General features: G+C 44.7%; 2 protein-coding genes across 2 annotated transcripts; one reads left to right on the top strand and one right to left on the bottom strand.

The window, feature by feature from the left end:
- Positions 1 to 7658: 7658 nt before the first annotated feature.
- On the top strand, positions 7659 to 11246 carry UBB (ubiquitin B). The gene is made up of 2 exons (XM_069945649.1): positions 7659 to 7763; positions 8842 to 11246. Exon 2 carries the CDS (start codon positions 8848 to 8850, stop codon positions 11131 to 11133), a length of 2286 nt encoding a protein of 761 aa, XP_069801750.1. The 5' UTR covers positions 7659 to 7763; positions 8842 to 8847; the 3' UTR covers positions 11134 to 11246.
- An 8786-nt stretch (positions 11247 to 20032) lies between these two features.
- LOC138767426 (uncharacterized) lies at positions 20033 to 68242 on the bottom strand. The gene is made up of 19 exons (XM_069944929.1): positions 68170 to 68242; positions 65522 to 65660; positions 63829 to 63971; positions 61210 to 61327; positions 46736 to 46864; positions 45453 to 45676; positions 43825 to 43915; positions 40166 to 40240; positions 38461 to 38600; positions 37513 to 37666; positions 35693 to 35768; positions 35355 to 35444; positions 32202 to 32292; positions 29911 to 30003; positions 29131 to 29159; positions 23525 to 23613; positions 23358 to 23444; positions 21359 to 21453; positions 20033 to 20348 (listed from the first exon to the last, which is right to left on the bottom strand). The coding sequence occupies exons 1-19, from the start codon at positions 68233 to 68235 to the stop codon at positions 20169 to 20171; spliced, it is 2109 nt and encodes a 702-aa protein (XP_069801030.1). The 5' UTR covers positions 68236 to 68242; the 3' UTR covers positions 20033 to 20168.
- Positions 68243 to 72089: the final 3847 nt, after the last annotated feature.

Below are 72089 nucleotides of genomic sequence, written 5' to 3'. Positions count from 1 at the left end.
GGGCAGAGGTCACAGGTAACCACACTGATGTGACCTGTCGGCAGGGCCGGATTAAGGTTGGTGGAGGCCCTGGGCGACAATTTTTTTTGGGCCCCCCCCCCATTCAAAAAAATAAATAAATAAAAATAACTATACTGCAATCTATACAGGTGGCTGATTACTGTAGGCGACTTAGCACAGACCCCTTCTCACTCCTGGCTGTGTGGCTCAGCATCCTCCTATGTTGTGCATGTGATGGTCACTGGAGGCTGCAGTGCAGAGGAAGATGCCAGGCCTAGAGACAGGAGCGGGGAAGGCTGACTATCAGGGTGTGTTCTCACATTGCATTATTATCACAAACACAATGTGAGAACCCAGCACCTTCTGTGTGTTCTTACCCACTGGGTAAGTAGCGTCGTTCTGCTAGATTGGCGCTCGCTTACAGAGCCTTTTATAAGGCTGGATCAGCCATCGGTCGCACATTACTATTAAACGTAGCGATGCACGGCCGGTGGCAGATTTTTGAACATGTAGGGAGATTTTGCTAGGGAGAAGCAGTGTGGGTATTATGGCTTAGAGCAATATAGTCTAAAAAAGTTTTTATTTTACCCTGGGGCACCCCTACCGAATAATGTGCTAAAAAATACAAAAAAAAACAAACATCATTCAGTGACTCACAGGTGATGTCTTCTTTGATCTGAAGTGTCACTTTCCTTTTCCTCTCCATCTGGCCTGGACCACCATGATGATTTCTTCCAGCTACAATTCGTCTCTTTAGAACCTGCAAGACAAACATCTTAGGCTCTGCACTTTTTCAACAACTTACTTCCTTTTTCCCAACCTATAAGGTCTCAAACAGTAGTAATTCCACTTTTTGGTGTGATTTCCAGTAAAGTGAGTAAGTACTGTATGTGAGTTGCCCGTGTATGTAGAATTCCCTTGTTGTGCGCCCAAATAGTTATAAAGTCCCTATGTCCCCATATAGTAGTAATGTCTCCCGCTGTGCCTCCATATAGTAGTAATGTCTCCCGCTGTGCCTCCATATAGTAGTAATGTCTCCTGCTGTGCCTCCATATAGCCATAATGTCCCTGGCTGTGCCCTCCATATAGCAATAATATCTTCTGCTCCTGCTGTGTCCGTACTTAATGTTATACTGTGTGCAGATGTGCTGTGTGTGGGTTAGCAGCACCTGGGGCAAGGAAAAGTACTTGCGCCCCCAGTGCCCCTAGCATTGTAATTAACGATTTAGTGGTGCTCATGTAGCTATCCCCTGTGGTGTGCTGATAGCTGTAGTTCTCCCCCCCCCCTCCCAATGCCCTGTGGTGTGCTGAATGCTGTAGTTCCCCCCCCCCCCCATCCCCTGTGGTGTGCTGATAGCTGTAGTTCTTCCCCCCCCCCCCCCCCCCCATCCCCTGTGGTGTGCTGATAGCTGTAGTTCTCCCCCCAATCCCCTGTGGTGTGCTGGTAGCTGTATCCCCCCCCCCAATCCCCTCTGGTGTGCTGGTAGCTGTATCCCCCCCCAATCCCCTCTGGTGTGCTGGTAGCTGTATCCCCCCCCCCCCCCAATCCCCTCTGGTGTGCTGGTAGCTGTATCCCCCCCCCAATCCCCTCTGGTGTGCTGGTAGCTGTATCCCCCCCCAATCCCCTGTGGTGTGCTGGTAGCTGTATCCCCCCCCCCAATCCCCTCTGGTGTGCTGGTAGCTGTATCCCCCCCAATCCCCTCTGGTGTGCTGGTAGCTGTATCCCCCCCCCCCCAATCCCCTGTGGTGTGCTGGTAGCTGTATCCCCCCCCCCCCCAATCCCCTCTGGTGTGCTGGTAGCTGTATCCCCCCCCCAATCCCCTGTGGTGTGCTGGTAGCTGTATCCCCCCCCAATCCCCTCTGGTGTGCTGGTAGCTGTATCCCTCCCTGGTAGCTGTATCCCCCCCCCAATCCCCTCTGATGTGCTGGTAGCTGTATCCCCCCCAATCCCCTGTGGTGTGCTGGTAGCTGTATCCCCCCCCCAATCCCATCTGGTGTGCTGGTAGCTGTATCCCCCCCCCCCAATCCCCTCTGGTGTGCTGGTAGCTGTATCCCCCCCCCAATCCCCTCTGGTGTGCTGGTAGCTGTATCCCCCCCAATCCCTCTGGTGTGCTGGTAGCTGTATCCCCCCCCCCCCCAATCCCCTCTGGTGTGCTGGTAGCTGTATCCCCCCCAATCCCCTCTGGTGTGCTGGTAGCTGTATCCCCCCCCCCAATCCCCTGTGGTGTGCTGGTAGCTGTATCCCCCCCCCCCAATCCCCTCTGGTGTGCTGGTAGCTGTATCCCCCCCCCCAATCCCCTGTGGTGTGCTGGTAGCTGTATCCCCCCCCAATCCCCTCTGGTGTGCTGGTAGCTGTATCCCCCCCAATCCCCTGTGGTGTGCTGGTAGCTGTATCCCCCCCCCCCAATCCTATCTGGTGTGCTGGTAGCTGTATCCCCCCCCCCCCCCAATCCCCTGTGGTGTGCTGGTAGCTGTATCCCCCCCAATCCCCTCTGATGTGCTGGTTGCTGTACCCCCCCCCAATCCCCTGTGGTGTGCTGGTAGCTGTGTCCCCCCCCCCCCAATCCCCTGTGGTGTGCTGGTAGCTGTATCCCCCCCCCCCAATCCCCTCTGGTGTGCTGGTAGCTGCATCCCCCCCCAATCCCCTCTGGTGTGCTGGTAGCTGTATCCCCCCCCCAATCCCCTCTGGTGTGCTGGTAGCTGTATCCCCCCCCCCAATCCCCTCTGGTGTGCTGGTAGCTGTATCCCCCCCCCCCCCAATCCCCTGTGGTGTGCTGGTAGCTGTATCCCCCCCTGGTAGCTGTATCCCCCCCAATCCCCTGTGGTGTGCTGGTAGCTGTATCCCCCCCAATCCCCTCTGGTGTGCTGGTAGCTGTATCCCCCCCAATCCCCTCTGGTGTGCTGGTAGCTGTACCCCCCCCCAATCCCCTGTGGTGTGCTGGTAGCTGTATCCCCCCCCCCCCCCAATCCCCTGTGGTGTGCTGATGTAGTTAATAAAACAAAAAACACTCCACTCACCTTTCCCCGCTCCTGAGCGGGCCCTCTGCCATCTTCTGCAGCGCACGTCTTCTCCGGCAGGCGGCGCGCGATGAAATGACGTCATCGCGCGCAGCCCGCCAGAGAGAAGAGGCGTGCGCCGCCTCACAGGAGCTCACAGGCACAGCGCTCTCCTGTGTCTAGCGGCAACCGGACACAGGAGAGCGCTGGATGCCATAGGCTGCATTCCCACGTTCTGTGATCCTGACGGATCACGGACGTGGAATGCCAGTACCGGAGACCCCCGCGGCCGGACAGCATCTGTAATTAGATGTTGGGAGCGGGGGAGACTGTATTCATAATTGCCGCGCTGTAGTAACAGCTGATTTATTACAGCGCGGCGCTTATGAATACAGTCTCCCCCGCTCCCAGCATCTAATTACAGATGCTATCCGGCCGCGGGGGGGCTCCGGTACATGCATTCCACGTCCGTGATCCGACAGGATCACGGAATGTGGAAATGCAGCCATAGATGCACCAATCTGAACCCGAAACTCTGCTTCCGGGTTCGGGTTGGTGGGGGCCCCTTTGTGGTGGGGGCCCAGAGGCACGTGCCCCTGGTGCCCATTCCTTAATCCGGCCCTGCCTGTCGGGCATACAGTTCAGCAGGCTGCAATGTGGCAAGGAAAGAGTCAGCATCCCACCCATGGTGGGCGCCGGGCGCGGGGCTTGTTGGCGGGGGGAACTACCTGAAACATTAATTTGCCAGGTCCCTAGCCCGTCTGTAGAACGTCTGTATGCCAGACCAGTTAGGTGTGCAGCTGACTGTCTGCCAGAGCGCCCCCCGAGCTGGCCAGGAGTAATGCGCCCTGTGCATCCCCACAGGTCGCACACCTCAAAGGCAGGCAATGTAGAGCTCCATTATAATTGTGACTCTTTTTTCTAACTCAGAGCGGGGAGAGGACACACTGCAGTGCGATCTTCTCCCGTCCCGTTGTTGTAATCAGTATGGGTGTGAACAAGACCGATCAAAACATAACAGCAGATTGGGTTTCAACAGCATCACTGGGATGAATGTCAGCACAGAGAGCAGAAGGTGGGATGCACGCCAGAGGGTCGACAATCCAAGCAGCTGACACTGTAGTAACAAACTTTAAGGAGAATGTCTGACAGCATCCAAAGTGAAGCTCAAGGTTCTTTTATTGCATGTCCAGGTACAACAGGAAAAATGTGATGTTTCGACCTAGTCGGTCTTTATCCAGCATCATGCTTGATAAAGACCGGATAGGTTTAAACGTCACATTTTTCCTGTTGTACCTGGACATGCAATAAAAGAACCTTGAGCTTCACTTTGGATGCTGTCGGACATTCTCCTTTAAGTTTATGTCTCTCATGTCAAAGGTTTTTTATAACGATAGTGACTCTTTAAATAAATCTTTGGTAAGGGGTCCTTTAATGTGACCCGATATGGGGCCGCACAAGAACACAAATGAGCGCCAATCAGCGAGATCTACACTAGTTTTTAGTGGCTTTTCACACAATTTATCACGGGGCCGGGCCACGCAATAGATTTTACCCGGTTTCCTGATTATTGTCTGACTGCTGTCTATTTTAGGGTACGTGCACACTACGGAACCTGTTCATTCTTTGGACGGGCAATGGAATCCGCCCGTGCATAGAATGGAGACTATGGCATGGGTGGAGACGCAAGCGGCCGCCAGAGTCCGTGAGCGGGTGCAAGCTGTGGAATTTGCAACAGATTTTCCGTTGCGATTTGGTAGTGTGCATGTACCTTTACACAGGCCGATTATCAGCTGAACGAGTGTTTTTAGGAACATTTGTTGCCTAGAATCGGCCTGTGTAAAAGGACCTTTAGAATGTTTTCGCAGTACTAAAGGGTGTTGAGTGCTTTATAGAGGTCTTTCTTTTCAGAAATAGGTGGTGGTCCGAGATCACAGTCTTCACTAGTGTGATTTTCTCACATCTATCACACGTGACACTGATCTTCTTGATTGGATTTGTATGTAAAGACTGAATTTTTTTCTAATGGTAAAAGGCGTGACATCTGTTTCCCTGAAGTTTGGCAGGAAGCAGTCATGAGTGCGCGTTTCATTACTACATTAACATGTGAATAATACTCTTCTTTATCATGTAAATGTATTTTCTTTCTTCACTGAGAAAAACACAGAAGCCCCCCCCACCCCAATACCACACCTAGCCACCACTAACTATGCGTCCTTTTAGGGTGGTATTACACGGAACGATAATCGGCCGAATTGGCCCGATTCGGCCGATTATCGCTCCGTGTAATAAATGCAACGATCAGCCGATGACAACGATCATCGGCTGATCGTTGATATAGGTTAGAACCTATTTTCGTCGGGCGCCGACCGCGCACCGCTGCGTGTAATAGCGGTGCGTGGCCGGCGACTAGCGATATACATTACCCATCCACGTTCCAGGGCTGCTCCTGCCGTCCGCTTCTTCCTGCGTCCCGCGCGCGCTCTAGCGTCACAGAGGCCTGTCAGCTGATAGGCCGCTCAGCCAATCACAGGCCGCGGCGGTCCCGGCCTGTGATTGGCTGAGCGGCCTACCAGCTGACAGGCTGCTGTGACGCTAGAGAGCGCGCGGGACCCCCGGGAGAAGCGGACGCAGGAGCAGCCCTGGAACGTGGATGGGTAATGTATGCCAGTTTAGCAAGGGCTGCAAGGACATCGGTAACGATGTCCTTGCAGCTCTTGTCAAACGATTATCGGGCCGTGTAATAGGTCCAGTAAACGAGCAACGATCTAGCAGATCGCTGCTCGTTTACAGGTATTATTGGGCCCTGCTCGGCCCGTGTAATACCACCCTTAGCGTCCATTTACAGTGGTGTCTAACAGGGAATGAATACTTATAAAAAATGTACAGATAATACACACCGTTTTGACCCTCAGCAATGCGCAAACCAATAGAGAAGATATTCTATGAAATAACTTCTTGTCATGTGATCTGCCTTCTTGAATGTATTTGTACGGTTTGATGTCAAATGGAACGGTGACCATGCACAATGCTACGATGTATCACAATCAGTCATGACTTTGTTACTAGAGTCTGACTCCCATTCAGCAGTAGTGTAGTCACTATTGTGTCCGATCTTGCTAACATGTTGCCCATCTAGATCTTTGTCTTGTGTGCACAACCAATTTATTTGCTAAGGGGTTTCCAAACATGGCCCCCGCAGTTGGATCCCCACTGATCACAATCCTATTTCAAATAAAAATAACCCTTTGACATATACTACACACCTAACTGTGGTTCTATTCCCTTAATGGAGGCCAAAATAGTCTCTGTTTTTTCTCCATCAGGATGGTATACATTCAGTATATTTTATTTGCAACTGCATAGGATCAAACTGGAGACCGCAAAAAAGTTTATACCCAAAAGTATTCTTCAGTTCCATAGTGGTCTGTGACTTCCATTGCAGATTCCAGCATGTTTGGCAGTAACAATTATGTCACCAGTCCTTTTCAGCCAATCAGAGCTGCCGTGCACTGATCAGCTGAGCGGGGAGCCTCACATGTAGCCGCGTCGCCGAGTAGGTAATGTATGCTCTTGGCGGAGGGCTGCGGGCGGTTAACTCACATAATCACAGCGGGATGTCAATTCCGCTGCGAGTATGTGCTATCATAGGGATGGCATTGGATCCGCAGTGGATTGCGCTGCGAATTCGAAGAGTGAAATCAACTGTGGATCCGTTAGGTGTGAAGGCACCCTTAAAGGTATTGTCAAACCATTACAAGTTACATAGTATGGTTGAAAAAAGACACACGTCCATCAAGTTCAACCAAGGAGGGGATGGACAAAGGGAAGGGGGATGGATGATGGGGGGTTCTATACCCCTAGCCATACAGGGCATGGGTCTCCAAACTGCGGCCCTCCAGCTGTTGCAAAACTACATTTCCCATCGTGCCTGAACAGCCAAATCCAAAGCTTTAGCTGTCCAGGCATGATGGGAGTTGTAGTTTCCTAATAGCTTGAAGGCCGCAGTTTGGAGACCCATGATACAGGGTTTCTACCACTTAGACCTCCCATGACCATAATAACCTGTATCTCCCATCGTAATGGCGTCGGTATGTTCACGAGAGACTGCCACTATGGCAGCCCCTCATAATTATACCCTATAATGTAAATAGAAGATATCTTCTAATAGTTGGACAACTCCTTAAAGATTTCAGTCTGTGTTCACACTATTAATAAAACAGTATCCTTGTGTCACAACATCCTTCCAGTAAATGGAGTAAACACGGGAACCAGGAAGCAGGATACGCTATGTCCCCTAGCAGCCAGGACGTCTAGAATCTGCCAGGCAGCCCCAGCAACAACATTGCGTCACATCCCGCCAATCAGCGCCCGCCAAACACACGCCCCAAACAGACACCGGCTGGAAGCTTCTAGAGGTCTCGGCCATCTACGCCCCCTCTCCGCTCTGTATCCCTCCGCGCTCATGTAACTAATAAACCATTATAACGTACATGACCGGTAATTGCTATTAACAAGTCTCCATTGAGCGGATTCCATCCCGGACTGAAGAATCTGGTATTTTCGGGTGTATAATCGCTGCCTCGCCCCGGTCCCGGGAGCTATGTTTCTCTGTGGCGCATGAGCAAATCAGGGAGGAGGTGGTGATGAGTCATCGCTGGGGTTATAAATAGGAGGCTAGTGACGCAGCGCTCAGTCAGAGACAGCAGCAGCACGTAGCGCTATCACAGGAAACGCACTTATTTATTATAATAACCTGCTAGAAGGTAAGAACATGGTTTTATTTACAGTAATTCAGTGTGTCTTGTATTTTTCTGACTAAAAACGCGACATAATATTACGACTGTAGGATTTATAGCGTTTTGCCGGTGAGCGGGAAGGTGAACGGGGCCGGAAGTGAGTGTTCTCCGTGTGTGGTGATCTGAAGGGTCGGTAGTTTCCATACAGTGTTGGCTTAATGCTTATTGTAGACATGTGGTGGTCATGACTAAATATCACGTTTAGCATTTAGTGTGAGCTGCTTTGTCACTGTGGGTGCTGGAAAGTGACAATGTTGTAAACTAAAGGTGGTTGTTAATATCCTGAATGTATATAGATTTTGTGAGAACGTTGTGACAGGTAGATGTGGTGTCCTGGATTGTGCTCTGCCCCATCTATACATAGAAAAGCTGTGTGTAGTGCCATCTATAGGTAACTCCCTGTATAGCTGGCCCCCTTGAGTCTGCTTACTGTAGGAGCAGAGCTCATTAGCCTCTTCTCCCCTGGGGTATACACTATGAACTGCTCCCCTTCTGAGTGAGGTATACACTATGAACTGCTCCCCTTCTGAGTGAGGTATACACTATGAACTGCTCCCCTTCTGAGTGACAAGCTGCAGCCTCCAGGAGCCTGTTAACCAGCACAAGCTAATGGACAGTTATGTATAACCTGATGTATAGCAATGTGATGCTGTGATGGAAGTTGTATAGCTGTCAGTGACTTGTAAAAGTAGGTTCTGGTAAATGTAAAAGGGTGTAGGCATCCTGTAGAATAACCCCATAGGGTATAACAAGCTGACTGGCAGAGGACTGGGTCACTGTCAGCAGGAGCTGCTGAAAGCTGTCCAGTCAATTAATCTGTCTCACACCTCTCATTAGAGCATATGAACATTGTTGTCAGTCCCTTCAAGCTAATCAGCTTTTTAACCTAAAGAAATTGTGTGGGTTGGAGTACCAATCTAGGGAGACTTTCTTTATTGTGAGTTGTAAATCTGCCAGAAATAACAACAAGTCTTTCTTAGAATCTTGTATTATGTCAATGTTGACTTCATGATGGCTTATTATATGCATTTTTCCCCCACCTTAGGTCAGGATGCAGATCTTCGTGAAAACCCTGACTGGCAAGACCATCACCCTCGAGGTCGAACCCAGTGACACTATTGAGAACGTGAAGGCCAAGATCCAAGACAAAGAGGGTATCCCACCCGATCAGCAGAGATTGATCTTTGCCGGCAAGCAGCTGGAAGATGGCCGCACCCTTTCAGACTACAACATCCAAAAAGAATCCACCCTCCATCTTGTCCTTCGTCTGAGAGGCGGTATGCAGATCTTCGTAAAAACCCTAACTGGCAAGACCATCACCCTTGAGGTCGAACCCAGTGACACTATTGAGAACGTGAAGGCCAAGATCCAAGACAAAGAGGGTATCCCACCCGATCAGCAGAGATTGATCTTTGCCGGCAAGCAGCTGGAAGATGGCCGCACCCTTTCAGACTACAACATCCAAAAAGAATCCACCCTCCATCTTGTCCTTCGTCTGAGAGGCGGTATGCAGATCTTCGTAAAAACCCTGACTGGCAAGACCATCACCCTTGAGGTCGAACCCAGTGACACTATTGAGAACGTGAAGGCCAAGATCCAAGACAAAGAGGGTATCCCACCCGATCAGCAGAGATTGATCTTTGCCGGCAAGCAGCTGGAAGATGGCCGCACCCTTTCAGACTACAACATCCAAAAAGAATCCACCCTCCATCTTGTCCTTCGTCTGAGAGGCGGTATGCAGATCTTCGTAAAAACCCTGACTGGCAAGACCATCACCCTCGAGGTCGAACCCAGTGACACTATTGAGAACGTGAAGGCCAAGATCCAAGACAAAGAGGGTATCCCAACCGATCAGCAGAGATTGATCTTTGCCGGCAAGCAGCTGGAAGATGGCCGCACCCTTTCAGACTACAACATCCAAAAAGAATCCACCCTCCATCTTGTCCTTCGTCTGAGAGGCGGTATGCAGATCTTTGTAAAAACCCTGACTGGCAAGACCATCACCCTTGAGGTCGAACCCAGTGACACTATTGAGAACGTGAAGGCCAAGATCCAAGACAAAGAGGGTATCCCACCCGATCAGCAGAGATTGATCTTTGCCGGCAAGCAGCTGGAAGATGGCCGCACCCTTTCAGACTACAACATCCAAAAAGAATCCACCCTCCATCTTGTCCTTCGTCTGAGAGGCGGTATGCAGATCTTCGTAAAAACCCTGACTGGCAAGACCATCACCCTCGAGGTCGAACCCAGTGACACTATTGAGAACGTGAAGGCCAAGATCCAAGACAAAGAGGGTATCCCACCCGATCAGCAGAGATTGATCTTTGCCGGCAAGCAGCTGGAAGATGGCCGCACCCTTTCAGACTACAACATCCAAAAAGAATCCACCCTCCATCTTGTCCTTCGTCTGAGAGGCGGTATGCAGATCTTCGTGAAAACCCTGACTGGCAAGACCATCACCCTCGAGGTCGAACCTAGTGACACTATTGAGAACGTGAAGGCCAAGATCCAAGACAAAGAGGGTATCCCACCCGATCAGCAGAGATTGATCTTTGCCGGCAAGCAGCTGGAAGATGGCCGTACCCTTTCAGACTACAACATCCAAAAAGAATCCACCCTCCATCTTGTCCTTCGTCTGAGAGGCGGTATGCAGATCTTTGTGAAAACCCTAACTGGCAAGACCATCACCCTTGAGGTCGAACCCAGTGACACTATTGAGAACGTGAAGGCCAAGATCCAAGACAAAGAGGGTATCCCACCCGATCAGCAGAGATTGATCTTTGCCGGCAAGCAGCTGGAAGATGGCCGCACCCTTTCAGACTACAACATCCAAAAAGAATCCACCCTCCATCTTGTCCTTCGTCTGAGAGGCGGTATGCAGATCTTCGTGAAAACCCTGACTGGCAAGACCATCACCCTCGAGGTCGAACCCAGTGACACTATTGAGAACGTGAAGGCCAAGATCCAAGACAAAGAGGGTATCCCACCCGATCAGCAGAGATTGATCTTTGCCGGCAAGCAGCTGGAAGATGGCCGTACCCTTTCAGACTACAACATCCAAAAAGAATCCACCCTCCATCTTGTCCTTCGTCTGAGAGGCGGTATGCAGATCTTTGTGAAAACCCTAACTGGCAAGACCATCACCCTTGAGGTCGAACCCAGTGACACTATTGAGAACGTGAAGGCCAAGATCCAAGACAAAGAGGGTATCCCACCCGATCAGCAGAGGTTGATCTTTGCCGGCAAGCAGCTGGAAGATGGCCGCACCCTTTCAGACTACAACATCCAGAAAGAATCCACCCTCCATCTTGTGCTTCGCCTGAGAGGTGGCTGTTAAACCTCAAAGACTTTCATTCCATGTCATTGTTTTGTTGCACTGTGTTTGGTCGTATGCTAGTGTCAAAAACCTGTACACTTGATATAGCTGAATAAAGTTTTTGTTGCACAGCAGATATTTCTTGTGGCCTGTCACTGTAAGATATTATTCCTGAAGCAAAAGTGCAGGTTGCTGATCCTTGCTGTGTGACTTGTAGCTCAGCATTTGAGTGCAAACTCTTATATAATACTGTCAGCAGGTTTCCGCTGTCCTATCTCAGGGTAGCAGAAACTAGTGACAAAGCTGAACAGAATGATGGATGAGTGAGCCCAGTAGTCCTGGATATTCATGAGAAACAAAACTGTGCCCACCAGCTGCTGATTAGCAGTTATCTGTGCTGTGTAAAGTTAGTGAACTGTCAATCAGCAGCTGGGGGGAGGGGTGTGGCAAGAATCCTATTCTGCATATTAGGAGAACGTCTGCACAGAACTTTAAGTAATACACTGATCTGTTCAGCATTTGTCACTAGTAACCTATCATCTAAATTTAACTGTCCCTGTTATAGAATTGTATCTTCCCCTAAGTCTATTCCTGAAGATACACAACCAAAAAAGACACCCTTGAATTATTTAAATCAAAAATAAAGTTTGTATAGCGAAAACAATAATTCTTTATTTCATAATTCCCAAAGAAAACATATACACAAAGGACACTTAAAAAGGCCTGGGTGCAGGGGACCATGACAAAATACAACTCCAGTCATATTACATTGCACAAAAAGGGGAGACCACAGCTTATCAATAAGTGGGATTCCAGATGGCTCAAACCATATACCCTAAAGTGCGATATGCATGTACAATTGTAAACCTGGTACTGAGTATTGTTACAGTATAATCCAATGGCTAAATTGCCTTTGCTGTCTGTATGTTATACTTTACCTAATCCTTCCTAGCAGTGTAGTGTGGCCAGGGCGCCGCCATCTTGATTACGTAACTTGCGTTCCACTGTCGGCACGAAACTGACGTCAAGATGGTGCCCGGCCTTACTGCATCGGTACAGAGGAGTGGGTAAAGTATAAGATAAAGACTGCATCTTCTGTTTATGAAGATACAGATTGCCTTTGCAGTCTGTATCTTATACTTTACCCACTCCTCTGTAGCAGTGCAGTAAGGCCGGGCGCCATCTTGATGACGTCACTTGCGTTCAGACGGTGGAACACAAGTCATGTAATTGAGATGGCCATGCCCGGCCACACTACATCGCTGTGAAGGATTAGGTAAAGTATAAGTTACAGACTGCTTTAGGTATAAACTAATTGGGTCAGGTAGGACAGACATACACAGCGATCTTGCGCTGTACAGTGCGAGATCGCTGTGTATTGACAGAGCGGCGGACAAAGGATCATTAGAGCCCTTCCCGCCGCTCTGTATGCCGGGAGTTTCCTGTCATGCGCTGACTCTTTTTGAAAAGAAGAAAAAGAAAATCAACTGACCATGGGTAATTCTAACAGTCCACAGAAACAAGCTGTCCAGCACACTCTGCAGGTCAGAGTTTATCCATTGTATGTTTTTGTTTTTCACAATTTATAATAAACAATAGGGGGAGATTAATTAAACATGGTGTAAAGTGAAACTGGCTCAGTTACCCCTATCAACCAATCAGATTCCACCTTTCATTTTCCAGAGTCTGTGAGGAATGAAAGGTGGAATCTGATTGGTTGCTAGGGGCAACTGAGCCAGTTTCACTTTACACCATGTTTGATAGATCTCCCCCTAGATTCTCTTACCTGAAGAGGGCTGGATTGCATGTTTTTCTAAACAATTTAACATAACTTACTCCTTCTGTGCCGGAGCTGTCAAATGTAAGATGTGTGTGTGTGTGTGTGTGTGGGGGGGGGGGGGGGGGGGGGGATGGGGGGGCAAATCTAGTTTCAGAGGGGGAGGGCAATCTTAATTTTAAGTGTTTTTAAAAGTATCTTTAAGGTTATAACACTGGAAGGGCTTATATCCTCTTTCCAAATTATGTCCATTCCTTAGTTTAGGCCCCCTGTTCATGTCCACTGGTGTTCTTACAGTCTGGAAAGTGATCAGGAAGTCTTTCAGGAGGCTTCAGGAAACCAACATTGTTTACTAACTGCAGCAGTACTACCCTCTGGCTTCTTTCCTTGATGCATGAGTGATGTCACTTGTATACTGCAACGCTGAGGGGTGGGTGAGAGTGTAATGTATGTTATGTCTGTAAATCGCCCCCTTCCCTGTGTCCCCCCACCCCCGCATGTGTACCCGGAAGTGTGGTGCATTATACATTACCTGATCCGTGTCGAGGGCTGTCCGCCATTTTGTGCCAAACGTCATCTTCGGACGGACGGCCGAATCCTTGCTGCCGTCCCTCCTCCGCCGCGTCACAACTGTGCTCAGCCGCGATTTATGCTCAGCCAATCACGGCTGAGCACAGTTGTGACGTGGCGTAGGGGGACAGCGGTAAGGATTCGTCCGTCCGAAGATGACGTTTGGCACAAAATGGCGGACGGCCCTCGACACGGATCAGGTAATGTATACCACACTTCCGGGTACACATGCGGGGTACCCCTTTAAAAACCTTTTCTATTTTTTATTTTTTTTCCCCTCTGCACAAATTGGGCAAAAATCCTTGTGCATTTTTAATAGTAAGGAAATGTTTGCACACTGAGTTTTATTGCATTAACTGAATGAAGGACGGCTGGATGGCAGTAACGTGACTAAAAGGGGTACTCCAGCGAAATTCTTTTTCTCAGTAATTGAAACACATTACAAAGTTATATAAGGGTCCGTTTACACACACAGATTATCTGACAGACATCTGCCAGATTTTTGCAGCCAAAACCAGAAATGTATTTGAAAAAAGAGAAATCTCAGTCTTTCCTTTATGACCTGTTTCCTGTTTAAAGTCCATTCCTGGCTTTGGCTGCAAAAATCTGTCATATCTGTCAGATAATCTGTGACCCTAACTTTGTAATATGCTTCAATCACCTATCTGACCCCCTTCCCTATTTTCTTCCCCCCTCAATCCCTCACCTGGAAGTGAAGTAAACTCATTCTTACCTAATGACTGTTGACCCCAGGCTGCTCTGTGGCAGCCATTTTGTGACAATGACATCATCAAGAGGGAGGTGGGTCTAAGCTCTGTTAGACCAGCCTCTGTCAGATGTCTCAGGTTGCTCAGGTGTGATTGGCTGAGCAAGATGTAAGCCATCTAGGTTTTACAGAGTCAGTTAGACATCACAGGAGACAAAGTGCATCATGGGAAAGCCCAAACCAGGAAGTGAAGAAAAAAATGAAGACACAAACTGAAGCTTTAAGGACCTTTTTTTTATATTATCAGCGCCAGAGTACCCCTTTAATTGCAGTAATTGATATTTAATTTATTTAATGCCCGATAAGCACTCTTCTCCTGCCCCTGTGTCATGTGATTACTCAGGCGCCATCTGATTGCATATGTAAGGGCTCGTTCCCACTGAGCAAAAGCAGCTGAATTTCTGCGCTGAATCAGCGCTGAAATTTCAGCTGTTAAAATAGGTGCAGAGCTAATTTCCATTGTGTTGAATGGAAATTCTGCTCTGCAGTTCACACAGTGGAATTTCCGCACTGAACTAATCCGCTTTCCGCCAGAAGAATGAACATGTTCATTCTTCCGCTAGCGGAAGCCTATACAAATCAATGGGGCTCTGATTTTCTGTTTCAGCGCGGATTCAGCACGGAATACAAGCGTAATACAAGCGGAAATTACTCACTGAATCAGCGCGGAAATGGGGAAAAGGGGGGGGGAGGAGGATTCTAGTATATGTTCTGGTATAGTCTAGTTTACTCACCAAATACTCGCTGAATTTCAGCGCTGAATGCATGCGGATTCAGCGCGGATTCCTCGAGTATTCCGCGCTGAATTTGTCAAGAGCTGATTACGAGCTGAACACTTTCCTAGCAGAATACGCAGGGATTCTGCTTGCATTCTGCTTATATTCTGCTCGGAATTCAGCGTCAGTTGATTTCAGGCGGAAATATTTCCTTGCGTAATCCGCTCCTTTTGCTCTGTGTGAACGTAGCCTAAGTCTATGGAGATCGACTGACACGGTGGGGGGTGTGGATCTAATGTAGGGCAATCTGCTCTTAGCTCATCCTCTCAATTGGTACAGGTGTGAACACTCAGACCCGCGCCGATCAAAACTTTGAACATGTCAAAAGTTTTTATAATCGACAGGTAAACTTTAAAATGATGTATTGTATTAATCTATTGAATTTAGATTTAGGTTAAAAATCTTTACTGATACAAAGTGTCATTGGATAAGAACAATATGATAAGTTTTTAGAAACCTATATAATTGAAGGCTGCTCTCTAGGTATGAGTGAATTTACAATACTAGCAAAGTGTTTTGTTAGGTTTCCCAGGACTGGATCCAGCTTTTCCAGGCACCTGGAGCGGAGTTCAAAGGCAGCAGGCTAACAAGTAGAGATGAGTGAACTGGGCTCGAGTCGATCCGAACCGGAACGTTCGGCATTTGATTAGCTGGGGCTGCTGAACTTGGATAAAGCTCTAAGGTTGTCTGGAAAACATGGATACAGCCAATGACTATATCCATGATTTCCACATAGCCTTAGGGCTTTATCCAACTTCAGCAGCCACCGCTAATCAAATGCCAAACGTTCGGGTTCGGATCGACTCGAGCATGCTCGAGGTTCGCTCATCTCGTGACAAGCCAACGGCCGAGCCAAGCACCTCACTGGTATTGTAAATTTGCTCATTCCTTATGCTCATAAAAATATGAAATAATGATCATGTTCTTCATTTCAGGCTGTATTTATCCATATACGGCCGTATTTTGCCCTTATTTTTACGTTGCGTGAACCTGGCCTTACACTGTAAGAAAACTACAACCTGAAATTACAGGTCAATATAGTCTGATAATGTAGAGACAGATGGAGCCCATACACACTGCCGAGTCGATGAAATTCATGCAGTGTCTGAGTGGGTGTGGGGGGGTCTGCTGCCAAACCTAGTGCAGTCTGTCACTACTTAGTGCTGTCAGATACACAGAAATACAATATTTCACCATTTATCAATTGTATTTAGGTCTGGGGAAACATAATAGCCGGTCAATAGAATCCATGGCTAGCCACAAAGCATTGTGCTGCCCCAGGAGGCACCTAGGGTCCACAGCACCAGTCTATTCTAACAATGTCTGAGGGCCGTGTTACATGGAGCAATAATCAGCCCCATCATCAGTCTGTGTAATAGAGTAATCGAATAAACTGTTACACATCACCTCTCCACCCTCCCAGTCTCCTCCTGCCCTTTCACTGCCAAAGCTGCAGCTTCAAAGCGGTCTCTGAGCTGTCAGGCTGCGCAGCCCATCGCTGGCCGTGGTGGTCCTGACCAGTTATTGGCTGAGTGGCCTTTTAGCTCAGAGACCGTTTTGAAGCTGCAGGGAAGTGAGTTGGGGGGGGGGAGGAGAAGACAGGGAGCGCGGAGAGGTGATGTATAATAGTTTAGGGCGAGGGCTGCATGGACATCACTAATATATATATATATTTGTGTATATATATTTAGCATACAGCCCTTGCTAAACAATCATTGAGCTGTGTAATCGGCTCAGCACCAACCTAGCAGATCGGCACTCATTTACATTATGGATTGGGCCGTCTCCTAGGACCCTAAGGATTTAACAGCAGTCGGCACCTTTTTCCTACCATGTGGAGGTTTGTGTGATCCTCCAAGGATATACCTTCTCTAATGGTGCGTTTACACAGAGAGATTTATCTGACAGATTTTTTAAGCCAAAGCCAGGAATGGATTATGAACAGGGAACAGGTCATGAAGGAAAGACTGAGATATCTCCTCTTTCCGAATCCATTCCTGGCTTTGGCTTCCAAAATCTGTCAGATAAATCTCTCTGTGTAAATGGACCATAATGATCCCTGACATGTGATGAGCGAACTTGCCAAACGCTTGGGTTTGACTCCCACTGCCTGAGGAAGTTGGATGCAGCCCTCGGGAGTCCTGGAAAACATGGATATGACCATAGGTTGTTTGGATGTACCTGAGCGTTTGGCAATTTTGCTCATCACTATTCCTGACCCACTGCTGGATGTACAAGAGGCAGAACATTCACCAAGGTGTCTGAAGACTATGTATGTCATGTGATCAGGGGGGAACCTTCTCTCATCTGTGAGGACAACAGGAAGCCAATGTGAACCTGTCAGCTCTGGTGTTCTCTGGTGAATCAAGCCACACAGGGCTGGGAACAGATTTACAGCAGGCCTTGCCGCACTGCCGTCATGTATATGTGCCAACCTATAGGAACTTGGCTACCTATGCAACTGTGCAGGTATCTCCTCATGCTACTAGTAGTTACAAAGACACTAGCAAAGCTGCATCCAACTAGCCACCGGTATTCCAGTGCCAAACGATCGGACTCGAGTGGATGCATAATGGCAATGACCCTTTAAAGCTAAACTGTTCCCACCCGACACCCCTTAAACCACTGTTAGGTCTCCTATAAGAAAGGCTTTGGAATACTGTCACCCCGGCACCTGACCCCCTGCTGGAACCCCTTATACTTATTCCTTTTGCGAAGTCCCAGACACCGTCCCGCCGCCGAGAAATCCCCTTTGGAAGCCGTGCGCGCGCTCACCAGAGATGAGTCCGACGCCCATAGAGAATGCCTGGAGCAGTCATTCTCTATGGGCGTCGGACTCATCGCTGGTGAGCGCACGCACGGCTTCCGACAGCGATTTCATGGGGGTGGGACAGTGTCCGGGACATCGTGGAGGGTGTAAGTATAAGGGGCTCCAGCAGGGGGTCATCCTGGGGGTCAAAGGGGTTATCCTGCGCTACAAAAACATGGCCACTGTTCCCCCTCTCTTGTCTCCAGAAGTAAATGGAGCTTAATTGCAAACCACTCCTGAACTGGAGACAAGAGAGGAGGGAAAGTGGCCATGTTTTGTGGCGCTGGATAACCCCTGTTTGTTTCCTGGTGTTGTACAGCTAAGGCACGGATGTTTTTTCCCTGAATAATGGCTGCAGGATACAAATGGACCCCAAGACCTGGCATGGATTGAGAAAGGCTACAGATCAGTACCGGCGGCTTTAGAGGGGGGGCGGGGTGGGTACAGATTCACTTTAAGGAAGCCACATTGCCTCCACCTTTGCCACTTACATGGTGTTTAAGGCTATAATCACACGTGCAGTGTTCTTAGCTGCATGTTATGTCTTTTATGAATTTAAAGGGGTACTCCAGCGAGATTCCATTATATTCCTATTACCGCTATGTGTAAAAATAAACTGCTGAAAGTTTTCTTTTAAGGCTGATTTAAAGAGGTACTCAAGTGAAAATCTTTTTCTTTCAAATCAACTGGTTTCAGAAAGTTATATAGATTTGTAATTTACTTCTATTTAAAAATCTGCAGTCTTCTAGTACTTATCAGCTGCTGTATGTCCTGCAGGAAGTGGTGTGTTGTTTCCAGTCTAACACAGTGCTCTCTGCTGCCACCTCTGTCCATGTCAGGAACTGTCCAGAGCAGCAGCAAATCCCCATAGAAAACCTCTCCTGCTCTGGACAGTTCCTGACATGGACAGAGGTGGCAGCAGAGAGCACTTAAATAAAAGTTAATTACAAATCCCTAACTTTTTGAAACCAGTTGATTTGAAATAAAAAATGTTTTGCCGCAGTACCCCTTTAAAAAAACAAAATTATTTTCCAGCACATTCAATACCTTAAAAAACATGAAATGAAGGGAAGTCGTGGCAAGTGTCTGAACTCCTGAGATTCTTACAATTGCATGTTAGAAGCCTACTTTCCTGCAGACTGTTTATTTATACAGCACTAACATATTCTGTAACACCCTACAATTCTGAGGGTTCAGACAGACATTACAGAATTATACATATAACTATTAAGTCAGAAAGGAGGAGTGCAGGCCCTGCTCGCAAGAGCTTACAATCTATGAGATATATATATGTGTATGTACATTGCATGACAGTACTGCATCTGTTGGAAGTAGCCATGCTGTCTGAGCCTTGCAGTATGTGCGCGTGTAACTCAACTATGTGAGTGTAAGGCCTTATTCCCACATTCCGTGTACAGGCTGTATATATGGAATGGATTATTGGATACACCCAGTATCATGTATCATTATGATGCCGGGAGCTCTGAAACTGTTTAAATCTTTGTGGTAATGTAATGAATATCATTTGTAATAACAAAATGCTACCATTGTTCCAGTATGAACACTTAATAAAGGAAGAAGATGTCGGCGATGCCGCAGTTCTTTTGTTCTTTATGAATTGTTGGTCTTAGCGGTACTGTACTGACACAGCAACATTGTATACAACAGCGCTGCCGTGTGCACCTGCATAGACAGTCCCCCGGCACGATTTTGACTGCATATCCCGCTGTCAGTGGATGATGATAATCACACTTTAAATATATATATATATATCAACCAAAGAAGAGTGGGCCAACGTTCCCTAGAAGGATGTCATACATTTTTGTAAAATAATTAAATGGTGTAATTTCTCACGTTTGCTTTTATTGACCTAATTTTATGACCTTCTAAGGACCAAATATGACCTTCTGTATGACCTTCCTTCCCAGTTGTGTCTTTCAAAATGCACCTGGTACCTTGGTTAGGGTAAAAAATGATCTTTTAATCTGCAGCAGCTGAGTCAATGTGGTGTGGCCTACAGCGTCCATGCCCTGGGCCTGAGACGCCTCTCCTTTCTTCCTCCCTGCTCATCATTAGGAATGCCCCTGGGATTTCACCTATTCATCACTTGTCTAAACAGTGCACTGTGATGAATAGAAGAAATCCTGCCAGGGGCGAAGGTGGGGAAAAAGAAAGGAGAGGTGTTGCAGGCCCAGGGCACAGACAATCTAGGCCACGCCACATTGACTCAGCTGCTGCAGATTAAAAGATAATGTTTTACCCTTAGTTAGGCTATATAAAGTGTGAATGTTTTTCCTTTGCAGTGTGAAATGTTACTAGACATCACTCTAGATTGCCATTAGGCCTGCCTGTAACAGCCTAAATAGAGTAAGTAACATTTTGGGATAGGTTTTGTGTGGTTGCTGTCACTGTAGCCATATAACGTGCTTCTGACTGTCTTTTTATTGCTTCGGATAACCTCTTGGATATGGTCGTTCTCTTGGGTTCTTCTATGTTGTCCAGTTCATTCAGCTCCAGTTCATGACCGAATATTTCAATCTAAAAGATAAAGGCTCAGTTATCAGCTTTCACACAGTAGTATAGGACGATAATCCGTCCCGTGGAATAGAGTGCAACGATCAGCCGACATCGTTCATGTCGGCTGATCGTTGCAGTCGCTTGTTTTTCAACACGTTGAAAAACAAGCGACTGATATAGCAGCGATCTGCTGCCGTCGCTCCGTTGAATAGGAGCGTCGGCAGCAGATGCTGCTGTATACTATGGGCTGCCCGGACGATCAGCGATCGGCCGTTTCAGTATATTTGCACAAAGATTTAACAGCTTTGGAGCTCGGGCTTCCTACTCACAAGAGCGTAAACTCATTTTACAGGGGCCGATAATCTGCAAGGAGTGTTTCGAGAGCATTTCTAGAAACACTGCTCCTTTGGGCAACAATCGGCCCCTGTAAAAGTGTCAGCGATCAGCCAAGGAGCAGGAAAGCGCCTAATCATTGGCTAATTGCATCTTTTGCACTTGCTTGCACCCTTGCATGTCCCCATATCAGGGCATGTAAAAGGACCCTTAGGCTATGTTCATATGCTGTAAGAGACCGGCCATTCCGTGACCCGGCCGGATCACGGAACGACCGGTCTCTGAAGAGATCATCCTGGCCAGTACTGCACTACTGGACGGATGATCTTTCAAGCTGCAGAGTTCTGATGCGGGCGCATCCATTTGCACTCGCATCAGAACTCCCTACAGCACACAATAGAGCGTGCGTCTGGAGCGGCTCGCTCCATAGTGTGCACTGACGGTATTCTGCAGCCGCTATTCACTGAATAGCGGGCGCAGAAAACTGACATGTCAGTTGTTTGCGGCGCCGCTGGGGATCCCGGCCGGAGCGTATACTATGTGTATACGCTCCGGCCGAGATCCCATAGGCAGCAAAGCCACGTATATTTTTGTTATAATCACGCCCGTTCTGCTGTGGTTTTACAAAAATATACGTTGTGTGAACATAGCCTTACACTGTATGAGGAGGGGGATCAGCAAGCAGATAAATTACTTACCTCTGCATTCTTTACATCTTCCCTGTAATGTTCTAGATGCTTTCTTGTAATACTGTTTAATATATCCCTTTCTGCAAGTGTCTGACCATTAACAACTATAAAGGAAGAAAATAGGATTAGAAGACTAAGTCATCAAATCTGTTGTGGAAACTAATATCACATACATAAGTCAGCAGTATTACTGTGTTTAGACCTAAAAGGGTTATCTAGGATTAGTGTTGCTGCTAAAACAGCGCCACCCTTGCCCTTAGGTTGTGTGTGGTATTACAATTTAGCTCCATAGACTTCAGTAGAACTTAGCAGCAAAAACCCCTCCGTCTCCCGAATGTGAGGGCTTGCTTTGTTCAGAAACAGGTGTACTTTGTAATGTCAGCTTTCAATCTTTCTATAAAATGCCTGATGGAACCCCCAAAATATCATTTATAAGGTGAAGTCTGCATATTTTGGGGGGTTCCATGTTTACGTAATGCACTTTACGGTAAACCCGGCATTTTTTCTACAGGTCGTTCTGAACACATATGCAGGTTTACTAGGCTTTCTAACGTTTTACTATTTTTATTAGCAGTAAAACTTTTTTTTGCAAATAGGCATATTTAAAATGGCCCTATTGTGACTCTTATAGCGCTTTTATTTTTACACCTACAGGGTCCTATGGGGTGTCATTTTCTGCACCATGATCTCAGCAATCTGCGTTTTTTTACCGCTTTTTGTTCACGCCCTTCACCGTGCAGGAATAATAATGCTTTATTTTAATAGATTGGATGATTGCGAACGCTGCGGTATATTATATGTTAATTAATTTTATTATTTTTATCTGTTTTATGTATAAAATGGGAAGGGGGTGGTGATTTTCACTTTTATTGGGGGAGGAGCTTTGGACTTTTTTTTTAAACTTTTATTTATTTATTTTTTTTACACTTTTTAGGTCCCCTTAGGGGACTTTTACATTATTACATTAGATTTCATACACTGATCACTGCTATGCCATAGCAAAAAACAAAACACTAACAAAGATAACAACATTACTTTGTGTTACATAACATGTAACACAGCGGCTGTGAATGAATACAAACTCCAAAACCTACATGCTGTTCAATAAGTATGAATGTCTAATATAGTCTAATATAGAGTCTTTCTGCTATATGTCACATATCCACAGTGTGGCGCTGTTGCTATTGTTTTTCCTTTGTGTTGAATCTTCTAGAATTTTGTTCATGGCTTCAAGCTGCTATGATTTCTACTGAAACCAGAAGAGAAGAAGCAAATTATTTACTTGTTCTTAGAGCCGATTATAGAGGAATAGTTCTCTAACACATTACATACAATTACTGCATATTAGTGAAATAAAGGGCGATACATAAGCAACCGTGTATGTCTTGGCTGAATTCTTGCTCTATGGGGTTGGAAGAATATAGGGTGTTAGTGGGAAACTACCAAACTTATAAAGACTCTGCATGGTTTAAGGTGTAGTTCCCCATTTTGTTTTTCTTTTAAAGCAACTGGTGTAAGAAAGAGCTTTTATTTTAATTTACTTCTATTAAAAAAATCCCCAATCTTCAAGTCAACTGCTGTATGTCCTGAAGGAAGTGGTGTATTCCTTCCAGTCTGGAGAGCAGTAGAGGTTTTCGATGGGGATTTGTTGCTGCTCTGGACAGTTCCTGACATGGACAGAGGTGACAGCAGAGATCACTGTGTCAGACTGGAAAGAATACACCCCTTCCTGCAGGACATACAGCAGCTGATAAGTACTTGAAGACTTGAAAACTTTTAATAAAAGTAAATTACAAATCTCTGGCACTTGCTGGGACCTGTTGATTTGGAAGATTTTTTTTTTTTGTGAGGGACCCCTTTAAGGAGAAGACAGGATTGCAGCAGGTAAAGACCTGGTGTCTGCTGACAGTAATACTTTCAGAATTCAGTATCACAATTTCCATTAGTAATGTCAGAGTAATGGATTTACAGCCGTTTTGTTATAAGTACAGGAAACATTAAACCCTACATGTATCTGCAGACGCCATCATCTTCTGTAACAGGTCCAGTATAACGGTATTGGCCGTCCTTCCATTTACTTCTTTAATCGTGGCGTCTGGAGGCAGAAGAGTAATGTGTGATATAGATGGCCAGATGTACTATAGATGTCCTATAATAAGGGCGACATTTACTGACCAGGCTGCCTTTCTGTGGTCGGTGGTCTCTCAGTTGTCCTTAACTGGGTGGGGGTCTGTAACTTGATGGAGGGAGGTGGAGCTGCAACACTGCAACATTACAAGGACATTGTATTCATGTATTCTTTCTTTCAATACAGTATATAAGTAGCCTAAAGGGGTACTCTGGCGAAAATCTTTTTCTTTCAAATCAACTGGTTTCAGATAGTTGATTTGAAAGAAAAAGATTTACCGGAGTACCCCTTTAATTTGACTTCAAGCAAATCCCCCCCCCCCCCCGCCATTTTGTAACCTATGTGATTACATTTCATTTGAGTATCACTTAGGCTGCATTCACACGTTCCGGGAAGTTGTCCGTGCTCACGGACAATTTTACAGTCCGTTACTTTCTATTGGGCTATTCATATGTTCCGTGATTTCACGGATCCGTGATCCGTTCCGTTAAAAAAATAGGACATGTCATTATTCGGAACGGATGCACGGAAAGAATTCCCCATAGAAATCAATGAGATCCGTGTTTTTAACGGATGTACACGGATGTGACATCCGTGTTCATCCGTGAAAAACACGGATGTGATGTAATCAATGTAATTTAAAATGCTTTAACACACATCCGTGAAAAAAACGGACACGGATGCAAAACGGATGAAAAACGGACTGTTTTGCACGGATCACGGAGGTAGCTGCCAGACCACAATCACAGACCGGGAAAAACACTGACCGTGTGAATGCAGCCTTAATTTACCAATATAAAAAAGCTCTAAAGTTTGGCCACTAGGTGTCTCACTTTCCTGCAATCTGCTGTTCACTGTCTATTGTTTGGCTCAATGACATAGTGGACATAGTAACATAGAAGATTCTCGGCAGAAAAAGATCGCCTGGTCCATCTATATATACATTTTCGGTGATGTGGCCAATAAAGAAATCTCTTGTGGTCAGAATCCTGCGTGCAGCCACAACAGTGACTGGCAGAGTAGAAAGCCAATGTCTACTTGTTCTGCCCATCCACTGTATTTAACAATAACAGCCTATTAGGAGCCTCATGGTTATATACATAGGTGCAGGAGCAGACTACCTTTTGCTTAACCCCTTATATACTGCAGTATGTAAGTGACCCAGTGTTCTCTTACATGCTGCCACACAAAAAAAGGGTTAATACAGAAGACAATTAGCTCTCTCCTTCACTACTCCTGCACTTATAACCCCTGACCTCTGCAGGAGCTCAGAGAACAGAGGTCAAAGGTTATCAGAGTAGTGAGGCAGAGAGCTAATTGTTAACCTTTTTTTGTGTTGCAGCATGTAAAAGAACACTGGGTCACTTACAAACTGCAGTACATAAGAGGTTAAGCAAAAGGACACAGGAGGCTCTTATCTTCCCTGTGCAGGGCCCCCTCCCTCCAAGGGCCTTATAGCAACCGCCTTTCCTGCCTCTATGGAAGCTACAGCACTGCTATCAGCAGAGGTAGCCATTCAGTGCATGGTATAAACCCTTCCTTGCCATGCTGCCAGTGGCGTAGCGACCGTGGTCGCAGCGGTCGCTGCTGCGACCCGGCCCGCCACGGAGAGGGGCCCGCGGCCCCTCTCCCTGTATCCTGTGCGCCCGCCGCTCCGCTCTCCAGGACGAGCCCGCAGCTGATGCTGGCTCCCTCCTTTCATCCCCTGTGCCCGCCGCTCCGCACTCCTGAACTCCCGGCCGATGCTCCACTACCTGGCGGTGTCCCCGGGATTCCCCTGCAGCACACGCATCAGGGAGCTGTGTACGCCGGGGCTGTTACTTCCGGGTCAGGGAGCGCTCCCTGACCCGGAAGTAAAAGCCCCCGCGCACACTGACCTTCCTGATGCGTGTGCTGCAGGGGAATCCCGGGGACACCGCCAGGTAGTGGAGCATCGGCCGGGAGTTCAGGAGTGCGGAGCGGCGGGCACAGGGGATGAAAGGAGGGAGCCAGCGTCAGCCGGGGGCCATCCAACACCGCAGAGAAGGGAGCTGCGACGGGGGAACGAGGTTAAAGGTGAGTTGTTGTTGTTGTTGTTGTTTCCCCCCCCCCTTTTGTTTTTATCTACTTGACAAGGGGGCATATACAGTGGGGCAACATGGTGGGAGCATCTACATGGGGGGTAGCATGGGGGGGATGTATACGAAGACAACACAGTGGGGGCATATGTATGGGGGGCAACATAGTGGGGGCATATACATAGGGGGTAACATAGGGGGGGTATTTATAAGAAGACAACACAGTGGGGGCATATACATGGGGGGAATGTATAAGAAGACAACACAGTGGGGGCATATACATGGGGGGAATGTATAAGAAGACAACACAGTGGGGGCATATACATGGGGGGTAACATAGGGGGGTATTTATAAGAAGACAACACAGTGGGGGCATATACATGGGGGGTAACATAGGGGGGAATGTATAAGAAGACAACACAGTGGGGGCATATACATGAGGGGGAAAGTACAGGAAGACAACACAGTGGGGGCATCTACAAGGGGGGGAAACATAAGGAAGGCATCTATATGGGGGAAAAGATAAGGGGGACAACACAGAGGGGACCATTTAAAAGGGGGGACTACACTGAGAGGGGCTGTCAAGGAGATGCACATGGGGCCATATATATGGAAGACTGAACAAGGGGCCATCTCTACACAGAGGGGGGCATATACTATAAGGGGGGGGGGGTAACAGAGTCAGCCTACCCACTAACTGAGGGTGTAAAGGGGCCAATACAGATGTGCAGTTTGTATAGAGATGAGGATGGTGACAGAGTGAGGAGCCTAATATCTCTGTCTGGCAGATTCTGTGGATTCGTGGCTCGAAGAAGTTCTCATAATGACCCAGATGGAGAAGATGATGAAAAGGGAAGAACTCCGATCAAAGAAGACGTCCCCTGTGAGTCACCTGATGTAAGTGCACTGTAATGTATATGGTGTACAGAACCTGTGTAGAGCTGGGTCTGCCTCTTCTGGATGAGGTGATAGTGATCTGTGTACAGTGGATGTTATTCAGTACCAGCGGTGGTATTAGTCAGTATGTGGTGGTGTTAGTCAGTAGCAGCAGTGGTGGTGGTATTAGTCAGTATTGGTCTCGGTATACTGGATTTGGTCAGTAACAATATGGTGGTAATGGTAGTGGTTGTGGTGTGGCGGTAATATTTGCGCCTTGGTAATATTGGTCTCAGTATACAGGATTTGGTCAGTAACAGCATGGCGGTAATATGTATGGTGATTATATTTCCATCCTATATACTGGTATTATTGGTAATATCTATCTATCTATCTATCTATCTATCTATCTATCTATCGCATAGTTTGGTCAAGGAAGGGGGGGGGGCCCAAGTTGAACTCTTGCACCAGGGCCCAAGGGACATTAGCTACGCCCCTGCATGCTGCTGTTTCTTTCCTTTCTGCTCACATAGCCAGTGCACCAGTCACCCCTTCTCCTTCTGCCTGCCATTGCAGTGTCCTGGCTGTGCACCATGGAGGAGACTCCCTGGAGCATAGATTCCTATGTTACCGCTCTGAAGGGTTAATGTAACAAAGCCAAGAAGGTTTTTGAAATTCTCCTGAAATGAAAGTCCTTTCAAGCCTCTTTTCTTTTTCCCTGGAAGAGATATTCACTTGTTTACTGAAGCTGCCAGTTTATGGTCTGTGAAGCGAAGCTGTTCTCTAGAAATATTGCGCCATATGGGCACTGCCCTAAAGTTCACTCTGAAGGAAGAATATTTAAAAAGGTAAACTTAATCTTTGTCAGTCCATATAAGTTATATGTCCATAAAGGTTCCTAAGATCTTGGCAGAAGGGAGAGCTGACATCCCCATTGTAAGCGACCTATTAGCTGGTCAGACAAGTGCTGATCAACTGAGTAGAAGTCAGTACAAAGGCTTATTGAGAGAAGCACCGATTGGAAGTGGAAGGCCGCATCAGGGATCGCTGACCATTTACCGCCATTATTAGCAGCAGAACAATGTGATGTGATGTGCAGAAAACTGTGTTAAAAGGTGTAGTTTTATCACCTAGATTTTTTTTTTATTCGAATCTGTTTCTACTTTTTGACTTTAATTTTTTCCCCACTATTTGTACATTGTTATGGGCCATATTGCGTGGGCTGTTCTTAGCAGCATTTAGTTACATGCTTTACAGGAAGACTCATAGACATAGACGACAATAGACAGACTCTTAAGATGAATATGAAACATTACTGAGCACGCTCTGTGACCTTTTAGAAGGCCATTCCACAGGGAGCTGCTATTGTCTCCTCTATCTACTGGTGTCACATGATGCTGCAATGCTGTACAGATCACTTTACTGCAGCCTCTTCTTATCTCCACAGACACAACAGGAAGTCTCAGCTTAGTTTTAAGGAAAAAGTCTCAGCTTAGTTTAAAGGAAAAATTATTGCTTGTTATTGGCTAAACAAGCATTTAAGCGTTTTGTTTGTATGGGTAAAGTGGAGTGGAAACTGCAAGATTTAAAGCCCCCAGTATGACCATCTGCCCTCCCCTCTGTGACGCGGTGCCATTGATTCTAATGGAGCCACGTCACAGAGTGGAGAGAGTTTTGTCACACTGGGGGCTGGCGGGCTCTCCTTCAGTGCAACAGGCTGGTCCGCTGCTTGAGACCAGCGCCATGCGTGGGAATCGAGCAGTGGTTCACAAAAAACGTGACACTGGCATCCTTATGTCAGCGCTGGTCTGTTTATGTAAAAAAAAAAACCACAAAGCCGTATACCTGGTGGTACATTCGCTTTAAGCATTGTTTTATAATATAGATAGGAAATTTGAAAAAAATGCCATTAAGTAGAAAAAAAACCCTTATACTTATCTCCCTCGCCTCCCCACTGCTGCTATCTCCACGTCTGTCCCCTACCTCACTGCAGTTCCTTTTTTTGTGTTCGGCACCTTCCCATTCAGCCAATCAGTGGCTGAGGCAGTACAAAAGTGGCTACTGATTGGCTGAGCGGGAAGGAGCTGAACACAGACGCAAGGAAAGGCGTCTCAGCAGAGGGGTAAGCGTAGCCTAACTGTGCTCCGGAAGAGAATGGTAGATGTAAAGCAGATGTAACATCACTGTAATCACTTCTACAGTCGGCAGAACTCACGTGTAGGTCTGGTATTCACTTCAATATGGGGTGATATACAAAAAGGAGCATTATTATGTATAAAATGTTTACCATGTATAGCAGGGTTGGGGAACCTTTGGGCCTCCAGCTGTTGCAGAACTACAATTCCCATCATGCCTGGACAGCCAAAGCTAAAGCTCTATACCAGGCATGATGGGGATTGTAGTTTTGCATCAGCTGGAGGGCAGAAGATTCCCCACCCCTGATGTATAGTAACATGGTCAATAAGGTTGAGAAAACAGACAAGAATCCCATTAAGTTGACTTATGCTATATCTATATATCTATAACTTTATCTTTAAAGTTTTGTGTTAGTTATTTTTATGATTTCCTTTTTCCTTTTTTGTGCTGCATAATTCATAGCAGATAAGATATACGACTCTCTGCTTCTCCTCATCATTGCTGCCTGCCGGGCTGTGAGAAATAACACTCAGAAAAACAAATGGGAGAAGGGCTGTGAAATAACAGGCTGCATTTATCATTACCTTTCTACTGAATCGCCTCCGGCAGACACCTACAATACAGGAAAGAGTTTGTTACTTTGCATTATACATTCCTATCACCGCTATGTGTGAAAAGAAACCGATGAAAGTTTTTTAAAGGCTGATTTAAAGGGGTACTCTGCCGAAAATCTTTTTCTTTCAAATCAACATTTTTCAGAAAGTTATATAGATTTGTAACTTACTTCTATTTAAAAATCTTTAGTCTCCCCATACTTAACAGCTGCTGTATGTCCTGCAGGAATGGTGTTTTCTTTCCAGTCTGACACAGTGCTCTCTGCTGCCACCTCTGTCCATGTCAGGAACTGTCCAGGTTTTCTGAGGATTTGCTACTGCTCTGTACAGTTCCTGACATGGACAGAGGTGGCAGCAGAGAGCACTGTGTCAGACTGGGAAGAATACACCACTTCCTGCAGGACATACAGCAGCTGATAAGTACTGGAAGACTTGAGATTTTTAAATAGAAGTAAATTACAAATCTGTTTAAAACTTTCTAAAACCAAAAAAGATTTTTATCTTACATTACTATTGCTATGGGCTCAGGAGATTTCAGGAACATACTCTCCCAGATCTTGGATTATTTGCAGACTTGTATAATATACTATGTCCAACCTGTCTACATTGGGCAGTTACCCCTATCAATATTGTATAACCATATATCCTGGTGAAAACAACCACTGCAGCAACACAAAAGAAGGAACTCTCCATCATTCATTGCGCCTAGATAAGTGGAAAGTGTATAATGAGATAAATATCGATCTTTACCCGTCTTTTATGTAATAGCCTCCTCATCTCTCCTTGTAATTCATTTATTTGCCGTGTCGCCCTTTTCTCTATTTCATAGCTGCGCTGTTGTTCCTGGTTTAAAACACATTGGAAAGTAACATATACATAACCATGGAAATATACAACTACAGTATATACAACAGAAGTAACATATACATAACCATGGAAATATACAACTATATACAACAGAAGTAACATATACATAACCATGGATATATACAACTATATACAACAGAAGTAACATATACATAACCACAGAAATATACAACAGAAGTAACATATACATAACCATGGAAATATACAACTACAGTATATACAACAGAAGTAACATATACATAACCATGGAAATATACAACTATATACAACAGAAGTAACATATACATAACCACGGAAATATACTACTACATATACAACAGAAGTAACATATATATAACCATGGAAATATGCTACTATATACAACAGAAGTAACATATACATAACCATGGAAATATACAACTATATACAACAGAAGTAACATATACATAACCACAGAAATATACTACTACATATACAACAGAAGTAACATATACATAACCATGGAAATATACAACTACAGTATATACAACAGAAGTAACATATATATAACCATGGAAATATGCTACTATATACAATAGAAGTAACATATACATAACTATGGAAGTGCCTGGAAAAGCTGAATCCAGTCCTGAGGGTCAGATGATGGAGAGTGGGCGGGCCGGTGGTGAGTTCCCGGGGGGGGGGGGGGGGGGGGGAGGGCTGCACAGCACTCTGGCCGCCAGCCCTGTAATGCCGGGCAGAGTGCGGTGAAGCGGGGGGGGGGGGGGGGGGGGTTGCGGTTGATCGGGCGGCGGCCAGTCCCGTGGTGAGGTCCGGGCTCCGGCTAGAGTGCAGGACGGGTGGTGGGGGGATCTCAGGCATTCCTGTGCTGAGGTCCGGGTGCCTCAGCGGGGCTGGCTCTCTACCAATCCGGAATTGCGGGTACTTTCCTGATTTACATCAGGAAAATGCCTGTGATTCCGGCGCTCCCATAGACTTCTATGGGGGCTCCGTGCCGGATTTCCGGACGAAAATAGGACAGGATCTAAAAAATCCTGAAGGGTGTCCGTGTCTAATGTTAGCCTATGAGTCCGGAAATCTGTCTGGATTTCCTGATAGGAAATCCGGACAGATTTTCCGGACGTGTGAAGGGGGCCTAAGCCAATACTCTTGACCCCAGCGCTCCTACAAATATATATTCTTGATTTAATTCCTGATTACACCAAAGCCTCGATATAAGACAGCGACATAATTACTGTATATAGTGTGCACTCTAGAAGCAGCTCTCACAGTGACACCATATGGCAGCACATCGGAGACCTATGGCTGCGTGAACAATATGGTGGCTCAGTGGTTAGTACTGTTGCCTTCCAGTAGTGGGGCCCTGGATGCGGATCTGAGAGTTTGTACGTTCTCCCCTTGTTTGTTTAGGCTTTCTCTTGGTCCCTGGTTTCCCCCAACACTCCAGAACATACTGACATTTTATATTGGGACAGGGACCACTCTAAGTAATATGTTGGCACAGTAATATTCTATGACCTGTATGAATGAGGAAGTATCAGATTCATTGCAGGGAGGGTTGGAAACTGAGCACAATGATCGCCTGTCACCGAATCGGTTATGACCGGCCATAGTACAAGACAGTTAGTGCCAAGTCAATGTCCTATATACAGTATGAGCCAAGGCAATGTCCTATATACAATATGAGCCAAGGCAAAGTCCTATATACAGTATGAGCCAAGGCAATGTCCTATATACAATATGAGCCAAGGCAATGTCCTATATACAGTATGAGCCAAGGCAATGTCCTATATACAGTATGAGCCAAGGCAATGTCTTATATACAATATAAGCCAAGGCAATGTCCTATGTACAATATGAGCCAAGGCAATGTCCTATATACAATATGAGCCAAGGCAATGTCTTATATACAGTATGAGCCAAGGCAATGTCCTATATACAATATGAGCCAAGGCAAAGTCCTATATACAGTATGAGCCAAGGCAATGTCCTATATACAATATGAGCCAAGGCAATGTCCTATATACAGTATGAGCCAAGGCAATGTCCTATATACAGTATGAGCCAAGGCAATGTCCTATATACAATATGAGCCAAGGCAATGTCCTATATACAATATGAGCCAAGGCAATGTCCTATGCAGGATTCAGAGTAAACTATGTCGCAATTGCAAACAGTGCAGCGTTGTCTCAAACCTGTCGAAGCTGCTTCTCCAGTGCAGTTTTATCCTCTTCGTATTTTCTTCTGGTTTCTGCCAAAATTTGGTTGAGCCTTTCTTCCTGTTGCCTACACACCGTATGTACAGAGAAATGACATAGTGACTAATCACCCTTTATAGAAATGAAATGATAGCCTTCACTTTTCACAGTTTTTCTATAACATTGGGGACCAGAGCAAAATGAGAATTCATCATTGTTATATTTTGTGTGGATTCCTGACAATTTTTATTTATTTATTTTTTTTGCCTGGACAATCCTTACATGCAGCCTATTGAAGAGAGTGGTGGTTTGCTGCCTCTGCCCCGTTGCGTGGAGCGAAGTGCAGCAGGCCATCACTATCATAAGTCTGAAAGAACATGCTGAAAGACGCTCATGTTGGCAGATCAATGCCTTTTAACTTGACCTATCACACCAAGCGATTATCAGGTAGAATGGCTGCCAATTGGCCAAGTAAAGATGATAATTGTTTGGTGTAATATGGCCCTCAGGTTTATGCCTCATTGACTACCGTGCGGTGGTGACCACCTATGACAGACTATGCAGTAAGCCTATGAATTCTTAAAGGGAATCTGCCAGCTATAATTCACATTACACACTGCTGACAATGTTAGATAGCTGTTAGATCAAAGAGACACATGGTACCTTTCATATATCCATTTGTGCTTCCAAAACATATCAGTTTAGTAACGTAGATAGTGTAGTGCTTTAGCTGTTTGGGCGTTCACAGCATCATGTTGAATTATTATACAGTGAGCCCCCTGAGAGGTAAACTGTTCACTCTGTTATATACAACCCGCTTATGGACCGTATATCACAGACATGTGAATCCAGCATTACTCTCCCCTCGCATACCTGACCCTGCTTGGGACTCAGCTTTCAAGTGTCAATGAGGGGGGAAGAGGAGGTATTCCAGCTAACATCCATACGGGAGCTTGGAAAAGCCTCTTTGACTCTTTGTATCAAACAATAAAAGCATTTTTTCTACATCGACGGATATATAAAAGGTGCCCTGTGTCTCTTTGACCTAAAAGTTATCTAACAGTGTCAGCAGATTGGAAACTAAATTACGGCTGACAGATAAAAAAAAGAAGTCCAGCGCGAGGCATAAAAATGACTACGGGCAGGGGGAGGGGGGAAATAGAAAAGCAAATATGCTTATGTGGTGTCCCATCATGGGTGTTTCTAGTCTAGACACCTGTCACGAAAGTGGTGATGAAGGTGTATGTAAGCTTCACCACTAGATGTCACTTTGTATCACTCTGTATGTATTGCACAGCTGTAGTTACTATAGGGTTACTATCTTATTATGTGATTCTGGGCGCCAGTGAGAGATGCTCTTTTCCTTCCTTCCATCTATCTCTATTCTCTTTTCTTTACACACTCTTCTCCACCACTCACAGGGACTTTTACACACCCCGTAGGAGGTAGTCACTTGGGGAGAGGAAGTGTAGTCTCGCTGAGTTAGTTAGTTTCCCTCTGATTCTCTGAGGAGTAGGACCCACACAGATCAGGCATCCCTGCTGAACTTTGCCAGGGCCCAGCTCTGCCAGGTTTCCTGTCCAGGACCGATCAGCTGTGATAGTGGACAGACACATGTATGGAGAACGCAGAGACTTTCTATCGCCAAGCTATACCCACAGACACTATGCAGTGCTAAACAGCTAAAGGGAGGACAAATCAGAGATCACCCCAGCTCACACCAAGAACCTCTTTTAAAAGGTGCAGGAACTGACCCGGATAGAGCAAAGCAACCATAACCAAGGACTACGTACTCTATCTTGAAGCGCATGTGAAACTGGGACACGCTCGGACACTTAGCTACACTCAGGTACCCAAAACTGGGGCGGGGCTTGTGTCACCCTCGTCGGATAGGTAACCCAACACTGCAGGGCAGAAGGTGGTTATGGAGACATTCAGGTCAAAACACAGGCACAAGTATTAACTTCACAAGTATTCTTCAGGTATTTCTTCTTACAAGTTCCGGCAGATTACTACACTGGGTTGGGGCTCTCCCGACAAACTCCTCTCCACTTCTCTGAACTCTTCTATTCTACTCAACACTCAACTGAACAAGCACTGCTACTCTACCTCAGCACTTCAGCATCTCTCAGCAGAGATTCAGTGAACTCAAGTCTGTATCTCAAAACTCACTTGTTATCCTACTATCCTGTATTGTAAAATATTTTTTTAGTAAAGATCAGTTTATTTATTCTACTGGGACTCAGTGATAATTGCACCAGCACCTATACACAAGCTACACCATTCTTGTGTCATTTTACCCTTTCTGTGGGTGGCGGTACCGACAGTCCAGGTGGGTCATCACTCACTCCGGACCACCATGATAAGAGCCCAAGGGACCCATCACAACCCAGCAGGTCACCTACCATTGGGGGTCAATATAGCCAGCCACACAAACTAAAAGCAGGTACAACATCATACCTGTGTGCTGAGTTAGCACTGGCGTCATGACTATACCACCATTGGCTGAGCTATATTCCAACCACCAACATAACATCATCCCAGTGGTTGGGCACCACAGGAACCACTCCCTGAATCCGTGCTGCCTCGCATCACAGAGCTCCCGTACCCCGCTGGCTGTCCTCTTCTCCCGGGGTCCAGGTGTGTAACAACCTGGGCTCAACTTCACAAATGGGTGGGATTTAGCCCACTCAGCCAATCAGTGTGTGGTGAGCCCCTCGGAGGTGTTATATCGGAGGGACGGGCAGTCACTTGCTAGGTGTTGTAGTGTGCCGCCACTCCTGTGTTGGATGGCCGAGATACAGCCGGACCTTAATGAGCTGTCACGGTTGCAGATGATGTCACAGATAATATAGTCACAGGTGTCCAGAGCGGTGTACACAGGTGTCCAGAGTGGTGTAATGACCCTCCCGGATAGAAGGACCCCCCACCCACAGAAATGTGGTGGTCATCACTGCTTAGCTGTCAAAAGGGCATGAACCTGAACAGTGGTGACTGCTCATTTGACAGTCTAAACCTCATTAGCATATGATGTGCAGACCATTGCAATCATTTTTTAATTTATATGAAATATTGTTAATACAATAGAGTTTCTGTTGTGTCCCTCTTATATAGGATGGTGTTTTTTGACGTGATAAATGTATTTTTCACCTTTTCTGCTCCTCTTCTTGCTGCCGTCTCTTCAGCTCTTCTCTCTCTTCTTTCTCAGCCATCTGCCTTTTTAAGGTTTCGCGTTCTTCTCTGCAATTACACAAATAGTGGAAGACATGAGGTCAGCATCACTGACATTATATGACTAATAGGACGACTTATTGTGCATTGGCCGTGTCCTTTGTCTGAGATATCGTTGCGTCTCCTGATAACACGGCCGGGATCGGTTTATTTTCAGCAGACTGTTGGAATGGATTTTTCTTTATCAGGATCATTCTAATGGAAACATTTAATCTTGCCCATACAATTTCATTTGTTGGAGACGTAACAAGATTTACCTTGCTTTTCTTCTATCTTGTGGTCTTGTTCTTGGATATGTTGTCGCTTTGGTCACATAACTCCAATGTGGGGTAGCTTAAAACACAAAGCCATTGTATTAGATGTAACTTTTTATACAATTCCAAAATGTCCAAGAAGTCCGGCGCGGGGCATAAAAATCACTACGGGTAGTGGGTGGGGGGAAACAAAAAAGCAAATATGCTTATGTGGTGTCCCACCACGGGTGTTTCTAGTCTAGACACCTGTCGCAAAAGCCTAGGCTAAAATTACTAATGAAGGTTGAACTTAGGGTATATGCACACTAAGAAATTACGCAGATAACTTGCAGCGGATTCCGTCGCTTGCTATGGTCAGGCAGATTCCGCCGTCCACCCAAAGAATTGACATGACAATTCTTTGGGCGACAGTAAAATCTGCCTGCGCATTGATTGGAGCCTATGGGATCAGCGTAACTCCAAGTGGGAGCACAGGGGGTAGGTGGGGGGTTGCGAAAGCAAGCAACAGAATCCGTGGCAAGTTATCTGTGTGATTTCCTTAGTATGTATATACCCTTACTCTGTATTCCAGCAACCATGCACCCAAAGGGGGAGATTTATCAAACATGGTGTAAAGTGAAACTGGCTCAGTTGCCCCTAGCAACCAATCAGATTCCACCTTTCATTTTCCAAAGAGTCTGTGAGGAATGAAAGGTGGAATCTGATTGGTTGCTAGGGGCGACTGAGCCAGTTTCACTTTACACCATGTTTGATAAATCTCTCCCAAAATGCTTTTATTAAGAAAATATTCCTTCTTAGGGCTCGTTCCGACTGAGCAAAAGCAGCTGAATTTCTGCGCTGAATCAGCGCTGAAATTTCAGCTGTTAAAATAGGCGCAGAGCTAATTTCCATTGTGTTGAATGGAAATTCTGCTCTGCAGTTCACACAGTGGAATTTCCACACTGAACTAATCCGCTTTCCGCCAGAAAAATGAACATGTTCATTCTTCCGCTAGCGGAAGCCTATACAAATCAATGGGGCTCTGATTTTCTGTTTCAGCACGGAATACGCGCGTATTCAGCGCGGAATACAAGCGTAATACAAGCGGAAATTACTCGCTGAATCAGCGCGGAAATGGGGAAAAGGGGGGGGGAGGAGGATTCTAGTATATGTTCTGGTATAGTCTAGTTTACTCACCAAATACTCGCTGAATTTCAGCGCTGAATGCATGCGGATTCAGCGCGGATTCCTCGAGTATTCCGCGCTGAATTTGTCAAGAGCTGATTACGAGCTGAACACTTTCCTAGCAGAATACGCAGGGATTCTGCTTACATTCTGCTTATATTCTGCTTGGAATTCAGCGTCAGTTGATTTCAGGCGAAAATATTTCCTTGCGTAATCCGCTCCTTTTGCTCTGTGTGAACGTAGCCTTATGTCTACCATCTTGTCCGCAGAAATCACTGTCTACAGAACTAGTTTCCTTTAGACTTAAAATTCCCTATTAACTAGCTCCAATTTAGTTTACACGATAGGATCAATCTTTAGACTTTGTGGATTGTCCTAACTGTACCCTCCGTAATGGCCAAACAGTCTTTGCAGGTACCATAATCAGTGTAAAAACTGTTTACAATCAAGCCTCATCCATCTGGCAGCTGCCCATATGGATTTACTCTGAATGAGCAGAGCTCCAGCGCTGTCTGCTACAGCAGGTATCAGTGGTATACTTCGGCTTAGTCCCTTTGTCCCACTGAGGATCAGTCTTTAGACTTTGTGGATTGTTCTGACTGTTTCAGCCTTCATGGCTCCCAATATTATAGTAGACTAACAGGATGTCTTCTACAAACCTTGGGTTGGATCGTGAACTGGAAACTGGTTGCTGCCTCCCTTGGTCAGTGAATTGAAGAGATCTTGATAAAAATGCTTATTTATTATAGCCTGAAATTCCTGGACAGACAGAGCCGTCCCGGCAGTTCTCAGTACTGCTGGCATTTCACTCGGCTAAATGAAAAGAAAAATGAATATTAATAACCATTACTGCCTTTCACCCTAATATTTTTCTTTCAAATCAACTGATGCCAGAAAGTGCCAGGGATTTATAATTTACTTCTATTAAAAAAAACTCTTCCAATACTTATCAGCTGCTGTATGTCCTGCAGGAAGTGGTATATTCTTTCCAGTATGGAGAGCAGGAAAGGTTTTCTATGGGGATTTGCTACTGCTCTGGCCAACTAGGAATTCTTCTTATCTGGAGCCAGTTCAATGATTACCTGGTGTCCTTACCTGGATTCCTATATTCATTTTCATTACTCGTTTCCTCCACTTGTTTTTAGGCACTTTGGCATCTGTCCCTTTCCTACAAAACTGTCCAGAGCAGGAGAGGTTTTCTATGGGGATTTGCTGCTGCTCTGGACAGTTCCTGACATGGACAGAGGTGGCAGCAGAGAGCACTGTGTCAGAATGGAGAGAATACACCACTTCCTGCAGAACATACAGGAGTTGATAAGTACTGGAAGATTTGAGATTTTTTAATAGACGTAAATTATACTTGCTGGTACCAGATGATTTAAATAATTTTTTTTTTTTGTGTGAACTACCATTTTAAAGCATCTGCTGCTATTGTCTGCACATCTGCACAAAGGGGACCTCCACTATATTGGGTGGTGGTTTTAATGTTATGCCTGGTCAGTGTATCATCTACCTGATCATAACGCCTGTAGACCATACTGACTACCTGGCTCCGGATATATTATTATCATTGGATTTTCAGTCTACACAAGGTGCATCATACTTACTGTGTTTGCGCCATTGAGAGGTCTTTTAAGTAATATGAGAAACGCTAAACCAAAAGTTGGTAAACAGTTAAAGTCCATCTCATCGAGTCCCAGGATATGCTGGTCCCAGACGTAGAGTAATGTATTCATATTCAGGTAACCTGTAGCGTGAGACAATATAAATGCAAGTAAGAAAAGTACTGACAGGAAATCCATCATACAGTCCAGGTAGCATGACTCTACAACTACAATATCTTTGTAAAAGTGACTTAAAGGGGTGCTCCAGAGGGAATTTTTTTTTTAAATCCACTGGTGTCAAATAGTTATATAGATTTTTAATCAACTTCTATTTAAAAAAAAACCTCAAGCCTTCCAGTACTTATCAGCTGCCATATGCCCTACAGGAAGTGGTGTTTTTTTCTTTCTAGTCTGATACAGTGCTTTCTGCTGCCACCTCTGTCCATGTCAGGAACTGTCCAGAGCAGCAGCAGCAGCAAATGCCCATAGAAAACCTCTTCTGCTCTGGACAGTTACTGACATGGACAAAGGTGGCAGCAGAGAGCACTGTGTTAGACTGGAGAGAATACACCACTTCCTGCATGACATACAGCAGATGATAAGTACTGGAAAACTAAAGATATTTAAATAGAAGGAAATTACAAATCTATATAATTTTCTGACACCAGTTGATTTTAAACATCTTTTCCCTCTGTAGTACCCCTTTAACTAAATTTTATGTACTTTTTTTTTCTTTTTATCAAAGCACTTGTGTTTTTTTCGACATTTTTGTTTGTGACTTTTGTAGAGTCTGCAAGGTCACCTTATATCTCAGAGACATGGTGTCCTTTAGCTATTATTAGTATCCTACATAGAAAAGCTGCGAAGTCTGAGACGTCAGTGGAATCGTGTCTTCCTCCCGTTACTTCATTTACTATGAAAATCAGGTTCTAGTGAAAGTCAGACGGAACAATGGCTGTGCTGATATAATGATAATAGAATGACTTCAGATAAATATAGTTCAGCATGGGTAGCTGTCATACACAGCATGATTAGAATAGATCCTAACAAGGAAACAGATACTAGACATTAAAGGGGTATTCCAGAAAAAATCAATTAGGAGACTGTGGGGGCCTGACCTCTACACCCCCTTCCCATCTCCATATCGGGCCCCGGCTTCTGTGTAATGAATACAGCTGCAGGTACGGTACATGACCTGCGGCTCTATGCATTCCTATGGAGCCGACGGATAGAGCTGAGCACAGAGTTCTTCCTATAAACTCGCCTCTTTCCTTCACTCCATAGGAATGAGCCGTACCTGCAGCTCTATTCATAATACAGGAGGTCGGACCCCCGCAATCTCCTACTCAGACTATCCTACTCCTGTGGATAGGGGAAAAGTTGATTTTTCCTGGAATAACTCTTTAAAGTAAAGATGACTTTGACTTCTAGTAAAAATGTGATCTCAATTTACATCTTGGGCCGGGGTGTAACTAGAAAGGGCTGAGGCCTGGGCCCCATAGCAAACTAAACATTAGTCCTTTCTATCCGGGGTGGGAAAAATGATGACGGCAATTTGATCTTTGGTGTACAAGCCGCTTTCCTCTGTGTGCTCCTCTCACTGCATTGCATGGTTCCATATTATCTCTATTCAGTTTCATATTCTTCAGCTATGCATAGGCTCCAATGAATTAATTTGTATTGAACAATTTTACAAATGAGTTTGTACCAACAAAGAAGACTTGGAAGACGGGTTGCAGCATCCTCTGTAGGCCGAGAGTCAGGGCCTCTTCTGAATTCTTAGCTGTTTTAGAACAAGACAGAATTGTGGAAATGTGTTACAAGATTACTCCGGACAATACCTGTTTTCAAAAGTTTTGCTTCCTTGAAAATTTAAGACGATTATGATAAATCTATTTGAGCTGAGCGGAAATATAATTTTGGATAGTCTGTGTCATGTATGAATTTAAAAGAAAACATGAAATAAAAGGGGTATTCCACTTAAACATAAATTTTGATATATTGCTGGCCATGGTGAGACTAACAATTCCTTCCATACTTGTTATTATCTCCTACCCCAGTTCTCAGCTGCTGCTTTTTGTTGAAGACGCAAAAATCTGTGAGTGAGCTTTTCTATCTGTCTCCCCCTCCTACCCCCTCCCTTCTGGCTGGCTGTATCTGCAACATTGTAGCTTCTTTGTAATGCTAAACTTAAATCAGCAGTAGATGTGATATAAAGCAAGTTTGCAATTTGCATATATTACTCTTTTTTTTAGTTATCATGGAAAACACTGCACTTTGTTTTCTGACACTTTTCTTTTTCAAAAAACAGGAAACAGTCGGAAAACAGGAAGTCTTGTGTATCCCGGGCCATCTGAGCACTCACAGAGAGAAGGCAGTCATGGGATTGATGGACACATTGAGCCGTGACTCTCTGTACTGGACGGAATTCCTGTGTTTAGTCTGTTTTTTTCCACCAGCACAAGTCAGAAAATCTTCTTTCAGCAGACTGGACCTGGATACAGTAAGTATAGCTGTTATATAGCTGCCTTCCATACACTGGACCTGGATACAGTAAGTATAACTGTTATATAGCAGCCTTCAGAAGACTGGGCCTGGATACAGTAAGTATAACTGTTATATAGCAGCCTTCAGAAGACTGGACCTGGATACAGTAAGTATAGCTGTTATATAGCTGCCTTCAGAAGACTGGACCTGGATACAGTAAGTATAGCTGTTATATAGCTGCCTTCAGGAGACTGGACCTGGATACAGTAAGTATAGCTGTTATATATCTGCCTTCAGGAGACTGGACCTGGATACAGTAAGTATAGCTGTTATATATCTGCCTTCAGGAGACTGGACCTGGATACAGTAAGTATAGCTGTTATATATCTGCCTTCAGGAGACTGGACCTGGATACAGTAAGTATAGCTGTTATATACCAGCCTTCAGGAGCAGGGCCGTATTTACCACTAGGCACCCGTGGTCCGGTGCCTAGGGCAGTACTTTTTATTTTTTTTAGTCTCTCACACCCCTTTCAGACTTGACAATTCCTTTTGTCAATATGCCTGCTTTAATAATTGAATACCAGGATTATTAGCGATACGCCTATAGGCGATACGCCCAAGAAAATCATGATGGTAATTGGTAAGTGAAGATGAGGCGTTTTTAGGTTTAGTGCCTAGGGCAGCAGCAGCTGTTAATACAGCCCGGTTCAGGAGAATGGACCGGGATACAAGTAAGCATAGCTGTTATATAGCTGTCTTCAGGAGACTGGACCTGGATACAGTAAGTATAGCTGTTATAAAGCTGCCTTGAGGAGACTGGACCTGGATTTTTGGTAAGCATAGTTGTTATATAGCAGCCTTCAGGAGACTGGACCTGGATTTCTGGTAGGTATAGCTGTTATATAGCTGCCTTAAGGAGATTGGACCTGGATTTCTGGTAAGTAAGGTTGTTATATAGCTGTCTTTAGGAGACTGGACCTGGATTTCTGGCAAGTTCAGCTTTGTTTTACAGCATGATAACAACTACAAAAAATAATGTATAATTGTATGTATATTGTAAACTTGCTTTATATTACATCTACTGTTGATTTAGATTTTGAAAGTTATAATGACAGTGACACTTTAACTTTAAGAAGGTTGTCAACCAATTTGATGTAGTTTGGTGCTTGACAGTTTCCAAGGAAATTCTTGTGAACATCCTGAAATGATTTCCAAGCAATTTTTTTTAGGTCTCAGTTGTCAACCTTTTAAAACTTTGGCCTCGAAAGACAGAAACTTTTAAACCAGGTAACAGCAGACGCCATCTTGGAAGTCTTAAAGTCAGTAATTTTTTTTACAAATGTAAGTCCTGGACCAAGTCATTCAGTTCTTGTTGTGTTATAAGATGAGGTTCACCAGGCATACATGGCTCAAACTCTGTGGTTCCCTAAGTTTTACCCACGGACTGCAACATCTTCACTAGCTGCCTCATCTAGGCTCTGTGTCTCTGGTGGCTTGGGTGCTGGAGGAGTGTCCTCATGTGGCACTGGTTTCATAGCTGAAGGAGTTCTGGATTTCTTATTCTTTTTTTTTGGCATGTTGAAAGACCACAATCAGCTGCCATTGTGCATGTCAACTGATTGTGGTCTTTAACAGGCGCTATTACCCCAATCGATTATTGCCTGGAAAGGCCGGTTATCGGCCAAGTACAGCCGATAATCATTTGGTGTAATTGGGCCTTTAAACTGGCAGGGCATAATGAGTATACTAAAATGCGTTTAACCTAGGGGCCAGGGAGAGCCTTGCCTTCCAAAACTGGAGCACGGTGTGAGACTGGACACAACACACCACTCCCTGTAAGACATACAGCAGCTGAGAAGTAACACTTGAAAACTATTCTTTTTCTATGGAGTACCCCTTTAGGCTATGTTCACACTATGTATCTGTGCGGCTGTATTTTTTACGCGGCTGGAAATGTGCGGCTGAAACTACGGCCGTGGGAAAAAATAGACATGCGGCTCAAAACATACGGTCATTTACTTGGAAATCTGGTTCAACTAAAAATAACAAATAAAATCTTTAGAAAGTGATGCAAACACCTCTGAAATGCATCAGGGAAAGCAGGGAACACAGTTTACAGGAATCTCTATTACCGGGGTTAGCGATCCTCTGCAGTAATGCCGATGCCTCTCATGGTTAATATATTAAATTAATAAAACACATTTTCGTTGTAATAAAGTCCCTTTCGTTTTTCAATAATTAAATTTAAACGAATCCATCATTTTGCAATTAAATATACTGTTAAAATAAATATATATATATATATATATATATATATATATATATATATATAAATAAATGTATATATATATATTTATTTTTTGACAGAGAAGAGGGGAGACAGGGGGCGCTTCCTCGTGTGGTAAAAGATGACCAGGTGGATGGAAACAAGGTCTTACAGGGATCCACTCACCTGGGTAGGTTGTGCAAAATTTAGGCACAACTCTATATGCAGCGTGAAAAGAGTGTACTCCGCAGCTGTACTGGGGGATGTCACCACCGACGGTGGGAGAAGCAAATGTAGATGTGTAATCAATCGATTACAGGACCAGGAATCGAATCCACACCAGAGTATAGTGAGCGCAGGAGTATATAAGTTTACACACAGCGGTGCAGCCAGGAATCATCCAGAAGTAGATGGCGTGGTAGGTATATATTCTTTTATTGCAACGCGTTTCGGCCCTATATTATCTAACATGGGCCTTTATCAAGCATACAAAGCAGACACTACATAGGCAATATATAGGCACATCCTGATGACATCAGGATAGGCCTGGGTTTTAGAAATAGAAATTTGGAACAGTCAACAAAACTATGTGTACACAGAAAAAAATCTCACCTTCAGTTGCATAGATTTTCTGGATGGTTTGTGCCAGGCTTTGATCCAGTGTTTGTAGTGACAAGGACATTTTTTGGAATGTTTCATTTTCCTAATTGAAAAACAAACAAACGTGTTTTTATATTTGTGTGATACTCCTGTTCTGATGAAGTTTCTGTCATTTGCACCTTTCCTCCTTTTTCCTCCTCCTATAAAGCTATTGACAGCTTTTTTTTAAATTCTTGCTTTAAGTTTATGGCACAAAAAGTTTTCCTATAAATCTTTTAGCTGTTGCTTAGTTTTTCTTCTGCACTTATTTAAGCTCTTTTTTCCCATAGCTCTAATTTTCTTTAATATACGTGCACACAACCTATATGATTATCAGGCTGCTGTGTAACTGACTTATTTCTCTGAGTAGCAGCTAAATGGTAGGAAATGGCTAATAAAGACTATACAGAATTGTTACATTTTACTAGAGATGAGCGAAACTACCGAGGTTCAGGTTCGTTTGAACCTGAACTCTCGGCGTCTGATTCCCGGTGTCTGCAGCCTCCGTAAAGAGGGTGAATACAGCCGGAGGACCGCCTGGAAAACTGGGATACAGCCATGGAGGCAAGGTTGCTTTACCATGGAGGCAGGCCACGCTCTGCTGGGTGGGCCTGGGCCCCCCTGACGCAAGGCCCCATAACAGCTGCATGGCCTGCCTTCACGGTACGCCACTGGGTCTTAGTAGTTGGACCCCCACTGATTAGTCAGTTGGATAATGAAAACACAACCTGAGATCTGTCACTTGAAGGCTATAAATACTGCATGAAGTATTGGACGGAAGCTTGTGAATTTCAGCCTGCGTTTTACTATTAGATTACGTCTGCATTTACTCCATGCCAGCTGGCATTGAATAGTTTTATAAATCATTGGCGCACCAGTGTAACAGTCTCTGAGGGACCTGAAAAAGATTTCATTACTTTAATCTGGTTTCAATGTTGTATTGGAAAAATTAAAGCGGACATTGTATATTTGGAGCTGACAGATATTACACAGTCAGCAGTTTTCATCCATATTTGTATTTAGTAATGTATCTAAAAGAGAAATATTTTATTGAAAGGATTGTTTTCTGTTTTAAAGGAGAACTCTGGGCAAAACTTTTTTTTCAGCTTCCCACCCATATCACAAAGTTATACAATACTGTCAAATGAAGGAATTACATATTCAGTTGTCTTACATTATGTCTCCACACCTGGTCTTCTTCTGTCCTCTGCTTCCTCCCCGGCGCCACGGCTGTAGCTTTAAATCAGTCTCTGAGCTGACAGGCTGCTCAGACAATCACTGGCTGCGGCAGTCCTGGCCAGTGATTGGCTGAGCAGCCTGTCGGCTCAGAGACTGCTCTGAAAGTGCAGCTGCTGTGCCGGGAAGCGAGCAGAGGGCAGGAGAAGACCAGGAGCGTGCAGATGTAATGTATAACAGCTTAGGACAAGGCTGCACAGACATCACTAATGATATATATATACACGAGGGCTGATCTCGCAGAAACTTCTGACCCTAGTTAATTTAAAAGAAGGTTTTTTTTTCGCTGGAGTTGCCCTTTAACCAGTAACATAATATAAAGCAAGCTGTTAGATGAATAACATTATCACTGGAACTGAGTTTACCTCCGAGTGCTTACTCCGATGCATGATGGATGGTCGAGAGTCCATGAATGTGATGTACTCCTCAACCAATAGAGTAGACAATGAATCTAGGGATGTGCTAGGTTTAGATGTTGTAAAGACTGTCTGGGCCAGGGGCACAAGCAGAAGATAATCCTCATCTGAAAGGCCGAGCTTTGCCTGTTTATGAAGATAGGATATCACATTCCGCATACATCTTGCAATGCCTAAAAATACCACATAAGAGTTAAAGGAACACAGAGGTATGGGATCGATTAGAGAAACATAAACCTCTAACATCACTATTTGCTGGGAGTCATGATATATGAAAATAATTTAAAGGGGTATTCTGGGCATTCATATGTTTTTTAGATATTGCTGGGGTTGCATAGAAAATAATAAGCAGCCTATTTCCACTGACTACGTTTCCCTGGGGGTTCTCCTGTCACATCGTCTGGTCGCCAAACAAATGCTCTGGCTGCTACTTCTGAGACGCACTTACTGACTGAATCGGTAATGGTGAGTGATTAGTAGAGGGGACTGTTACTACCGAAACAAGTCCATCCCAGAGTATTCAGCAGGGGACCAGTAGATGTGGCAGGAGGACCCCAGAGGGAGCATAGTAGGGGAGAGTAACAAAATATGAATGTCTCAAATTTCCCTTTAAGCTCTTCCTGGGGCTCGTCTAGTTTAAAAAAAAAAATCAGTTTAAAGGGGTTATCCAGAGCTACAAAAACATGGCCACTTTCTTCCAGAGAAAGCACCGCTCTTGTCTCCATTTTGGGTGCAGGTTTTGTAACTCAGTTCCATTGAGGTGAAAGGAACTTAACTGCAAACCATGACTGACCTGGAGACAAGAGCGGTGCTGTCTGGAAGAAAGTGGCCATGTTTTTGTAGTGCTGGATAGCCCCTTTAAAATTTATTTCTAGAATGTTCTATGTTAATAGAATTAGGTCCCATTTCAGGACTCTCACAAATTAATCAGAGTGGTTAGTGGCTTTAAAGAGTGTTTTCATGCTATGGAGGACCCAGCATTTTGGAGCATTACTTGGCCAATCTATTGACTTCATTCCATTGGGTTTTGTGCATTACTTTGTTCGCCCTGTGGTGGGGGGCCCAGATGAGGGCTGATCTCTGTCATCCATACTGCGTCCTTGGTGGACCCTTCTATCAAAAGGAGGTGGCCTAAGTGACCCAAATTCTGGTGTCCCAACTATACATTTGAAGAGCATATAAGGCTGCTCCAAGCATTGATCCAGCATTAATCCAGTCCTGGCCTCTCTTACCCTTTTTATCTTTCAGGTTTTGAAATGTTGGTTCATTCGTAAGCAGAGCCTCGCAGTGTAGAGCAATCTCTCGATCTAGTACCGATCTGGCCTTGTTCATAGACACGTGCGTCACATATTCCATGCGGGCTATAAGAACAGCAAAGTTTTAGGATAAAATTGTTACAAATGATGGACACTTGTGGTCGTTGACCTGCCAGGCTGTAAGGGGGCCCCTTGGGTGCTTATCACGGTGGTCCGGAGTGGAGTTGTGACCCACCCGGACTATCGGTGCCGCCACCCACAGAAAGGGGAGATGACCCGAGGATGTGGTATCAACTGTGTAGGTGCTTGAGCAATAATCACTGAGTCCTGTTAGCATAAATAAATCTTCTTTGCTGTGAGAACACTTGATACAATAGTTGACCATAGACTGTTGACGTGACTGAACAGAATCTGTGTTGAAAGCCGTAGAATAGAAGAGCTGAGCTGACTTGGTTGTACGTTGAGAAGTGGAGTGAGCTGAGAACAGTAGAGAGGAGTTTGTGCTTCAAGTTCAGAGTAGTAAGAGGAGGTTTGTCATGAGAGTCCCACCCCAGGGTAGAAGTGTGCTCTGCCGGAACTTTAGGAGAAGAAGGAGTAGAATACTGAAGACTTGAAAGTAGCAGTATACTTGTGCCCGTGTTTTAACCTTTGTTGTTGTGTACCACCTGTTTGCCCTACAGTGTCGGGTGACCCATCCTATGAGGGTGACACAAGCCCCAGACCTTATTACCTGAGTTGAGCAGAGTGGTCAGGATTTCCTGGTGACACACGCGATGCAAGAGAGTACGTAGGCTTCTAGCAACTTTGCTCTATCTGGATCAGTTCCTCTTGTTATCAGGATATTGTCCTGCACTTTTAGACGTGTTATCGGCATGCGTTGGGGTGTACTCTGACTTGTCCTCTCTTGAGTAGCTTAAGGCTGGGTTCACACTACGTATATTTCAGTCAGTATTGTGGTCCTCATATTGCAACCAAAACCAGGAGTGGATTAAAAACACAGAAAGGATCTGTTCACACAATGTTGAAATTGAGTGGATGGCCGCCATTTAACAGCAAATATCTGCTGTTATTTTATGGTTCAAAATATTTTTATTAACAAGGATTTTCACATAAGAAGACAATCATATTGGCAATGAACAAAGTTTGCAGCCATACAGCAATGTGTGCGCACCACCAAATGCAAAGAAGAACACAGTCCTTAGTGTAAGACAGCTGTGACAGTAAGAGCATAACAAACGGAATGCATAGTACATTAGTGCAGACTCTTCTCAGTGCACACCCCCATATATGCGGAACTCAATAAACATTAAAGAAAGAACAAGAGAGGTGGTGCTTACATTCTGCGGCACATCGTTGGGCCCAATTGTCAAGTATAATATAACCTTTACCCTACCAAAAGGCAAGAGAAGAGAAAAAAAAAGAAAAAACAAGGGGGGGGGGGAAAACCCAACTAACTAAATATAACAAGACAAACATATATACAAAACGTGAGGGGTGGGGGAAGACATAGAGGGGACAAGGAGGGAAAGGGAAAAGGGGGTGGGGGAAACGTCCTTGCTGCACCAGATCTATCGGGTCCCATATACCCTGAAGAAGTCACAACCTACCCCCTCAAAGCGTAGACCCTGCCATCCATGTGGCGAGCTCCGGAGAGTCTTTAAAGAGCATCCATGACCTCCATTTACCATTAAATTTGGCCCCTGTATTATGTTCATCTGATCTTAACTCCTCCATACGCATGATCAGGTTAAAGGCCTCTACCCAGTGGCCCCTAGAGGGGGGAACCTGTGACTTCCACAATCTCGGTATGATCTGCCTGGTAGCCACCAAGAAACTTTTTGATTTTGGAGATAGGGCCGGGTAACACAGACAGAAGGGCCATATCTGGAGTAAAGGTTATGGACGCCCCTGTGACCTTATTATATAGGTCCTGAACCCCCTTCCATAATGAGGCCACCGGTGCACAGGACCACCATATATGCTTCATGGAACCCACCGCCGAGGAACATCTTCAACATTGGCTGGACACCGAGGGATACATCTTATGAAATTTTTCCAGCGTCCTATACCATTGGGTCAGAATTTTATAATTAAGTTCCTGAAGTCTACTGGACACTGATAATTTGTGGGTCAAAATAAAGGACTTTGACCATTCTTCCTCAGTAAGCTCTCTACCAAGCTCTCCGTGCCAAGCGGTCTGGAACCCCAAGGGCAGGTCCCCTGTCCCCTCAGAAATAAGAATGCCATAGATCAATGAAATGGTGTGTGTAGAAGCCTCAGCAGCCACACACAGGTGTTCGAACGACGTTAGGGAGGCTGTCAACAAAGCCAAGGGAGCCAAGGACTTAGTTTTCCCTTTAAGCTGGAGATAATGGAGCCATGTGCCCCCCTGCATAGGCCCCTCGCCCCTGAGATCATTCAAGGGTCGCACCCCCGTCTGACACATCACATCTCGGATCCTCGGTGTGATAGATTCCCCTCCGGGGAATGAGGGGAACCACTCAAAAACTGGGGGAAGTGTGGGTTCCCAAGCAGTGGGGTAAGTGGGCCAGGGACAGTGGCAAAGCCATTTTTGGCTGCAAAGCATCTCCAAGCCCTAATAAGGGTGGTCAGCATAGGTGATAGCCCCAAGTCCCCCACCGCCAGTGTACCAGGAAGACAAAAGACCCCTCTAGCTTTATGTGCATTGATTGAATGCTCTATCTCCACCCATAATATAGACTTGCCATGATGTTGGAGATCTAATACACAAGTGGCTATGGCCGCTCTATGATAGAGAGTGAAATCCGGTACGGCTGCTCCTCCCCTAGGCTTTGCTCTAACCAGTAGGGCATGGCCCAGTCTAGCCCTAGAGTTCCCCCATATGAATTTAGAAGCCAGCCTTCGTAGCTTCCTCAGGAAAGAGCCTGGAACATTCAGAGGGACTGTCTGAAAGACATATAAATACTTGGGTAGCGAGTCCATTTTCAGTACACTCATTTTACCACGATAGTGGTAGGGAGCTCCAACCGTGAAGATCCCTCTCCACCTGAGCTAACAGAGGTTTGTAATTTAATTCAAAGAGAATGCCTGGGTCGGCCGGTATCATCACCCCCAAGTATTTAATATTATCAGACTTCCACCTGAATGGGAAGCTATCCTTTAATGACTCAACCTCCTCGGTTGGAACTGTGACATTTAAGATATCTGACTTCTGCAGGTTTACTTTGAAGTTACAAACTCCTTCAGTACACTAGGCAGACCGAGTCGCGGTGAGGATAGGTAGAGTAGTAAGTCGTCAGCGAACAGGGAAAGCTTATGCTCCCTCTGTCCCACCTGTATGCCTCTTACCGACCCATTCTTCCTAAGAGCATTAGCCAGAGTTTCCATTACCAGTATGTATAGGGAAGGGGACAAAGGGCATCCCTGTCTGGTGCCATTCGAAACCCCGAAAGGATCAGACAGGGAGCCATTGACTCTAACCTGTGCAGAGGGGCTCGTGTATAAGGCCATAATGCGCTCGATAAATTAAGGGCCCAACCCTATAGCTCGCAGTGTCGTCTCCAGGAAGCCCCAGTGGACTCTATCGAATGCATTCTCGGCGTCAATGGATAAGAGGCACAAGGGGCTTCCTGAGAGGTGAGCTCTGGAGATCAGGGAAATCGTCTTAATGGTATTGTCTCTTGCCTCCCGTCAAGGTACAAATCCCACTTGTTCCAAGTGAATCATGCCTAGTATGTGGGGTTGTAAGCGTAAAGCTAGCATTTTAGAGTAAATCTTCAGATCAATATTGATCAGGGATATGGGCCGGAAGTTCCCACAGACCGTGAGATCTTTACCAGATTTTGGCAGCACTGTTATGTGTGCCCTAAGGGCCTGTGCCGGGAAGGGGCAGCCTCCTGAAACCGCATTGAAGGCAGCCAACATCGAGGGAGCTAAAGAGTCCCCAAGAACTTTATAAAATCTAGAAGACAGCCCGTCCGGGCCAGGGCTTTTGCCCGCCTTCAACGCCTTCAGAACAACTGCCAGCTCCTCCACTGTGAAGTCCTCCTCCATGGCCGAGGACTCAGATGCTGGAATCTGTACAGGTGCGTGTTCTGCTAAGTAGGCATCTCTGTCCTCAACCATATCCTGAGACTCGCAACACCCTGTCTGCAGGTTATATAGGGAAGAATAATACTTCCGGAATTCCTCCTAAATATCAGAGGTGGAGTGCACTATGCCCTTAGAAGGGGAGTTAATAGAGAACAGATATGATTGGGATGCTCTAGGATGTAATGTTCTTGCTAGGAGCCTACCACTTTTATCTCCATATTCGAAATAATTGCATCTCATTTTATCACGAAAGCATAGGGATCTTTTGTCTAGAATAGATAAAATGGCTTGTTTAATAGAAAGAATCTCTGCAGTTAGTGGCGGTGTTGGTGTGGACTTATTCGACATCTCCCTGTGGTCAAGATCCGCCAGCAGCCTCTTAAGTTTGGCAGCATTCTCCCTCTTGAGATGTGCGCCATGAGAAATAAAGATGCCCCAAAGGACACATTTGAGCGCCTCCCATTTAATGGGTGGGCTTGTTGAATCCTCTGCATGGACTCTCTCGAACTCGGCTATGGCCTTTTTGAGATCGGAGATACAAAGGATGTCATTTAGCAGATTATCATTAAGGCGCCAGTTATAGCCTCTCGAGCGGGAGAATGCCTGTCCAAAAGATCCCAGAACCGGGGCGTGATCAGACCGCAGAAAGATGTCAATAGAAGCCCTAGGACTATGATCCAGAAGGGCTTGTGAAACAAAAAGATGATCCAGCCTACAGTAACTGTTATGGGCTTGAGAATGATGACTAAAATCCTTGACTCCCGGGTGCAGCAACCTCCAAAGGTCGACCAAGCGAAGGCGGGACAGCTCCTTTTTAAGTCTACGGATGGCATTCTTAGGGACAGAGGACCTACCTGTCAAGGAATCCAGGGCCGGGTCAAAGTAGAGATTGAAGTCTCCTCCCAAGACAATGTTGGAGCCATCTGCAAAGTTTGCTAGATCCTGCAATACTGTTAGGCCAAAGGCCACTTGTTCCTGGTTTGGGAAATAAACATTGGCAAGTGTTAACACAGTAGAAGATAGCTTAAACTTAACAAATAAAAATCTGCCCTCTGTATCCCGTTTTATATCTATGATCTCATGTTGCAACGCCTTATGCAAGGCGATAGAGAGACCGCAGACCTTCCTGTCGGGGTGAGTCCCATGAAGCCACGTGGTATAGTATTTGGAGGAGCATTTCGGGGTATTTTGGGCCGTGAAATGCGTCTCCTGGAACATAACCACCATGCGGTACAAAATTTGCCCCCGTTTTGAGGGATTGTTGAGGCCCCTGACATTATACGTACAGATTGTCACACAAGCCATAAGGAGGAATTAAAGAGCATCATAGCATAAGATCCCCGTCCAACACGGCAAGAGGAGGAAAGGAAAGGGAAGGAAGGGAGGGAGAAAGAGAGGAGGAGGGATGTAAAGACAAACCAGACATAGACAGACCAACACAAGACAGGCATAACAAACATATTTCAATACACAAAGTACTAATGAACAAACAGTAGCGCCAATCGCAAACCAGAGTGGAGACTAAGACGTCTCTAAGGCACACTAGTAGACAAATGTCTCAGGCAGCTTACGCTGTCTACCCTAAGTGGGGAAGAGTAAAGTCAGACGCGAAGCAACGTATCCCCCTCCACTATAATATAATAACATGAAATAAATCGTAAACTCAGCAGAATATGAACTCAAGGCTAGTTCAGCAACACCCTACAACACAGGTATAGCAATGCAAACTACTACACAGCAGAAAATGCTCATGGCGTCTTCTCCCTTTGGTGTCGCGCCTTCCATTGGGATCTGGATTCCACCCTCTGCCAGCTCTCTCCTGGAGGTGGAATTGGCAGACTGCAGACCGATGGCCAATCCGGGAGTGACAGCATAGGAATTTCAAAAGTTCCAAGAAAGTGAGGAAGATCCCCCAAGGACCGGAACACAGCCGATTTTCCATCCTTCTTAGCGTGCAGTTGGAACGGGTAACCCCATCTATATGAAATATCTTTCTCACGGAGAGCCGTTAGGATAGGCGACACCGCCTTGCGCAGTAGCAAAGTACGTCTCGCCAGGTCCGGTAGCAGAAGCACAGGACAACCCTTATAAGTCAAGTCCTTGATTTCTCGTGCCTTGTTCAGGATGGCTTCCTTTTCTTTATAGAAGTGGATCCTGCAAATTATGTCGCGTGGGCGCTGCGGATCCGTGGGTTTAGGGCCCAAGGAGCGATGTATGCGATCAATCTCTATCTTATGTTCTGGGGGACTTTGCAATAGCTCAGAGAAGAACTCCATAGCCCAGTCCTCTAGTTGAGCTGGGCCTATGTCCTCGGTCAGTCCTCTTATACGCAAATTATTACGGCGATGGCGATTTTCCAAATCATCAAAATGGAGCTGTAACTCAGCAATCTGGGTGGCATTGTTGAGAATCGCCTGTCTGTGCTGGTCAAGAACAGTATATGTCCGTTCCTGGGCCTCCTCAGCCTCCACAAGCCTATGACCCAGTGAATGCAGATCCTTATGAATGGCAGCCAAATCCTGTTTATGGGATGCTTCTAAGTTGGCAAAAAGAGAGTTCATCTCAGATCTGGTGGGGATAGCCTTAAGATGCACCTTCCAGTCCCATGCATCATCCTCTGTCTCTCCCCTCTGCCTCCCCGGACTGACCGGTATTGGCGTAGTCTCCTGTGGGGCCGCAACATGTGCCCAAGATGGCGCCCGTGGCGCAGCTGAATATGTCAGGCCGGGGGGTGAGATGGCCGCGCCTGAGGTTCCAGCCGCCGGCGGGGAGCGGGCCCCCTCTGCTCCCCCAGGATGATCATCTGCCAGACTGGAAGCGTCTGTCCCTACTGGGGACGATGCGGAGCAGGAAGGCGAAGATGGCGCCCTCCCCACCTGTGAGACCGCCATCCCGTCCGGCCCGGGATTCGTGCGGGTACTGCGAAGATAACGCTCCATAGAGCCCAAATTGTTAGCAGGGTTGAGGCTACGGGTGGTCCTGTGCCTCCCCCGACGCATTCGGGTGTTGCTGCGGTAGATAAATGTTGCTGAGAGCAGGTAGTTCAATGGAGAGGGACCGGAGCTCAAGCTCTGTGCTGCCTACTCCGCCATGTCCAAGCCATTGGCCACCAGAACTATGGGATACATAAGGGACAGCAAGAGTTTGCTAGCCAGCATAGAAAAATTACCACCTATGAAACATGTGTCCTGGCTGTCATGTGACGTTGTCGCATTGTATTCTAACATACCCCACGACATGGCCATCAATGCTTTAGCCTATCATTTAGGTAAATATAGTAACTATAGTAAAAATGTATCAGACTACATTCTATTAGTTACATGTTTTTTGCTGAATAACATTTTTTTTCAGTTTTCAGTACTTTCTATCTCCAGATCTTAGGCTGCCCTATGGGCGCTAGCTTTTCGCCATCTTTAGCTAATATTTACATGGCCTATTGGGAGGAGGTCATTCTGTATAGCGCTCATAACCCCTACTTAGGTTTTATTTTTTGGTATGGGCGTTATATAGATGACCTCCTCCTAATATGGCAGGGGTCACAGGAGGAAGTACAGAATTTTGTACAGTACCTTAATGGCAACACCATGAATCTCCATTTTACATCAGAATTTAACCCCAACTCTATAGCCTTCCTGGATGTTTCTTTACAGTTCAAGGATGGTAAAATCAGCACTAGCCTATACAGTAAACCTACGGCGGGCAACGGCGTCTTGCACGCCAAAAGTAGCCATCCCCCTCATACAACGAGGAACCTTACCATTGGGGAATATATTCGTTTAGTTCGGAATTGCTCTAATAACGAGACTTATCTACGGGAAGCCAAGAGTCTACAGGATAGACTTTTGGCGAGGGGCCATAAACTGCATGTTATAATAAGAGCTAGAAATATAGCCGAACAAAAAAACAGATCTCATCACCTACAAGATAGGGCACTAGACGGACCCCCCAATATGCAATCTACCTCTAAATCTATAACCTTTTCCACCAACTACAGCCCACAGTTCAAAGAAATACGCAGCATTATAAATAAATACATTCCACTGTTATTTGCTGATTCCAAGTGTGAACAGGTCCTTAACAATGGCATTAGATATGTAGCACGCAGAGGATGTACTTTAGGCAATCTCTTGTCACCTAGTGACATTGCTGCAAAGGATACCAATGTCCAGAACTGGCTGAATATAAAAGTTTTTTTCCGCTGTGCGGTGCCAGGCTGCAGCACATGTGTGTACACTGTCAAACAAACTTCTGTTGTGTCATGTGCCACAGGCCGCAGTTTTGGGATTCGAGCCTTCATAAATTGCAACTCTACACACACAGTGTATGTTGCTCACTGCACTGTGTGTAATTTGCAATATGTGGGATCGAGCATAAGAAAACTGAAAGTACGCATTGGCGAACATCTCACAGACATACGCACAGCAATAACCTCCAACAACTATCACTCGCTTTCAGGTTTTTCTAAACACTATGTAGAAAGCCATGGGGGAGATTTAAAAGGCCTGCAGATCTCAGCCATAGAAAGAGTTAACAAACCCAGGCCGGGGGGGGGGGGGGATTGGATTTTGCTACGAAAAAGGGAGGCTCTGTGGATTTTAAACCTGAGTACAAGATATCCGAAAGGATTAAATTACAAATCAGATCTATATTATATTTATTGAAACAAATTTTTGATATTCATGTGATGTTTATTATTAGAAGTAATTAAGATGTTTGTTTTTTTTTGTGATACTATGTAACAAACTCATTTGTGAGTAGTCATGTGACCTCCTCTCAGGTGAGGTGTTCCCCACCCTCCAAGGGGCGTGCACTGTCTAGAGCAGGACATCACATCCTACAGGTATATAAGCATGTAAACCACTGTGATACACTAGCCATGATTAAGGGGTTTTGACCCAGCAACGCGTCGGCGTGTTTATTTATTTGTTTTGTTTTGTTTTTTGTGATGTTTAAATACATTTTCTACATTTTAACCAAGCCGTGGATGGAACCTATTCATGTGATTTTAAAACAACGGCTGTTGTATTGAAATAATGGCAGTTATTTACTGTTATATGGCGGCCATCCACTCAATTTCAACATTGTGTGAACAGATCCTTTCTGTGTTTTTAATTCACTCCTGGATTTGGTTGCAATATGAGGACCACAATACTGACTGAAATATACATAGTGTGAACCCAGCCTCACACTGCATAGTATGTAGAAGTGCTGCTTTCAAGAAACTGGTGTCTGTGTCTCACAAGTGCATTTGTTCACTACCACCAACTAGACTACACTGGATACTGACTAGGTGGGGACCTGGCAGAGCCAGAGTCCAGCTGCACTACAGCTGGGACCGTCCTATCTTGCATCCTCTCTTCAGCAAGACTTAGGTAAGACTCACTAAGTGTGGATGTGTATTTCCTCCTACAGGAGGTGTAATGACCCCTGTGAGTGGTGGAGAAGAAAGTATAAAGAGAAAGGAGCATAGAGATAGGTAGAGAAGAAAAGAGGGCTCTCATTGGTGCGCAGATTAAAACAGACAATAACCCCTTAGTTACTACAGCTGTGCAATATACAAGTACAGTGACGTACAGTAGCGACATCTTGTGGTAAAACTTAGGTCCTTCTTCACAGTTACTTGGAGTACACACTTTTGCGAGGGGTGTAAATACTAGTAACACCAGTGGTGGGACACCACAGTGTCAGTTAACAATGACCCTGACTAAGAACATCTAGAATGCCAGAAACACATTGGTTGTCCTGGGTCATTGTACCTTATGTTTTTAGAATCATTGTGCAATAAAGAAGCTAAGAGTTTTCTCAGCCAAGCTTGATCTATGTGTGGGGTCATATTCCACTGGTGATCTGAGAAGCTTGCATTTGTTTGTCACAAGCTCCCGTGATAGCTCGGCTTAGAGGGTTCCCTTTGTAATTGTGATGAGTATACAAATATGCACGCTAATGGGTAACACTATTCTAAAGCTCACTCTTATACCTCACTGATACTGCAAATTGAACAACACACATACCCCAAACATTACTCAGAAACATCAATGCCGCCATCCTTATTGAATGTGTTCGATTAATAATGCCGCTACAATACGTACAGTATTATACAAACTGCATTCTAGCTGTAAACATGTAACAGGGACACCCACTTCTCTGCCCCCCTGCTAGTATCAGCAACACTAGATACAGTAAGGGTATGTACACACTGAGGAATAGGTGAAGAATTGAAGAGGAAAGTTTTCTGCTTAAAATTTGCTCTTCTTCAGCTCGGGCGGAATAGGCGCAGAAAGGGGAAATTCAAAGCCCCAATGACTTCTATGGGATTTTTCTAGGGTAATCCGCCCATCGACATGTTTGTTCTATGGGCGGAAAGTGGATCCGCGGTGCAACATTGTAAATTCCACCGTGTGAACAGAGCGGAAATCCCATTGAACACAATGAGACATTGCTCTCTACATATTTTACAGGAGGAATTTCAAGTGGAATATGTGAATTCAGCTTAATTACTTTTTGTTTTTTTAAATCCAATATCACTGGAGATTTAAAGAGTCACTGTCGTATTTTTTTATTTTTATTTTTTTGCAGAAATCAATAGTCCAGGTGATTTTAAGAAACTTTGTAATTAGGTTTATTAGCCAAATATGCCATTATCTGCATTTAAAAAGCCTTTTCCCAGGTCCCACCCTCCCTCATCTTTTCCATCCACTGCAAAAAAAAAACAGGAAATTATGACTTGTTGCATCAGACGTACCCTGTCTGGTCTATAGAGAGGGGAAGGGGGAGGAGGAAGGAGGGAGTTAGCCGACAGCAGAAAGCTGAGAACAAAGGGATTACAGGCACGGAGCTGGGTGACAGCTGTAATCAGAGCTCAGAGAGGTCAGTGGTGACTGTCAGAGGAGACAGAGGGTGAGGCATTTGTAGATTAACTCTTGGTTGTCCTGTTTTGGTGTTTTATTTTAGCTCTCTCCATAGGAGAACAATGAAGACAGGGGGGAGAGCTTCAAACTGCTTTTTCATGATAAAAATGCATTTTTCGGCTAATAAACCCAATTACAACGTTTCTAAAAAATCGCTTGGACTATTGATTTCTGCAAAAAAAAATTCACGACAGTGACACTTTAAAGGTTCTTCTCACTGTGGTTGAGTAGACGCTATTTATCTGCCTGAATGCAGCCGCCAGCTACAGTGCGTGGGAGGCAGCTCAGACTCTCACGGATGAACAGACAGCGTTGTTATATGAGACATACTTATCTGAAGCGGAGTGATTCACAGCGTGCAGAAGGATATTGGAGGTGTCATGGGTGTACGGCCACATAACATGTACAGTGTCAGCTCTATGCAGGGTTATAGAGACATTACAGAATAATGACCAAGGGCCACTGCCCTGTGTGTCTGTATTACATGTATATGCAGAGGAATTAAGAAATGGGTTTAGTAATAGATCGGTGAGCCAGGTGGATGTGTTGCACATGCAAAATAGACCGGTAGAGGGGAATTTATACATTTTCATGCTCTTAGGCTGTGTTCACACAATGTATAAACAACGTTGTTTTGAATAAAATTGCATTGAAGTCTGTGAACTACAGCCAGAAATAATTGACGTGATCATTGGTGATTCGTTCAATACACTGTGGAAAATAGGGGCCGTTGTTTGCATTGACTTCAATGCAAATTATTGCAGTATGAAAGTAACGGCCATTGTTTTAATTGTACATTGTGTGAACATAGCCTTAAATTTGTATCTTAGCAAATAAACACATGCTTATTATTTAATACTAGAAAATGTACCAGGCGCTGCCCGGGTATACATGCTTATTGTTTAATACTAGAAAATGTACCAGGCGCTGCCCGGGTATAAAGTATCAGTGTGTTAATTAGATTTGTTCCAAGGTCGCCCAGGAGGCCAATCTATGCCCTTGGGTTTTTTTGGTTTAAGGTGAAATCGCTAGGAGCCCTATATACATTATATTCCCCAACAGTTCTGCATTGTTTATGTAAATTGTAGCTTATGCACATTAGAAATAAACTAAAAACTTTAAACATCCTAAATACCTAATAGCCAAACTGAGATGTCATGTGATCAGACTGTATACAGAGCCTGGTTATATACATCATTGGCAGTTTTATATACAGCCTGGTTATATACAACATTGGCAGTGTTATATACAGCCTGTTTATGTACAACATTGGTAGTGTTATGCTAAGCTTTTCTATATACAACATTGACAGTGTTAGTGGAGGTCCTGTATACCTGTAGTATATAGCTGGTGGAGGTCATGTATACCTGTAGTGTATAGTTTGGGGTTCTGTATACCTTTTGTATAGAGTTGGTGGAGGTCCTGTATACCTGTAGTGTATAGTTTGGGGGTTGTGTATACAGTATCTGTAGTATATAGTTGGTGGAGGTCCTGTATACCTGTAGTGTATAGTTGTGGGGTCCTGTATTCCTTGAAGTGTATAGTTTTGCCCCCCCCCCCCCCCCGCCGACTGCAGACCATAAGTAAAGTGTGTGTGCAGAAAACCTGCAGCTTATAATAATAAGTGCATACACAATCCTGCATCATCATAATCTGGCCCTCTTAGGCACTACCTTTCATCCTTGATGAGGACAACACAGAAGAGGTTTCAAAGTTTCTAATACTGTAACCCCCCCCCCTTGCAGGTAACCCCGATACTGTATACACTGCCCCCACAGGTAGCCCCCATACTGTATACACCCCCACCCCTGCGGGTAGCCCCCATACTCTATACACTTCTCCCACTTGCAAGTAGCCCCCATATTCTATACATTTGCAGGTAGTCCCTATACTGTATACACTCCCCCCTTCTTGCAGGTTGTCCCCATAATGGATACACTCCACCCCTGCAGGTAGCCCCCATACTGTATACAGTCCCCCCTTGCAGGTAGCCCCCATACTGTATACACTCCCCCCTGCAGGTATCCCCCATAGTGTATACAGAGCCCCCCTTGCAGATAGTCCCCGTGCTGTACAAACTCACTTCTGCATGTAGCCCCCATGTTGTATACGCTCTCCCCTGCATGTAGCCCCCATACTGTATATACTCCCTCCTTCAGGTAGCCCCCCATGCTGTATACATTACCCACTTTAAGTAGCCCCCATGCTGTATACACTCCCCCCTTCAGGTAGCCCCATGCTGTATACATTCCCTAACACCCCCTTACTGTATACATTCCCCAACACCACCACCCGGCAGGAAAGCCCCTAATTGCATACACTGTACACTGTTAGGGTACAAACACACTGGGCGCATCCGCAGCGGGTCTCGCTGCGAATATCCCTGACCTGTGCACTCAATGGCAGACAAACTCGCAGCAGGATGCACATCCCGCTACGAGTTTGTCAGCAGCAACACCAACTCCATTCTATACCACATTTCTGTCCTGGTTTTGTTGTAGTTTTTCTTTTGTCACTGGCAATATTTAAAGTGTCACTATCATTTTTTTTTTTTGCAGAAATCAATAGTCCAGGCGATTTTAAGAGACTTTGAATTTGGGTTTATTAGGCAAATATGCCATTATCTGCATTCAAAGAGACTTTCCCCAGGCCTCCTCTCTCTTATCCACTGCTCATTATCAGGAAATCTCAATTCTTATACATCAGTTGAACCCTGTGTAAGGGGGGAGGGAGATTAGTTGCCAGCAGAGAGCAGAGAACAAACTATTACACAGCGGGACCTGTGGTATTCAGAGGTCAGAGAGGTCAGTGCTGACTTCAGAGGAGTATGCCCGTTATGTAGCTGTAAATTAACTCTTTGTTGTCCTGTTTTGGTGCCTCATCCTCCTCAACCTCTCTCCTCTTTATAAGAGAACCATGAAGATGGGGGGGGGGGGGGGGGGGAGCTTCAAACTGCTTTTTCATGATAAAAATGCATTTTTCGGCTAATAATCATAATAATACAAATTTCCTTAAAATCGCCTGTACTATTGATTTCTGCAAAAAAAAAAAAGTAAACGACATTGACACCTTAAACAGACACCTCAAAACTTTTAGACATTATATGTGATATATTTTTTACGATAGGTTCCTATTGATGATGGATGCCCCTGTATAGCCCCTTTCACTGTGTTTAATAATGGTACATGTCCCAGAACATTAGTTAATTAGCGGCCATAAACCTGATGTGAGGTATCCCACTTTACCACTGGTTGGCTGGGCAGCTGTGTGACGTCACAACTCTGAACCTGGAAGTAACTGCACTAGAGCAGCATAATACCGCAGGGGAGCCAGGAAGGTGAGTATACATTGGGTTTTTTTTACCCTCTACCCAGTATCCTGCTTTGACAACCCCTTTAGGGTCTATATTGTGTTATAATTCACCCGAAACAAAGTTATTTATTTCTCCTCTAGTTCTACCACCATTACCTTTTGTGTTGGATAACTGCAGTTTCCAGGCCAGAGTCCTGAGTGTGACTGGTAGGGGCTGATTTAGAAGAGCGTGTAGTTTTACCTTCATGCTTGGTCTGTTCTCTAAAATATTGATCTAAAAAGGAAAATTCATATATAAGAATATGAGAGACAACAGTATTTTGTTGGTAAAGCTGACTGCGCTGCCTTACAATCTTGGAAAAATAAAAAATAAAAATTGAATGTTTTTTTTTTTTTTGCAAAAGTGCCAGCGGACAGATGTTAGCTGGAAGTCAATGGAAGTTTATGATCGGCCGTACATACATGGGGGAGATTTATGAAAGGGTGTAAATATACACCTGGCGTAAACTGCCCACAGAAACCAATCACAGCTCCTCTTTATTTTACCAGAGCTGAAAGCTGAGCTGTGATATTTACACCCTTTCATAAATGTCCCGCATGGTGTTTTCTTGGGCGTTTTTGGCCTCTCTGGTGTTTTTTGAGTCTCTGTGGTGGTTTTTCCAACAGGCAGGATGCTGAGGGGGGTGGTTTTTTTTTTCTACCATAGACTTCAATGGGATTGTTCTGGTTGTCTCAAAAACACCATTGTTGGAATCCAGTGGTGGAATTCAATTAACACAGCAAAGAGTGAAATAGAGCAGTGGTACCTCGGTTTAAGAGTAACTTGGATTGAGAGCATTTGGAAGAAGAGCTCACAGTTTTTCAAAATTGTGACTTGATTTAAGAGCATTGCTTTGGTTTAAGAGCTCCCTGTACTGGGTGGGAGGGGGGTGGGGGAGGGTCATGGTCTACATAGCAGGGTCTTCATGACAGATCCGCCTCATGCTGAGGCTTGCATCAGGGGACAGGACTGTGAACGTAATTTCTTTATAGCTGTAACCCCTCTCTCCCCGGACAGAGAGCGCTGCTATACTGTGCCCACATCTGCCCTGCTCATTCCTTCATACTCCCTGCAGTCTCTGTCAGCCCTCGTGTTTCCCATCCTCTCCATTCTTGCTATAATGTGCCTGCTCTCACACTCAGCTATACACACTGCTGCTATAATGTGCCTGCACTTACACTCAGCTATACACACTGCTGTATAGAAAAAGCTTCTGCCACTGTCCTCCTGCACAGCTCTGTGATTCTCACTTCCTGATTGGTCCATGCTGAGCACCCCCCCCCCCTTTCCCATTGCCGTCATGTGACCACACAGACCTCTGACAGCAGCCCTGCTTCTCTATTCTAGCCTGCTGTACTACACTACTGCATTATGGGGATCTGCAGTTCCATCCTATATCTACAAACTGCTGCTGTGTTATCAGGGTTATGCAGTTACTATACATTATACCCCACATGCTGATTGCTATACTGTACAGTAACTTATATATCACATATCCAGCTGCTGTGTTATCAGGGTTATACAGTTACTTTACATTATACACCACATGCTGCTATACTGTACAGTAACTTATATATCACATATCCAGCTGCTGTGTTATCAGGTTTATGCAGTAACTATACATTATATACCACATGCTGATTGCTATACTGTACAGTAACTTATATATCACATATCCAGCTGCTGTGTTATCAGGGTTATACAGTTACTTTACATTATACACCACATGCTGCTATACTGTACAGTAACTTATATATCACATATCCAGCTGCTGTGTTATCAGGTTTATGCAGTAACTATACATTATACACCACATGCTGCTATACTGTACAGTAACTTATATATCACATATCCAGCTGCTGTGTTATCAGGGTTATACAGTTACTATACATTATACTCCACATGCTGATTGCTATACTGTACAGTAACTTATATATCACATATCCCGCTGCTGTGTTATCAGGGTTATACAGTTACTATACATTATACACCACATGCTGCTATACTGTACAGTAACTTATATATCACATATCCAGCTGCTGTGTTATCAGGGTTATACAGTTACTATACATTATACACCACATGCTGCTATACTGTACAGTAACTTATATATCACATATCCAGCTGCTGTGTTATCAGGGTTATGCAGTTACTATACATTATACTCCACATGCTGATTGCTATACTGTACAGTAACTTATATATCACATATCCAGCTGCTGTGTTATCAGGGTTATGCAGTTACTATACATTATACACCACATGCTGATTGCTATACTGTACAGTAACTTATATATCACATATCCAGCTGCTGTGTTATCAGGTTTATGCAGTAACTATACATTATACCCCACATGATGATTGCTATACTCTACAATAACTTATAATATCACATATTCAGCTGTTTCTCATTTTTTGTTTGTATTACATGTTATTCAGAATACAAAATCATTATTTTGGGGGTGTGGAAGCAATTATCTGAATTTCAATGATTTTTTAAAGGGAAAATTTGCTTTGGTTTAAGAGTAGATTTGGATTACAAGCGCCTTCCCGGAACGAATTATGCTCGTAATCCTAAGCACCACTGTATTGCATAATTATTGAGCCATATAATAGGCCCAGTAAATCAGTGCAGATATAACAGATTAGCACTTGTTTACTATAGTGATCGGCATGTGTAATGCGGCCTTTACACTCTTTCTTCTTTCACAGGTAGAAAAATAAATGTCACCTACCACCCCATCCTGAATATGAGACGCCACCGAATCTGACTGACTTCTTGAAGTGTTACCATCCGGCTGCTCCTGAGCGACATATTCGAGGATATTTTCTTCCAAGCTGGAGCTGATACGAGCTGAAAGGTCTTTGTACATAGCACCTGAACGTGAGACAATAACACCCATGTCTAGAAGTTATAGTGTGTGGAACATATACAAGACACAATACATATAGACAACTTCTCAGGGACACTCCTGACCTCTAATAGCCACTGGGCTTTTGTTTTAGCTTAATAACAATCAGTGTAGTATAGCTACATGCACTCACATGCACTATAGACAGTTGTATGGATTGATGTAGCCATTAGGTCTCATTCACACTTGTGTCTTGTGATCAGTATTTGTACTATAATTTTTTCTTGCCTCCCTCTTTTTTTGGCTTACAAATATTGAAGTATAATTCTGTTGTGGGGCTTTTTAGTTTTTTTCTATAGGTATGTACAAAATAGGCCGATTTGGCAGATCGCTCTGTATAACAAAGACAACGATCACTGACTGATTTTGTCTTTTATCTTTTGTCCCTCTTTTTTTGGCTTACAAATACTGAAGTATAATACTGTTGCAGGGGTTTTTAGTTTTATTATTTTTATTTTTTTATTTCTTTTTATTAGTTTTATTATGTACAAAATCGGCCGATTTTGCAGATTGCTCTGTGTAACAAAGACAACGATCACTGACTGATTTTGTCTTTTGGTCCTGATCTAAAATCATCAGCCACTGGGCCTATGTGTTACCTCTCCACACTCCCCGATGTCTTCCTAGCTTCTCCCCGCAGCTGTCAGTGCAACTTCAGCCGCTCTCTGAAGTGACAAGCCGCGCTCAGCCAGACCTCCGTGGCCAGTGATTGGCTGAGCCGCCTGTCATGTCAGAGATAGGCTCTGAAGGGGCACTGGCAGCTGGGGGGAGAAGCCAGGAAGATACTGGGAAGCATGGAGAGGTAACGCATATACAATTTTAAAACAAGGGCTGCACAGACATCGCTAAAGATATATAGATATATATATATTTATATACACACACACACACACAGCCCTTCCTGCACAATATTCGAGCCATGTAATAAGCTCAGTAAATGAGGTTGATCTAACAGATCGGGGCATATTAGATGGCCCGATTAATAGTGAACGAGCTAGATCGGCGCTTATTTACTGAGCCTATAACATGACTTATCATGGCTACGTTACCTCTCCTCGGTGTCTTCCTGTTTTCCCCCCCGCTCCCCGGTGCTACTTCAGAGCAGTCTCTGAAATGACAGGCTGCTCAACCAATCACTGGCTATGGAGGTCTAGTCCCGGCCAGGGATTGGCTGAATAGCCTAACATTTCAGAGACCGCTCTGAAGTTGTACCGCCGGCTGTTGGGAGTGTGGAGAAGACAGGAAGACATGTGGAGTGTGGAGAGGTAATGTATATACTTTATCATTTTCTTTACACTGTTATCAGCTTTTGGCCAAGTATCACTATTACACCTAGCGATGCGCACTTTGTGGGCGATGATTTAATGTCACGACCTTAAGACTTGATCAGTCGTTGATCTTTGTCTTTATTACACAGAGCCATGATCTTCTGAATTGGCCAGATTCGGCAGATTATCTCTTTGTTTAATGGGGCCCTTAGCCTATAGCATTCATGACCAGTAACTAATCCCAGTACCTGACTTCAGAGCTTTGGCTGCTTTTTCCAGGACAAAAATCTTTTCCGTTTCTGACAGGTCGTTGAAGAAGTTGATGTTATTCTCAGTCATCTGTTGTTGCACGGCATCATATAACTTACCTGTAAATTCTTCCCACTCCTATCAATACAGATAAAACAAGACAAGACCAATAAAACCTATTGAAAAAAAAAGGTGTAAAGTATAGATTATGTAAATCCCCATTCTAAGGCCCTGTGTTCTTCTAGCTTGGATGGAATTCGTGTTCTCTTCTCATTTTAATAGAAGTTGAGAGTAAATAACGATGATGTATACTCAGATTTTTTAAATATTATATATATTGTTATATATTTTATTAATTAAAATTTTTATTAATTTATGTTTTTTCTATTTCTCTAACAGGCTTGAAAGCAAGTATGAGCTAGACGCTGCAGATGGTTACAATCTTCCCCATGTTGTGGTTGCATATTAAAAAAAAGTGTCATTAATTGTGGCCCATGACATGATTTACTGTGAAAAACATTGTCCGGGTTCACGCGTCTCGGTCAGATTGTGGGAAACTGGGAACCTGCGAAGAATTAACATCATCTGCAAGCAGTTTGCTGGTTACTGGTGAAGTGTGTTACTGGCAGCTTCAGAGCGGTCTCTAAGCTGACAGACTGCTCAGCCAATCACTGACCGGGACCGCTGCAGCCAGTCATTGGGCACTATTACACGTAGCTATTACACATAGTGATGTATCACTATAATGCTGCGTTTACACGGAACGATTATCATGCAAATTTGCTCAATAATGATCGAATTTGAACGATAATCGTACGTTTAAACGCAACGAACGATCAAGCGACGAGCAAGAAATCGTTCATTTTGATCTTACAACATGTTCTAAAATCGTTGTTCGCTACAAATTCGCAGATCGTTCCGTGTAAACAGTTGTTCACTGATTTTACTTATGTGCGAGATAGGCTTAAGCGATCGCAAAACGCTTTTTCTGTACGATATATCGTTCTGTCTAAACACTGATCGTTATAAAAAAAATTGTTACTTCAAAATCGTTAATCCTACGATTGGTGAATTATCGTTCCGTGTAAACGCAGCATTACACATAGCTATTACACATAGTGATGTATCACTATTAGGGTCCATTTACACAGAAAGATTATCTGACAGAATATCTGCCAAAGATTTGAAGCCAAAGCCAGGAACAGACAATAAACAGGGATCAGGTCATATAGGAAACACTGAGTTTTCTCCTCTTTTCAAATCCATTCCTGGCTTTGGCTTCAGATCTTTCATAATCTTTCTGTGTAAATGGACCCTTACACGTAGCTTTTACACAGTGATGTATCACTGTTACACATAGCTATTACACATACAGATGTAGCCACTTTCAACATGATCCCTAACGCGTTAACTTTCTGATTTAATGCGTCACTATTATGCTGCGTTTACACGGAACGATTATTGTGCAAATTCGCACGATAACGATCAAATTCGAACGATAATCGTACGTGTAAACGCTGCGAACGACCAAGCGACGAGCGATAAATCGTTCATTTTGATCTTTCAACAAGTTCTCAAATCGTCGTTGATCGTTCGCAAAAAATTCGCAGACAGTCGTTCACCGATTTACCCTATGTGTGAGATGGGCTTAAGCGATCGCAAAACGAATTTCTGTACGATATATCGTACCGTCTAAACGCTGATCGTTATGAAAAACACATAGTTAATTGTACATCGTTAATCGTTACATCGTTAATTGTACGATCGGGCGAATTATCGTTACGTGTAAACGTAGCATTACACATAGTAATGTATCACTATTACACGTAGTGATGGATCACTATTATGGTACGTTTACACAGAGACATAATTCGCCCAATCAATTGTTTAACAATTTTGAAACAACGGTTTTGTTTTTATAGCGGTCGGTGTTTAGACGTTTAGTCGTTAGAAAATTCATACGAAAAATCGTTATTGCGATCTTTTACAAAGGGTATATCGGTAAAAGACTGTTTACACAAAGCGATCTGAGAATTTTCAGCAAACAACGATTTGAACATAGATAGATCAAAATGAACGATTTCTCGTTCATCGCTTGATCGTTTACTGTGTTTACACGGTACGATTATCGCTCAGATTCGATCATTATTGCGAAAAAAAATTACGATAATTGTTCTGTGTAAATGCAGCATTACACGTTGCATTACACATAGTAATGTATCACTATTACTATGTGTAGCTATTACACATAGTAAGTGATGTTTCACTATTGCACGTAGTGATGAACAGTCGTCAGATCATCTCATCATTTTCATTGGCTGATCATTGTCTTTATTACATGGGGTGATAATCTGCTAAATCAACCTGATTCTGCAGATCATCGCACCGTGTCATAGAGCCCTTAGTATCTTCTTATGCACTCAAGTTCAAAATGAAATTATAGCGCTTCCTCCCCTTATTTTATAATAGCATACTATAGCGCTGATACTTATTCCTATATACAGTATATCTATATATATATCATCTTCCCCTATAATACACTGCTATGGGGAGTCTCTCACTGATCACAACCTGCCAACTTCCCAATGATCATTCTCTGAATATGCAGGAAATCGCGGCTTATGTCGGTTTATAGAGACTCATTTACCTGCAGATTTTGGATCTGTAATCTTGTTTTTTCCAACCACAGGAGCCTTGCTGAGCCGGCCGCCATAGCCTCCTCTCTTCTGTATAAATTACCAGCACAGAAGTTGCTACAACAAACTATGCAAAGCTGCACCTGACGGGCGACGGAAGGAAGACTACCTGGGCTTATTGACATTGTCAGGATTCAGACAGCATTAACCCATTGTTGTCTGGAAGAGCCTTAGGGGTTCTTTATGGGCATCAGGCTCTGAACAGTACATGAAGAAGGGGGTACTGTATCATACAGGATCCCCTCTCCCCTGTCTGTATACTGTTCACTAGGCACTGAAGGTTACATTGGGGAAGTCAGCCAGCTTTCCCAGCATCTTGTAGGCAGTATAATGGGGTCATCCAGCTAACCCAGCCTATACTTAGTATGATCGGCTTCACCCAGCTTTCCCAGGATCCTGTACTCAATATGATGGCGGTCACCCAGCTGTCCCAGCATCCTGTATAGTAGTAAGTATAATGGCAGTCACCCAGCTTTCCCAGCATCTTGTTGTCAGTAGGATGGAGGTCACCCAACTTTCCCAGCATCTTGCAGTCAGTATGATGGAGGTCATCCAGCTTACCCAGCCTATACTTAGTATGATCGGCTTCACCCAGCTTTCCCAGGATCCTGTACTCAGTATGATTGCGGTCACTCAGTACTCAGTATGATTGCGGTCACCCAGCTGTCTAAGCATCCTGTATGTCAGTGTAATGGAAGTCACCCAGTCACCCAGCTTTCCCAGCATCCCCTTCCCAGTATGATGGAGATCACCCAGCTTTCCCAGCATCTTGTATAGTAGTCAGTATAATGGTCACCCAACTTTCCCAGCATCTTGTAGTGAGTATGATGGCGGTCACCTAACTTTCCCAGTATCTTGTATAGTAGTAAGTATAATGGCAGTCACTCAGCTTTCCCAGCATCTTGTTGTCAGTATGATGGAGGTCATCTAGCTTTCCCAGCATCTTGCAGTCAGTATGATGGAGGTCATTCAGCTTTCCCAGTGGCTTGTAGTCAGTATATGGAGGTCACCTAGCTTTCCCAGCATAATGTATTGTAGTCAGTATGATGGCGGTCACCTAGCTTTCCCAGTATCTTGTAGTCAGTATGATGGCGGTCACCCAGCATCTTGTATAGTAGTCAGTATAATGGTGATGACCCAGGTTTCCTAGTATCTTGAATAGTAGTCAGTATAATGGCGGTCACCCAGGTTTCCTAGCATCTTGTATAGTAGTCAATATAATGGAGGTCACCCAGCTTTCCCAGCATCTTGTAGTCAGTATGATGGCGGTCACCCCGCTTTCCCAGCATCTTATGCTCAGTATGGAGATCACCCAGCTTTTCTAGCCTCCTGTACTGGTTGGGGCTGAAAAGCAGGCACAATTAGGAACCTGGGAAAGCTGGATAACACTTTCTGACACAAGGGTAATATGCTGGGGCCAAAATACTGGGGTCTATAATATGCGAGGGACCTGATACTGGGGTCTGTAATGCTCATTCTCTATTGTCCCAATTGTAAAGTCTGTAAAATGAGAACAATATAGGAAGAATTCTGCCCCCCCCCCCAAACCGGTGACAAACCACACCCCTAATAAGCCACACCCACAAACCACACCTACAAAAAGTGGGGGGGGGGGCGTCAACACTCAGTGTGCCTAGGGCAGTATAAACTACAAATACAGGCCTGCCTCTACACCCTATGGTATGCCCCTACACTGTACCCCACTATATACGGTAGTTAGCCATCATACTGTATTTACCAATGTGGCTGGGCTCCTAGACTGTACGCTTCCCCGTAGTTATTCCTCCATACTGTATACCTCCCCCTCCCATCTGTAGCTCTTCCCCCCCATACTGTATACCCCCTTCTGTAGTTCTTCCGCCATACTGTATACTCCCTCTGTAGTTATTCCGCTATACTGTATTCCCCCCTCTGTATTTCTTCCCTCATACTGTATACCCCCCTCTGTAGTTCTTTTGCCATACTGTATACCTCCTCCCTCTGTAGTTATTCCCCCATACTGTATACCTCCTCTGTAGTTATTCCCTCATACTGTATACCCCCCTCTGTAGTTCTTCCGCCATACTGTATACCTCCTCCCTCTGTAGTTATTCCCCCATACTGTATACCTCCTCCCTCTGTAGTTATTCCCCCATACTATATACCCCCCTTTTTAGTTCTTCCTCCATACTGTATACCCCCCTCTGTAGTTCTTTGGTCATACTGTATACCCCCCTCTGTAGTTCTTCCGCATACTGTATACTCCCTCTGTAGTTATTCCGCTATACTTTATACCCCCCCCTGTAGTTCTTCCCTCATACTGTATACCCCCCTCTGTAGTTCTTTTGCCATACTGTATACCTCCTCCCTCTGTAGTTATTCTCCCATACTGTATACCTCCTCTGTAGTTATTCCCTCATACTGTATACCCCCGTCTGTAGTTCTTCCTCCATACTATATACCTCCCTCCGCCCTCTGTAGTCTTAGGGTCCTATTCCACGGGCCGAGCAGGACCCGATCAACGATGTAAACGAGCACCGATCTGCTAGATCAGCGCTCGTTTACTGGGCCTATTCCACGGCCCCAAAGATTGTGAAACAAGGGCTGCAGGGACATCGTTACCAATGTCCTTGCAGCCCTTGCTTCATACATTACCTGTCCGGGTGCAGGTCTTCTTCTTCCGGTCCAGCGAGCCGCAGCAGCTTCGGAGCGGGGCTTTCTGAACTGACAGATCGCTCAGCCAATCACTGGCCGCAGCGGTCCTGGCCAGTGATTGGCTTAGCGGTCTGTCAGTTCAGACAGACCGCTCCGAAGCCGATGCTGCAGTGCGGGACTGGGAGAAGAAGACCTGCACCCGGACAGGTAATGTATGGTTCTGCTGAAATCGTCGGTCGCCGCCGCGCACCGCTATTCCACCATAACGATGCGCTGGTGGCGAACGACGATTTTAGGTCTGAACCTAAATGAATGATCAGCCGATGACACGGTCATCAGCTGATTGTTCTCTCTATTCCACGGAGCGAAAAACGGGCTGATTTGGCCAATTATCGCTCCTGTGGAATAGGCCCCTTAGTTTCTGAGAAACACAGTAATATCATACACATGCGGAGGACAGATTATTTCCAGTTCTGGAAAATCCCTTTAAGCTAGATAGATTGCTCAATTTTAACATATTCAGATATACCAAACTGCTAGAGCCTAATAAAATGAGAATATTAATCATGGATCTACTTTCACAATTGTTAAACTTTTGTTGTACTAAAAGTAATTGACAAACTTCAAGTGAAGAAGTGAAAACTTCTCTAAATAGAACCAGTATCGGTACATCTAGATGCAACAGAAGAATAACCTTTACAATACACTTCTTTCTACACTCCGCTGGTTTTGACCTTTACAATCATGTATTCTGCTCCCGGGCTCGGGATGTTTACACTGCTGTTACGTCAGGTGAATTATTTTACGGAATCTTTATAAATCTGGAACCTTCTCTTGTATTGTCGAGCAAATTATTTAGAATATAAGTTTCCTCCTCATTCAGAAACGTTTTGCAGAATAGTTTCAGGGAAATATTGGGTGTAGTAGGTGAATGATATTGCCTTATAGCACTCTTCTGTGTAATGTTAAAGGGAATCTGTCACCATAAAAATGCCACCTAAACTACCACCATGATGATATAGAGCAGAAGGAGCTGAGAAGATTGATATATATCTCTGTGGGAAAACATTTAGTGTAACTTGTAATTTATTGACTGAAATCTCTGATGTTTTCAGGCTAAGGAGTCACGTCCATTGGGTGACCCCGCCCATTGGACTCCTAAACCCAGAATGATCAGGGATTTCCGTCAACATGTTACAAGTTATACAGAATCTTTTCCCACAGATATATATATATA

Source organism: Dendropsophus ebraccatus, chromosome 11 (genome assembly GCF_027789765.1).
Source record: "Dendropsophus ebraccatus isolate aDenEbr1 chromosome 11, aDenEbr1.pat, whole genome shotgun sequence".
NCBI classification, from domain to species: Eukaryota; Metazoa; Chordata; class Amphibia; order Anura; family Hylidae; genus Dendropsophus; species Dendropsophus ebraccatus.
This window is presented reverse-complemented; position numbering and strand designations above follow the sequence as displayed.

Excerpts from the sequence above, each read along its gene's own strand:
- UBB (XM_069945649.1), top strand. The coding sequence starts at position 8,848 with ATGCAGATCTTCGTGAAAACCCTGACTGGCAAGACCATCACCCTCGAG.
- LOC138767426 (XM_069944929.1), bottom strand. The coding sequence starts at position 68,235 with ATGGCGGCCGGCTCAGCAAGGCTCCTGTGGTTGGAAAAAACAAGATTA. Across the intron at positions 65,661-68,169 it reads TACAGATCCAAAATCTGCAG|GAGTGGGAAGAATTTACAGG; the intron begins GTAAATGAGTCT and ends CTGTATTGATAG. Across the intron at positions 23,445-23,524 it reads GACCACAGAAAGGCAGCCTG|ACGCCACGATTAAAGAAGTA; the intron begins GTCAGTAAATGT and ends TTCTGCCTCCAG.